Raw genomic sequence first — 72,089 nt, forward strand, 5'->3', positions numbered from 1 at the left:
TATTGCTTTCGTTTATATCTCTGTAAAAGAAAATGAATGGCAGGAATGTCTGACCTGCAAAAGCTCTGCAAGGTAACAATTGTATTTGAACTCCTGCAGTGCTGGCCCAAGGCATAGGCAAACTAAAGTGCTGCAGAGGGACCCCAAACCCCAGTATGTGCTTAGGGGACTCCCATAAGCACATACATTCTTAGACACACTAAACTATGGTCAAAATGATTATGTCTGTGAAATATTTATGAATGGGCATTAAAATTGGCTTCAAACATTATTTGTTTACAAGTTATCAATTTTGAATTAATTACAATTTATTGACATTCATTTAGGATTTTAAAGAACTGATACATGTACATAAATACATAGAGGAAAAGATTAATAGTTATACAGACTCAACTTAAAATTGTTACTTTATTCATGTCTGTATTGGAGTACTAATACTGGAGTAGCTTGTTATTAATCTATAGATAAAAAACAAGGCTTCTCTCTTTCTGGACTCACACTGAAATGTTTTACTTCAGACCAAATGAAAAGGTAAGTAAACTAGCCTTGTCTCCAACTCAAAGGTTATGCAAGACAAAAGCAGTGAGTCTCCAGCTTTATCATTATTTTATGGTGATTTGTAATGTCTAGAGAGGAGAGGAAGTTGTCTGAGAGCAGTACCTGGAAGATCAAACAGACCGGTGGCTTATCCAGGAGTTTTATTACACTCAGTGCCGGGTTCTTTTGGCTGTTATTCAGGAAATGGGTAGCTGGTGACTTGTGATGCAACTATGACTTGGTATATTGCCGAAAATGGGGCAGCATTCAAGTAGACATCATAATTCAGCTTTGATTCCAACCAACATTGTTACCATGATGTCCAAAAGCATAGGGACTTCCTTTTCTCAGAACAACTGTGCGACTAGAATATGCTATGTTTGCAAACTAAGCAGTTATTGTTAAAAGCTTAGCAACAGTGAATAGAAGCCATTAAAAGTCTCACTTTTCTACACATAATCAGTCATTCTAAAAGCAAGAGGGGAAAACATGGCATGTAAGGAAATCTCCAATACTAAGTCATCACACAAAGAAAATATTAGCAAGAATCTAACCATGACCGCATATCTGTTTTAAATGTTCACAAGCTCAGTACAGAATCATCAGGGTTGAGACTTTGAATATAGACGGTGTTAATGCTGCTATGCCATAAAGCTTATTAAAATAGACTATATAAAACAGGACGTATTCTTATTAGATTAAACTAAAGCACTTATAACAAGAAACAAACATGAGTTGACAGCTCTTTCCAGTGTTACTGCAATAGGCTCAGTGACTCAGTTATTTTTGTAGACTGGCATCAGCAGCTAATTTAGTCACCCTACCTCATAGAAACCTGTCCCAAAAAAGACCCTACAGGCAGAATAATTCATTCTAACTTAAACATGTAGAAATCTGAAAACAGATGCCATACGCAGCAAGAATTTATGTTTGTTCATCTTTTCATTTTTTTTTATCAAACATAGGACAGATAAGGAGCGACTGCAGCGAGTGGAGTTGATGATTCCAAACTGAATTTGGATGGCGGCATCCGAGTATTTTTATTTTTTTTCTCCTGACACCCTCCAAGGACACAAGAGGCATGATGTCTAGCATGATTTATGGAGACACTTCCTGATTCGTTCAACATCATAAACTACTAAATGTGAGAATTAAAGCTGTGCTTCAAGGTGATGGTGAGATGGGATTTCTTTTAGATGTTTTGCAAATAAATCAGCAAAGCATGACTAGCCTCTGAAGGGAAAACAGCCTTTTCATACTTTTAAAGGCCTTTGCTATGATCATGTAAGGAATCTTGCAGGACAAGATAGTGTCTAACTAACTTGATTACTTTGGATCGGTATCAGATTACTCTTGTCATATTTTTCCCTCCAACCTATTACTATCTTAAGTATTTCAAAATCTGCAGTACGTATCCAGACGAAGAGCTCTCAATTTACTCCATCTAAGTTTTCACTCTCATATATTGGTCCAGTTTGTTTGTTGGTTTGTTGCTCAGTAGACAGAGTCGTCATGCCAGATAAAATTAGCTGGAATTAGCTTTCTCCATAGGGTAAGCAATTTCTGTCTTCAATGTGTCCTTTGCCCCATATAATCTTAGTTAAATAGCTAAATAGTCTCTTTGGCTTCCTACCAATTTTTGCAGTAACATGCTAATTACCAATTGATTCAAAACAGGTGTTTTCATGCAGGGAGACATCTAAAACAAGCAGAGCAGCAGCCCTAAAGGACTGGAGTCACTCACCCATGAGACAGTGTAATAAGCACCGTCATCTTGCAGGGAGTTTGGAGTAGAGCTCTGTTTCTCCCTGCAAACGCTGCCAGATTATATTTCAATAAACCAAAGATGACTGGCGACACTGAAGTTGGTCTCTGACTCCCGGTTTGTGATTTAGGTCTGAATTAAAGGTTTAATTTAATGTGTTTAGGAGTCTGGGCTGTATTTGATTATATGTGCACTTCAAAACTGCACATAGCTGGTCAGACGGGATTATTCTCCAAAAAAAGAGAAAAGAAATATGAAACCTTGAAACAGAAATACACTTTTCTTAGCAGGAAGACCACTTTAGACAGAGACAAGCATGAAAAGAGCAACATATCACGGTCAGACGCAGAATGAGACAAAATCTATTTTTGGTAACACCCTATTTTCTCAAAAATTGATTTAAAATATGTCTATTCAATTTATCCATGTGTTTATTTGTCTAGCCATTTCTACTAATCTATAACATGTCAGATCAATGTTCTTGTTCTTAATGTTTTGGAGAACATTATAAAATGTTGTCTTCTTTTGCAATTTATGTCATGTTAACCTCCTTCAGCTTCTAGAATAGACTTTGCTTCACAATGTTCTTTTTTTCTACAACACTTTTCATTCCACTCATTTTTCCATTAATCATCTTGGATGCAGCACATTGTGAACGTTCAGCAATGGCCTTTTGTGGTTTGCCCTCCACGTAGAGGGCGTCAAAGATTGTCTGCTGGAGGAATGCAAAGTCTGAAGTCTTCCCCCTGGTTGAGTCAGCCATTTCATTATATCTAATTTATGAAAAAAACAAAATGATATTGTGTTTCTTGCTAGAAAAGGAACATAGGGCATAGATGGCGGTCACCAGAGCTCTATTTTGAAAGACAAGAAAGCACTGTATAATGAATCAAATGCTTCTTTTTTGTTTATTCTTCAGTTTTTGAGACAAAAACCTTTTGTTATGCAAAGGTTTCCAGCAGCCATAAACGACTAAAATTCTCGAACTGCTCTTTTGCGTCCTAGAGGTCTCATAAATATGTTGCTCTGTTCTCCCAATGAAGCAGAAACTACACTTTCATAAAAACATTCCAAGGTTTTGAATGCCAGTGTAGAACATTGTTCAAAACAAGCGAACCCCATGGAGCCAAACCCACATCCTCAATGAAGTCATGTCCCTATGGACAAAGACTGGAGCCTACATGCATGTGGTCAAACATTAGTTTATCAGTTTAAGATCACTGAGGTCACTCGAGATTGAAGATACACTGGGGAACAAAACATCCTTATTGCACAAAATGTCTTTTTACACAGTTTTAAGAGACCTAAAACACCAAATGTTCTTATTGTGTTCTACACTCAGTTATTAATGGTAAATATATAAAATCTATGAACGTCTGTATTGTTGTACAACGTATGCATTTACCCATCACGTTGAAACAGAAGGACCTACTGCACACAGGAGATGACATGCATATGACTACACATTGGTTTCAACTGAATCACAAAGTTCATGTGGCTGTTTCTAAGGAGATGTCAACATCAGAAAACAGATGAGGACACGCACGTGGAATGTCATGACTGTTCACCGCTTCGGTTCTTCCATCCAACATCACCCACAGAAAACAACCAAATTAACAGCTGCATGCAGACAAAACAGTAAGAGATGCTCCTGGTTATTTTTCCAATTTCATTTTTATATCCTGTACAATACTAATAAAGAGCATTTGTCCTGAACGTGTTAATAACTTAAGCTAATTTCTGTAAAACAGTACATTACGTCTGAAAAAGTTAAAAAAATAAGTTTGTCTGTTTCCTTACATATTAATGCTCCTCTAGGCTACATTTTCTTCAAAATAAATCCCATATATCAAAGTCCTGAGAGAATGTATAAAACATAAGAGAACATTAGATTCTACTAACAGGCACAAAGACACATTATTAGTGTATTTACAAGATAAATTCACAGTAACTAAAATCTGTTTACATCAGCAGCTTGTAACTCTGGGTCACACAGGGCCAGCCTGTCAGGAAAACTGTCCTTTGATGCTTAGCATCAGCAGCAATTAAAGCAGAGTGTCCTCACTGTCCTTAATGCTCGTGTTCAGAGGAGTCTTCCTTCGATCCGTGATGGCCGTCCAGAGTCGACACATCATTGCACACCTGAAACAGCAACGTAGAACAAATTAAAACAGATCCAGACAAACTAAATAATCATTTTTGGTATGACACTATGGCTCTCTGAGCAGGGAAGCACAATCTAGAGGGCGTAAAAGCACAAATGAAAAAAACTAAAGAACAAAAAAGAACTGCATTTTTTTTAATTACATATAGTGTGCATATTGCATACTGTAGTGCAATTGCAGCTAAATAATACAACTATACACAACAGATGGATGATGATACCGACTTAAATACCAGGTCACCCTTGTAAGAGAGACCTCGGTCTCAATGGTTTTTTACCTTGTTAAATAAAGGTCAATAAACAATAAATAAATACATTTTTATGTTTTAAGGAGACTGGATTGCATTTGATCATCTCTGGCTCTAGGTTTTACTTATATTGACTGGTCAGACTGTCTTATTCTACACTGAACATGGATTATTTTCAAAACACATCTTTGGTTTTCTGTCCCTGAAAACACACAAAAAAAGAAAAACTTGTTAGCATTGCCTCAGTCTAAGACCACCTTAGACTGAGACAAGCAATGGAAATAGTAAAACATGCATTGGTCAAATTTTGAATAATTATCCTAATGATAAAATCAAAGATTTTCATAGAAAAAAAAAACATGTTTTAAATTTTCTAAAAAATAATAATAATATTGAAATCCTAATTCAAGCAAGTAACCAATATGCATGTCCATTTGTATCTACCAATTTTTCACTTATTATGAGTTTAGTATGTTTTAGTTCCTAATGATATGGAGAAATGAGAAAAAAAATCCAGAACCTGCTTAGAAGTGTGTGTGTGCGTGTGTGTGGGGGTGCGCGCGCGTGTGTGTGTGTGTGTGTGTGTGTGTGTGTGTGTGTGCGTGTGCGTGTGCGTGTGTGTGTGTGTGTGTGTGTGTGTGTGGTTGAGTGTTTGTTTGTGGGCACCAGAAGGAGGCGCTTGCCTAGGGCATCAATTATACAAAAACTGTTATTGTGAATGATGCATGATGTGTGCCTGTTTCTGCCTGGACAGACTGTGTGAGGATGATGTGCAGAGACAGTTTACCTTAATCCACAGTACACCAAGTCTTCCCTGGAGGCCATGTGGAGGAGACAGTCCAAGGTGAACTCATGAGCAAGCAGCTAAAAAACGAGAGCGGATAGGTGAGATTAACAGAGAGCAGATGAGTAATACCGACATGCCTTAGGACTACACCCCAAAAATAAAACCCTAACTTGATTTACCTTATTGATGGTGTCTTGATCCACAGGGACAGATTTGAGCCAGCAAACCAAACTTTTAGTCTCTGCATTGGAGCGTTTAGTTGAATTCAACTCGCTTTCTGTAAGGTAGAGATTGCACCACAGTTAAATTGTCAGTACAACTGTCACAGACTAGATTCATGGAGTGTAAAGTGATGTTAATTTTACACCTAAATATGACATTTTGGCCTCTGCAACCAGACTGTATAATCAGTCAAAATTCCTAATCAAGTTTGGGCATACAAGATGCTGATCTGCGGCCCACACCTCAGAGGGAAACCAGTCCAGGCAGCAACATGCCTGAAACAGAGGCGTGGTAGAGACTGCAGCAGTGAAGCAACACTCATGATGACCAAAAGGGCTTGGCCCTCTGATGTCATGGTGTTTAATGCTGTTTAATGTCACTGGAAAGCCAGCATTCTGAGAAAAAAATGCTGTAAACATTTGACATCAAGTACACAGTAGTGAGTTTTACTCTTTTCTTTTTTCAAAAACATCCCAACTCGCCCTTTTTCCTGATTTTCCTGTCTGAACCTAACGAGTAAATACATTTTGAAGGGCGGATGTGTTTACAGAGGCTTTATAATCCATTTTATTTGTTGTTGGTGTGCTAATTTATTTTGGATATTTAAAATGTTTTCCAGATCCTGTGATAAATATTCTTTAGAAATAAGTTAATTGATATTTTAGTAAGTGCACTTGTGTTATATTTTTTTTATGCCATTAGCTAACAGTGGTCTCAAAACAACAATAATATTGCTTACTGCAACCATTTCTGGGACAAAATGTGTTAACATGACATGCCTACTATGTCATGATAGTAGTTTGTGTATGAAAGAGAAACTTAAGTGCGTAGGGCAAAAAAAACAACAACAAAAAAACCTAGTCCAAAGCTCCTCCGATGGCTGATATTTATTTTAAAGCTAATTTGATTTCAACTTGCAAAGTAGATTTATAATAAATTCACCTTCTACTTACAAGTGTTACATTACAAGTATCCATTTGAACGCATTGGTCACTGTAATTACAACAGGTTTTACCTTCGATGATGAACGTTTTCCTCAGCTCATCTATCTGCTCCTGTCTCTTCAGGACAGAGCCCCTCAGCAGCTCATGGTACTCTCTCTCCTTCTCAGTCAGCTCATTCAGCAGTCTGACACACGACACAAAAAGCCATCAGCACTGAAAACAGGCAACATTTTTTATGTTCCCCTCTTTAAAAAATGGAAAACCTATAAGGGTTTTTCACACTTTAAAACCAAAAATGCTGCTCTACTATATTCAAGGGTGAAAGTAAGGGGGGTATGGTCGGGTACTGCGTACCTATAGAAGAGTTAGTGGGGGTACGCAGTACCTGCAAGAGAGGAGAGCAGCTGTCTGCTGTAAAGAATCAGTGGGTTCACTGTGCAGCCGTGACTGATTAGTTTTTCAAGAACAATCTAAAACACGACTTAATCAGTTAACTTTTTTCCCATTTCATATTGTTTCTGAACTGTTCGTGCTTTGCTAGAGCAGGGCTGCAATACGTCGATCGCGGAAGGTTTTAAGTCGATCTCAGCATTAGATGACAAACTGAACGCAGCCAGGAGGCTGAGACCAGGATGTCCTCCTCTGATTGGCTTATCAAAACGTTCATAACTTTATTAAAGAACAACAACAACAAGAACAAATAAATCAACAAAATGTGTTCAAATTAATGACCCAACAACAATAATAATCTCAGTGATTATTGGTTCAACAAGGTGTTGCGCAATTCTGTGCATTTCGATTCCATTACTAGCAGAGCAGGAGTTTCAAATGAACTAATCAACCACCGCTGTGTTCAGGGAGGCTTATTAATGATCGCAAAATAAATATCAAGCCTGAAAACCTAATATTGTAACGGACTGAATGTTATGTTTTTAATGCAATCTCTGGTCGGCTTGTGAAGCGCAGGAGGTTGCCATGGCAACGGGTATGTTTAAATGACAGAGAGAGACGGAGAGTGAAAAGGGGCCAGTGGTTTAGAGTTGATCACCTGTTCAGGTTGTTTTACCTTTGTCTTGGCACATCACAGCCGCTGTAGTTTCTGAACGTTCAATAAACGACAAACTTGGACTAATTACCTCGTTCTTTGTGAGTATAAGTCATTTACAACAACCATCAAACACGGTAGATGTGTTTCATTAAGTATTTAATAAACAAATGGCTTCTACCGTGATAATTATGTGAAATTAAATTAATTAATTAAATTAAAGGGGCTGCACAGTGGCGCAGTTGGTAGAGCTGTTGCCTTGCAGCAAGAAGGTTCTGGGTTCGATTCCCGGCCCCGGTCTTTCTGCATGGAGTTTGCATGTTCTCCCTGTGCATGCGTGGGTTTTCTCCGGGTACTCCGGTTTCCTCCCACAGTCCAAAAACATGTCAGGTTAACTGGCCTCTCCAAATTGCCCCTAGGTGTGAGTTTGTGTGTGCATGGTTGTGTGTCTCTGTGTTGCCCTGCGACAGACTGGCGACCTGTCCAGGGTGACCCCGCCTCTCGCCCGGCACGCTAGCTGGAGATAGGCACCAGCACCCCTCCTTACCCCACTGAGGGACAAGGGTGTAAGAAAATGGATGGATGGATAAATTAATTGTCTAATATAAAAATACAGTTTGGTGCTGTCGGGCTCAGAATCTGAGAGGCTTTTCCTTTATGAAACTAATTTTTTTTGTCTCTTATTTAGTGGAAATATTGATGTTGATGAGATTTTCTCCACACAATAATAACTTTTTCAATCTTTATAGCGCGTCACTGATATACATATATATAAAAAATTTTTTGTCATAGTACCCCCAAGAATTTAAAACTACTTTCACCCCTGACTATATTACAATGTTTTCTTATTGTATTTGTTCCAATAATAAAAGTGGAGAGAGCCGAAGGGTACCTTCTAGTCTCTACTCTCATGTCATTCAGTTTCTCGCTGAGCGTAGAGTTCCTGTCGAGAAAGACCTCATCTGGGGGGCCGAGCCTGGCTGCTGTCCCATTCTCATTCCTGGTTTCTGCCTGCTGATTGTCTATTGGCGCCATCGGCTGGTTGGGGATAAGAACTACAGGAGTGTCCAGGTCGACAGACTGCTCCTCGGGGATGCTGTCCTCGGTCTCAAACGACAACTGCAGATGGAGTTTCAGCTCTAAGAGCCGAGGAGATCAGAAGTGAACGAACATAAAAGGAAATACATCAGGTGAAAGCATTAAATGCTCCTTATTGTGCATCACTGTGTGCAGAGGATGTTTGTGTCACAAACTGATACACAGTAAACTTGTAGGTTTACTGAGCATAAATGTATCTAGTAGAAAGCATAATCACAGCAATCCTAATTTTAAAAAATGACATAAAATCTCTTCCATGTCATTTCACAACCAGCAGACTGATTAAGAGCGCCAAGCTCTTTCTGTAGGATATTTGGTGTTACGACTTAAAGACTGGCTACACAGTGGCACAGTTGGTAGAGCTGTTGCCTTGCAGCAAGAAGGTTCTGGGTTCGATTCCCGGCCCCGGTCTTTCTGCATGGAGTTTGCATGTTCTCCCTGTGCATGCGTGGGTTTTCTCCGGGTACTCCGGTTTCCTCCCACAGTCCAAAAACATGACTGTCAGGTTAATTGGTCTGTCTAAATTGCCCCTAGGTGTGAGTGTGTGTGTGCATGGTTGTTTGTCCTGTGTGTCTCTGTGTTGCCCTGTGACAGACTGGCGACCTGTCCAGGGTATACCCCGCCTCTCGCCCGGCACGCTAGCTGCAGATGGGCACCAGCAACCCTCCCGACCCCACTGAGGGACAAGGGTGAAAGAAAATGGATGGATGGACTTAAAGGCTTCCTTAATATCTTCCTCCATATGTAGCTAAAAGAAGGGGTTACTTGTTTGTTGGAAGTCCACCAGTTATCAAATCTCTCCATTCCTTTTATTTCCGCTACAAACTTGGCATTTTCACATAAAAATGTATTTTGAAGAGTACTCGAAACTCACAAAACAGACAGTGGTGGAAGTAAACTCAGATTCAATGTATTTTCTTCTGTCTTTTGCATTCTATAGCATAAAATTTGCTACAGTCATGTCACATTTACACCCAAGGGAGAAACAGAGCTATAGCTTTTTAATTAAAACTTCCTAGATTTTGATCAACTTAAAAATGTAAACTATGAGGTAAAAAAAATGCTCCTGTTACATTAATTTTGAATCTGAATAATTTAAATAATTATAGCATTATTTTTTTAACATTAACTTTTTAACCCAGCTGAATAAATGTACAGAGGTGAAAAAATGTTCTACATTTTACTGTTTAGGTGACTTTGGTTATGTGGCAGGAGAATTTATTTTACAAATGAAAAGAGGTGGGTTTGATATTTACTCCCCCCCATCATTTAATGATGAGCTAATTACCCTTAGGGGGTCAACTGACCTGCATATTGATGAATAGGAGTGTGAACACTTAGTGGAGATGGGAAAATGAAACTTGTAGTCTAGAAGCGCTTTTAGTGTTCAGCATGCCTAGAGTTCAAGTCATTTTAAAGATTTAAAAAATGAAGAACATCATCGCCAGAGCTGCGAATAAATGTGTACCCAGAAGCAGTTGTATAAACACAGATAAGAAAATTAAGTGTGAAATAGTACTCTACCTGGGAGCAGGACAGTGATGGCATCCTGCACAGCCTGTCTCAGCAGATTGTCCAGAGCAAACATCCAGTGAGGTTTCACCTGTTGCTGCTTCAACACCTTCTTCACCTACACCCACACTGAATGGTTAAATACGAGTCCATGAAGGTACCTTTTATGTTGCATACAAGCAGAAAAAGAGGCTTACTGCATCCTGAAAGTTAAAGAGCACCGTCTGCAAGCTGTTCAGAGGTATTGCTGCTGCCAACAGAGTCGAGCGAAGCTCCAGAAGGCCGGTGGCGAGCTGCTTTCTGTCTGGGGAGCGGATGTTTTCACGGAGGCAGGCGATAAGTGCGATGACGTGGTCTTCACTAAGTGATGATCCCTCATCCAACTTTTAAAGAAGAAGAGAAATATTGAAACAAAAGGGGAAACTATGTCTACTGTTTATTGCAAATAATTCTAAACTACAAACCTGTGCAATTCAAAAAGAATGAGTCTTATGATTACGGATCTAAAAATGCACAACAATGGTTGAATAAATGTGCACCTTCTTAAAGTAACAGTTTATTAAATTACATTTTGATCACGTTGTAATTTCAAGTTTTCTATGAGTCAACAAACCCCATTAAAGTAGATAAGAACAAATAAGAAAATTCAGCTGTCTTACTAAGATTTTTCTGACATTAGCTAATTTGACAAAGCTAGCAGAAAGGAATTTAACTGATTTAATTTACCAAAAAAAGGGCATAAAAACCACAACATTATGTATACACCATAGCACAGTAAAATCAGTTAACAAAACCTGGACAATGGAAAATAGAGAGGCTGACCACATCACAATTGTGGCGCATGTTGCATAGGATAAACATCACGATAAAAGTTAGTGTGCATACATTTCATATCAACTTCATCTGTAAACATTTGAATCGTTTGTCTGAATTTTGCTCCACACACCTGCGGTATTGACTCCTGTAAATAAGTGACAACATAACTGATGTAGTCGGTGAGGACTCTGTGGAGCGTCGCTCTCCTCTCACTGTCCTTTCGCAGCATAAAGAGGCCGACGTTCTCCTCCGATGACGCTGGACTGGACATGTCTGATGAAGAGTCATACGGTGTTCTGTACAGCAGAACAAAGAAATGAGTCAGTCAGATAAAACTACATCATTGGAATATCATGAAAATTACAGGATGTGGTAATAAAGTCTATGATGACATTTGGAGAAATGAAAAAAAAAAAAAAGTGGGGTTTGTAGGTTATTTCCAAAGTTAAACACAGTTTTGAGATTTAAGGAAAAATAATTCTGGGTTTCTTTCTGTTAAAAAGAAAGCAGCGTGGCCTGAACGTAAAACTAAAACCTCAAGAGTGGCTCGACACTGATCGAGCAACGACCCACAGAAATACGGTAACAGCTCGGATTTATCAGCTCAGCAAAAACTTCACTCACGACAGGAAGCCGCTGGGGCATGGCGGACTCTCTGAGATCCCCGTCACTCTGAGGGGGGACCAGCGCTTCCTCATGTCCAGAGAAGACGCCAGGTCAACCGAGCCTGTGTCCGAATCAGTGTCCTCCACCAGGATGGAGACGGGCACTGATAAACTGCGATGATAATCAGCTGCAAAACCAAGAAAGGTTACATTTAAGAGAATTTGTTAGTTTTCGTAACAAAATAAAACAAATGTGTGAAGTTCAGATAAAGCCTTACTAGAATTACTCGAATCTTTCAAGTCTGAGTCCTTTGGGGGTTTGATCCTCTTCCTGAAAGACGACTTGAGGAAGCAGTCATTCAGCAGCTCTGTGGCCGTGGCTCTGTCGTCCGGGTCTGGCACGAAGCAGCTCATGATGAAGTCCTTGGCCTCAGCTGACATGGTGCCTGGAACCGTCGGGTGGATTTTAAACATGCCCACCTTGATGGGATAATCACAGAGTTAATCATTTTTATAAAACATTAAAATTGGATAGATGATATAAATTCAGAAGATGTAAAATAATTTCTTTTAGAGGTCTATTTTTGATTTAAATTCAAGATTAACATGTTAAAACGCAATATGATGCCAGCATTGCTCTGATTTGATTTCTCTAAAAAAAAAAAAAATACTAGCACATGTGACAGAAGATCCTTGAAAAATATTTTTTTTATCGATATTTTGATGGTTAGTCTGAACTATGCTGACAACCCAACCATAAGCCATAGATGGTACCAAAATATTCAATAAATTAGTTATTATTGTTCAATATGCAGTTCACTACATGAAGCAAACCCTTCATTTCTGTTCATTAGGATGTTTTTCTGAATACAGCTAATAAAAGCATGACATCGAGGATGAGAATATTACTCCAGAATAATAAAAAAGTTTTAAACCAAAAATGGAGAATAAAAGAAAGGTATTTAAAAGCATCGATTCACCCAACTGAAACGTTTTGTTAAACCTTTGACGTTATTTATGCTTAGTGTGCGTCTGCTGGCATAATGTAAATTTAGACATTTCCAACCTAAAGGAAATTGTCAAGTGTTCAGTAAATGTGCTACAAAAAGCTGAAAAGTGAAAAATTAAAACATGAATACATCAAAACTAGTATATAGAGATGAATAATAATAATAAAAAAAACCCTGAAATGCTACACCTTTGTTTGAATCCACAAAAAGCAGCATACCTGCTAAGAGCTAAGCCTGAGGACTAGAGGGTGCTGAAAGCTAGCTGCAGTCATACTAAAGGAACATTTCCACTTGAAAGTTACATGGGAGGTGAGCTGTAGCAGGAAGTGTATATTGCAAACATGAGCGGAAAAGCAGCTTCCCTGGGACAAGTGAAACAGCATCACGTTGTTGAGCGCACAGTAAGGAGTGTAAGACAGCTGCTAATTTATCCAATTCACAAATATGAAAATATTAAATATTGTGTATAATGTCTGCATGATAAACTATCACCAGTAAACCCCAACAAAAACAAGTGTTTGTTATTTACCTTAAACATGGCTGCCTGAGGACTTCCCAGCTCATGAAAAGGAGGCTTGCCTGTTGCCATTTCTATGATAGTACACCCTAAGGACCAAATATCAGCAGGCTTCCCATAACCTCGAGGCCCTTGGTCTATAATCTCTGGAGCCATGTACTGAAGTGTTCCTTTAAAAAAAAAAAAAAGAGAGGCCAATGATTAAAGCTCTCACTTTAACGAGGTCCTAGAAAACCTACAAATACCATGATTCTTGCCTGTAAAAGTTTCAGTGCAGGGGTTGATCCCTGCTAATCGCTTGGAGGTCCCAAAATCAGAGATCTTCAGCACGCCGCTGTAGGTGTTGATGAGCACGTTGTCGCCCTGCAGCACAAGGGAAATAACTTATCAGGAAAAGCCAATGTGAAAGAATCCAGAAGGCAGTGGTGGTGTTAGATTAACAAAACCGCCAATGTTTTACAACCCCGACAAAATAGTTACATGTTCATATAATAGAAATGATTTAAAAAATATATATTATCAATTTAAAACAGGAGTTTTTGCACCACTTTTACCAGTCTGGCTACGCTGTATTTTATAATGATCAATTAAACAAAGAAAGTGTACAATACTTGGGTGCTAAATTTCTTAACCATTAGCAGCTGGAGTCACACATATAAAAAACGAATTTTTTTAATTTTTTTACTAAATTAAATTAAATGTATTGTGATTTTAAAAAAATCCAGGTTCTAGTTTCTCCTCCTTCAAACAGAAAAAAATTCCATCCATCCATTTTCTTACACCCTTGTCTCTCAGTGGGGTCGGGAGGGGTGCTGGTGCCTATCTCCAGCTAGCGTACCGGGCGAGAGGTGGGGTCACCCTGGACAGGTCGCCAGTCTGTCGCAGGGCAACACAGAGACACACAGGACACACAACCATGCACACACACACTCACACCTAGGGGCAATTTGGAGAGGCCAATTAACCTGACAGTCATGTTTTTGGACTGTGGGAGGAAACCGGAGTACCCGGAGAAAACCCACACATGCACAGGGAGTACATGCAAACTCCATGCAGAAAGACAAGGGCCGGGAATCGAACCCAGAACCTTCTTGCTGCAAGGCAACAGCTCTACCAACTGCGCCACTGTGTAGCCCCAGAAAAAAATTCCATAAAAAAAAAAAAAAAAAAAGCAAGGCTCATCATGTCCTCATCTATGAAAACGTCTTGCTGTGATCTGACCTATAGGCTTGTTTTATAAGTCAGCATATCTTTATGTATATATATACTATTGCTTTTTACACAAGTTTAAATAGATATGCTTTTTTTTTATGATTCCTTCTGGAGATCCAGGAAAATTTCAAATACTTTCTGTACTTTTTGCCTTCAATGTCAGGCCAAACAATGCTTTGCTAAGGTAAGTCAAAGGAAGCAACTTTTCACCTTAATGTCTCTGTGGACAATCTCATTTTCATGAAGGTACTTCAGTCCCTCCAAGATCTGTTTGGTATAGAAAATGATGGTAGCTTCATTGTCCTTCAGTGGACCCCACTTGGAGCGCAAGAGAGAAGATAAACTTCCTGAAAAAGTGCAAAACATAAAAACCTTCAATATTTGCTTTAGAGGCTAAAGCTTCCATTGAACACTCACAAATTTTAACATTTGAATTGTTTGTGTGTCCGATCAGACAGGTCTAATGTTTGGTTTCAGTTATTCCAGTTGCGTCATTGTCTGAAAATGTTTTCGTCTTGCAGGTTATTTTTAGAACGACTAATAGCTTTAAAACAAGTTTTCTGTGAATGTTGATTCATCACATGCGTTTGTTCTTTTGAACATATTATATCTCTGACAGGCACCAATCCGTCAAAAAGCAACACGTTAAAGAAAGAAAAGCGTCAGAGTTGGAACAAGCACTTGGCTCTGCTTGTTCTGGAAATTCCTAAGCAGCAAGTTTCTGATCCTCCAGAGTAGATAGTTTCCCACGATTACTAAATATTACTGTTTGCCACAGTGTGCTGTATTTTTTCTTTTATTCCAGTAGCATAATCTCAAGCTGAAACAATTTCAAAACCCAATTGAGGGGTGGGGTACACGCTGGACAAGTCGTCAAAACATTACAAGGCAACGCAGGACTAAGACTTGTTGACCCAGTAGTTATGTTTTTAAAAGAGTGGGAGAAAGCTTATCCAGAGACAATGCACCCATGCATGGAGAGAACATGCAAACTCCATGCAGAAATCCTCTTGCCTAAATTCAACAGTATCAACCACTGTTCCACCATGGAGCCCTCAGGGCAGCTAATAACATAAATGTCCATCAAGTGTGTGTGGCGAGTTTTGACCACTGTAAATAAGGCTTCAAAAAATGTGCTATCTACATTCACAGCAATAATGAAATAGTCTGAAGCAGCTGGAACTCTGCGTCACATGGGCCCATCTTTGTTTTAACATATTGCACAATGAGGAGGATGGAGGTACAAAAAAGAAAAAAAGAAACAAAAACAAAAAAAAAAACTTCAGGTCAAAGTTCCAAACTGCAGCAAAGTGTCTATAAAAATCCACTTATTCCAACCGGTTCTTTGAGACGCATTCCAGGAAACCATCACAAACACAAACATGTAGTTTGCTGACTCAGCTTGATCTTTAGCCGACAGATTTGCTTTGTTCAGATAAGACTAAAATTGAATGTTTCCACAACAAACAGCACAGGTAAGATTTGGTATCAAACCAAGGATGGAACTGTGAGAAAGCCTCTCATAGTCTGTGTTGGCTCTGGTGGAGGATCTGTGATGCTGTGGTTTTGTTTCTCTTTCAGTTAAATGGGAACCTAGTATTTAAATATCACAAATACAAGGCATTTCAGACAGATAACTATCTAAAAATTTATTTTATATTATATATATATATATATATATATATATATATATATATATATATATATATATATATATATATATATATATATATACATAGAATGCTGCTGTACATATGTAGAATCAGTTTAAAAACTAAAATTAAAATGGTTATATGCCAGACATGGAAAACTGGGATGCACTCCATGCCATGATGTTCAGAATTTAGGTCTCATGGCATCTCAAGGTGTCAACATTGCTGCCAGTAGGCTGAGGGAAATACAGCTTTATTTTGTAGCAATTCAAGAGCTACCAGATTTTATTTATATATATATATATATATATATATATATATATATATATATATATATATATATATATATATATATATATATATATATATATATATATATATATATAAGGTAGATTTTTGTATCTGGTTAATATATATTAACCAGATACAAAAATCTACCTTCTTTATGACCATCCCAGTCCCTAAAACTAAATCCTACAGGCTTTCTATAGTATTTAGGTTTTCTGTAGGATGAGCAGATGGGAAGAGAGCAAAAAAAGATGATGAAAAGACATTGGGATTGGTCAAAGATGGCTCCCTCTGTATGCTTCATTTTGTGAAACATAAGAGAAAAACAAAATGTTGTCCTTGCTATCAGCAAGGGTGCCAATTAAGGATTTTTTCAGCTTATTTCTTAACATACCCAGGTTTATTTTTAAGGATGTCCTCAATAAATTACATTGACACAATTATCAGATGAATTTCACTTAAGTTTTATCTGTGAATTTGTACCTCCTGGGACTTCTTCCATGAAGATTTTGATGAAACCGTCCTGACTGACGGAGCCGAGATACTGGACAATGTTCCTGTGTTTGAGCCTTTTATGTAGAGCTATTTCCTCATGGAGCGGCTGTGAGTACCTGAGTAAAAACAAATTTAGCATCATATGTTACGTGCTAGTTGTAGTCATGCAATAAGGAACCATATTCATTTAGAGGGATTAGGTGCTCAAAATTTCTATCAAAGTTTGTCCTAAGAAAGATTTTTTATTCACTTCAACTTCTTTCTCTCATATTTGTATCAGAATAAACATTAGAATGTCTTGCACATTTGAAAACATTGTCACTTTGTGTCAGCAAAACAAGCTGATGGGGACAAAAAAAAAAAGCTAAATGTATCAAGTGGATAAAGAGGAAAATAGATCTCCTACGTGCTGTCCTTTTCAGGAATCTCTTTGATGGCAATGCGGACTTGGTTGCTGAGGTCTCTACCAGCGTACACCACACCATACGTCCCTTTCCCAAGAACCACTCTGTCGCCATTTTCATTGGTCTCGTAGATGAACTGAAACATCAAGAACCGGAAAGAAGCAGGATTGTGAGGAATTTCACAGGTATGGAATGAAAAAGGCAATTCAGAGAGTGGCTTGACTAAAATCCTTGTTTTAAACTATGGCACACAAGCACAACATGTTTGGGAAAAGTTACACTGTGCGTTTTTCTTGGGAAACTGCTGCTGTTTTTCTTGTTTAACTGCCAGGAAAGGCTTAAAATAGAGTGAATGTTGCGTCAGAGGAAAGAAGTACAGACGGTGACTGACCTCAAGTATCCCCTGCGTTAGAAGTTGGGGGTCCTGGGTGGGGTTTTCAGCCTGGTGGAGCAAAGAGTTCACCAACTCGCAGAAACTAGTGAGAGAACATTAAACAAAATTGCAAATAAAGATATATCTTAATAAAATAGCTCTTATTTTCAGTTCTTTTAGTCCTGATGTAATAACAATGATCATAACCTCCAGTTTTAAAAAGTGATTCCAGTTCAGGAGTGAACAAACACTTTCACCTTTTAAGACTTTTTTAAACACCATGTTTAATTTCTCTTCCACATGTAATACTTTGCATTAGTCTGTCATATATAAATCCAATAAAATACATTACAGTTTGTTGGTTGCACAACAACTAGTGAAAAAGGACAAGGACTCCAAGTGCATTATTCAAAAAAAAAAAAAAACGTGCAGATGAATAAACAAATGGAAATAAATATCCATGAAGCACCTTTAAATATTTGTTCTTGTCGAGGTTTTAGATTTTATTCGCGAGGTCTGTCAGAACAGCTTGAAATCAACGTTATGTGTTAGCATTTCCTCACGCTATATTATGATGCAGTGATGTTCTACTGGACATGCTAATGTTGAAGATCCTGTCTCTTTTAACAAGCTTCAACTTCTAGCCAAGAGCAGTTGACTTCCTGCTGTCTATTTTTCACTTCTAGGAAGGAGTGCGTACTATTATAAAGGGAAGGTTAAGGTTTTGGCTTCTATTTAAAATTGTTTTTAACCATTGCTACAATAACCTGCATACAGAGCAAGTTTTTAAATTTAAAAAAAACAGCAACGTAATTTCCATTTTGTAACTTTGCAGCATTTTCAAAAAAAAAGTAAATCCATGTAAAAATAAATCCTAAAGCATTTAAGAGCTTCCCAATTTAAAAATAATAATAGAAGAAGACTCTCAGTTTCAGTCAAAGCATTCCCAAGTAACACGGCCTTGTATTAAGGCCTCTTAAGAAGACACAAACATTGTTATCTCTAACTAAAACAAAATGTGTGCTCCTGTGTTGCACCCTTAAAAAGAACTTAAAAACTCATATATATTTTAGCTATTGGGCAACTTTATTAAACAAAATCCCCGGTTCGAGCACACAGCATGTGTAGTTTTCTCTCTTTCCGTATAAAATCACAGGTCATGAACTTTTTTCTCCCATCATGCATCGTGTCGTTCTTGAAGGGGTATTATCATGACAGAAATCTATGAAATAAAAAGAATACAGTAGTTTGAGCACATATTTAGCCATAAACCAATTGAATTGTTCTAACTAAATACGAAATCAAATAAATGCTTGCCCAATATGATCAATATACCTATTAATTAAACAATATCACGTTCTTAACATATTTTCAAGGCTCTACCCCTACATTCAACGGGAGCTTACGCATCTGAAGCAGAACTGAAAGGATCAGTGTTTTTAAGGAGGCACAAAGGAAACATGAGTCACCCAAACTGATTTCATCACAATCGCCTCCTCAGGCCACTGTCTGAACTCGGCGACACAAAAACACCTCCTTGCGATCCTCCTCCACGTCGTGCCGGTGGCTCTGTTCATTTGCGCAGCCAGTTTAGGCAGTTTGGCAGTAAGCGAGTCATTGTTTAACTCAAATACACAAGTTACTCACCCCTTGCAGTGGATCTCTGATGGAAAACAAAGCTGGAAGTCATCAGAGTTGTAGTGCACATACAGGAAGCAGCTCCGCTCATCAATCTTTGACACACTTTAGGGAAAATAGATACGAACGTATGTAGCTTATTTGTTAAATTCAAATGAAAAAAGACTGATTCTTTTCATATGTTATGACACACTAAGATAACCTGCTTTTGGCATACTATCTAAACCCTGTTTGGCACAATGGGTAAAAGTTAATATTTTGTTGTGTCAGGCCAAGTAAAGGGGGAAGGGTTGGTATCGTCATGTTCAACTCCAGAAGAAATCACCCAACATCACACTGAAAGCTAATAAAATCATTACCAGCACAGCAGGTTGCTGCTGAATTAGCTCAAAACGGCCTAAATTAGCACATAAAATAACCCTGGAGAGCACTGTGATACCAATCAGTAGCCACAAGGGAAAAATCAACAAATAAATAAGAAAGAAGTCAAGCCTGAAACCATGTTGATGGAACAGAAATGCGAGGGCGAGCCAAAGTTTTCCCGGACAACCCGCATGTTATGGGTTCCCCTGACAACAACACATCCAGCTAAGAGGTGCAGCATTCCTCCTTACCTCACTCCTCGGATTTTAGTTGCTGGGAAAGTCCACTGGTGCAAGCCTTTCTGCAGAATCAATTACAAAAAGGGGGGAAAAAAATGGGGGTGGGGAAATAAGCTGGTTGGCTGATGCAACATGTTGCAAACCAGTTTTCATTTGCATGAAGGTATAAACGGAAGAAAAAGAGATCTGTGTGGAATATGTGGCATGAGAAAAGTCGTATTTTCCCTCATGTATTTGCTCTATAGGCACACACCCATACACTGCACTCATGTCAACATTCACGCCAATCAGCTAAATAATCTTCAGTAATAAAAGCAGCACTGCATATCCTATATTGTATTCTGACGTATGAACAAACAGAAAGACATATGGAGAAGCTCCAACCTTCAAAGGTGTGACGTGTTTCAGTTGAACAGTGCGACTCTCGTCCTCTTCGCTCACACTCACAATAGACGGCTGGTAGACTTTACTGGGCTCCAGAATGAGCACCTGACGCACACATTCAAATTCAATCAACATTCAATAATAGTATGTTTATAGGCTTTGAGTTTGTGATAAAATCTGATGTTTATTTATTGGATTCAAACTCCTGATAGCTTATCACTCCTGATGTTTTTCCATACAATTTCTTCTTCTACTTCTACAAGGTTTGTGCAATATAACCACTCAAATATAAAAAAAATATTTTGTCATTTCATGCTCAATATTAATGACTATGAACTTTGCTATTTAATGACACTTTTGTAAACAAAGTTTTTAAATGATGTAGATATCAATGAGACAATCGTTCAAATCGTTCAATGTCTTGTTCTTTTCTTTTCCTTTACTTTCACCAAGTGAGGTCATTGAAACTTTAAATGGGCTAATAATAAATAATTCAACTTCTTAATATTGTCTGCCCTTTTCTTATAAAATCCCAGTTTAAAATTGATAAAAGTTTTGGTTTTATGCTCCTGTTTTCCACCTAAAGCTGTAGCATGATCCAATCTACTGCCAAGCTAAACTCTTTAAATTCAGTTTTGAAAACAAAATCTTCCTGCTTTCATACCTTTTACTTATCAACAAATCACACATCTGTCTCACAACTGTGCTTTAAGGAATTTGAAATGCCTCAGACATAAATGGATTTCTTTATTGAGGTGGATGAGATTTTCATTAGCTAATATGCTTACAGTATGATTTCTTTTTACTAACGGTAGCACAAAAACCACTGTCATTACAGGTAGCTACAACTAGCTTACACCTAGCTTACAACCTTTTCTCTTTGTAAACACATTTAACCCTGTAGGATTTCAGTTTTACTGCATTTCTCTTGTGTGTTCACTGCTGATTAATTAGGTCCAAAGCTACTTTCAGCAGACTGAATTGGTTGGCTTGCTTTTATTGCAGCTTTCAGTGGTTTTCTGCTTAAGTTTCATCTTATACTACCCATTCCTCCCTTGCATCTACTGTAATTCTTCGGTGAGTCGTTTTGAAAATGTTTGCTCCTCTAATATTTCTGAGAATTAGTGGTCCTTAACAAGCATTTCCGCATCAGATGAGCTTTCTCCAGCATATCATCTTACCAATTCATAGTGGATTTTTGGAGGAAATGCAATTTGTTTAAGGCTTATTTGATAAGATTGGGATCTGAAGAGAGGAGGACGTCGATTACAATCCAGAGGGAATCAAATGTTTTCTATTTTAACTTTTCTAAACTGAAAGTTAAAACTTTAAGACAGATGAATTGTTTTTTTTGCAACATAATCTTACATATAAATATTTATGTAAACTAAATTAGTAAAGAAAAAATCTTACATCAACGGTCAATGGTGTAATGCTTTTTGGCACATCTGGAGTTAATATATTTAAAACCACCTTTTGTCAACATAACACCTATTCTTATTGCGTTCAGCATTAGAATGATCTTTGTCCATCCCTTATTACATAATCTCTAAACTATTAGAATCATGAGCTCCTTTCTCTTCCGCTATGTGATTTAGGTCTAGGAACTGACATGGCCAAAGAGAAATTTTGATTTTGTGAACCATTTCTATGTTTTTTTTTTATTGACCATATATTTTGAATCACTGTCCAGATAAAAGATCCATTTTAGTTGTTTTCGATAAAGGCCATCCATTTTTTAATTGCTAAGTATTTTAGAGATGTTCAATTAACACTAAGTGTTTCGGAACCCTAAGAATAAAGTTGCCACGTTACCTCATCATCCCTTCTCACACTCCTCACCGCACACCTCAGGAGATGTCCAATTTTTCTCCACATATTTGTATTTCATTCCACTCTGAATCTACCTAAAGTTTATTTTAACAAAACATTTACGCTTGTTCTATTCTAGCCAAAGCACCCAGTTCTAGTTAAAGTCTCAGTATCGTCTAAGCCTACAATGCTGGGGGAAAAAAAATGCAACTTTCCTTTTTTAAGTTACAGTTTTAGTAACTAAACAAAAAAAGATGTAAGGAATATCTAAATTTAAAATTATTTATCTTGTTATTACAGAAATTGTAAAAGATGTCATTAGATGCAGTGTCAAAAATACTTCTTAACATGCAACTATTTTAAATCTGGAAAAAAACTGTACTACAACAGTTTTCTAAATTAAAACAAACATGTGAGGCTCTGTTATTGCAACAAAAGGTGGCTAAAATGTTTTTTTAAAAGTTTTTTACACATCTTTGTGAGGTTTTACACATCTTTGTGAGGTATGCCAGTAAGTGTAGAGGGGTTTGTATTCTCTTACTGGGCAGCGATTTGTCGACACGGTGGGTTTACAGGATTGCAGCAGCAGCTCCATCCAGAAGTCCACCATATCCTGTTTGGGAGACCGCACCTCAGGAGGCTTGGCGAACTGGCGGTACAGGATGTACGTCTCCATAATGGATGCCAAATACCTAAGGGAAACGCATTACAATGATAAGTCCACATGTAGTTACAATTGAAATATTCGATTAATGCTTTTGAAACAAAACAAAAAAAAAACAGAACAAGTTCAAGAATTTGTGCTTAATTCTCACCAAACAGGAGCCTCGAGTCTGTAGAGCTTCTCAGAAGCTTCTATGACTTTCCTGAACTCTTTAGCGAGGATGTTCGCTCCGAGGTAGAATCCTACATCCCAGTATTCTGTCATCTTCTCCAAACTACCCTTTCTGCCGAGCAGCGTGCTTATGGTAACACCTAAATGTTTTTATGTAGAAACTTTAGGTCATTTATCACACTATCTGAAATTCCTTAAAACAATCTTAGGAATGAGTAGATTTGCACCTATTTTGCGCAGCTCAATGGAGGTCTCAAATTCATGTCCAGCTGCCATCAGGAGGACCACACTGTTGATCCCAGAGTGGAAGGTTGGCTCTGCTTCGAAAGCTTTCCCATACCTAGGGATGAACAAAATATGCTTTATTAAGTCAAACTGGGAGTACATATTTTACTGGAAAACACAAAATAATTTAAACATTGAAGTTCATCTAAATAGATTGATGAAAACCCCAAACTTGTTTTGTCTGAATTGCAAAATATTACAGAAAATTATTTCTTTCTAGTAATTTTACAGAAACCCCACCTTACTAATAAGTATGACACTTGATACTTTTCCATGAATTGCTGTATCCAAGTGGTGTAGTATGAAGAATAATGTCATTAAAACATGTGTTTGCGCTTTTGTGTTTGCTTTTGGTTTCAGTTTCCTACAGTTTTTCTTCCAGTCATCACTGTAAACAGCCACATTCTTGACTATCAGTATTTGTCCAGTATCACCAGTGACCTTTTGTGACCTACCCTCCTCCCTCAGGCTAAAAACAATCTTCTAGACAACTGTCAAGTCAGCAGTTCTCTGTGATTTTTTTTTCCCCTTAAAATATTACATTTTAGTTTGAATACAATGATCTCATTTTCTCAATAACTGAATTTTGGGTTTTCATTAACTGTGAGCTACTTTCAGCAAAATCAACAGAAATAAACAATCAAAATACATTACTTTCTCTCCTAGTGATTCCATATATTAACCGAGTTTAATTTTTTACGCTTATTTTAATATCCTGAAAAGCACCAGTATATGGCCAGATCCAAAAACACACAAACTGGATGTACCAATAACAGGCCTGGTCTCTGCTGGACACGTCAGTGAAGCTCGAGCTCATGAACGTGTCTTTGTAGATCCGTCCACACAGGCAGTAGACGTCTGATGCCACTTTGTCTCCCGACTCCACAATGGGCAAGATTAATTTCAGAGCCTTTGCTCGATCGCCGGGATGATTCCTCCTAAAAACGGGATAAAGGGATTATATTTGCAGCCTGGCAGCTTTGACTAAGTTCTTTAGAGGACTGAATGCAAACAAAAAACAAACAAAAGCCATGTGCAAAGAATACAACAAAACACATGGCTGAAACCAGAGAGGAGGTGATTACAAATGTTTAATTATGTAGATTACACAAACAGGTGGGTACCTGTTCAGAGCAAAGATGTAATGAAACTTGATATTCTGATGCCTTGCTGCCTGACACATCGGCAGGTTGTTCAGAGTCTCCACCAGTTTGATCATGGCATCATAATCCTAAAGAAAAGTTACAAAGTAGGAACAAAGATTAAGGAGAAAATGTGTCTTTTTGTCTCAATTGCATAGGAAATTTGGGCACTACGCGCTAAGAATCTGTAAACTATTTCATAATAAGGCTTTTTTTCTAATTTAAGAAAAATGGTTTTATGATCAGTTAAATCTCAACATTTAATTCATGCATCTTTTTACAAGACATAGTGACCTTCCTTGGTTATTATTACAAAATGGTTTTATCAAATAAAACCATTTTAATTTGTTCACATACTAAAACTAGACAAAACTCATAAAGTGATCACCTGAACATCTCTGTAGGACAACAACAAGTTCATGACTATATCCGGCGTGAGCAGATCTACGCTATCCAGGCGACTCTGGATGCGACTCAGCTCCTCGCTCAGAGCTCTTCCACTGAATCGCTCCCGTGCCAAGCGGATCTCTTGCCTCAGTGACTCCCGGAAGTACTCGCTGTTAGCAAAGACACAAAGGAAAGTAGGTGTCATTCCACTGTTTCACAATCTTCAATAGACCAAAACAGGTGGAATTTGAAGTTGGGAAAATTGTGTTTCTACAGGGAGTTCATGAACTGTAAACCCAAACTGTATTATAACTAGTACTAATCTTTTCATTACTTTGCAAAAAAGGCGGGACCATTACGAAACAAAATGTTAATCATAAATGACTCAAAATGAGTATTTGCTGTAGTATTGGCTCTTAGCTGAGACTCCTTTCCTTTACATGTTTTTACTGATTTTGGGAGGGGTTTGTCAGTGAACACCAGACAGGTGAGCCAGTCTGTGGCAGTAATGCACATTTGAGACAGTTTGGCGACATATGGCAAGGCACAAATTTGATTCAGTTATCATACAGAATAATGATTACTGATAAACACAAGTAAGAATTACCAATAAACATACACTGATAATCATAACAAACACTGATAATCATAACAATTACTGACATATATGATTAATTGTTGAGCTAATTATTCATAAACAGTTTTAAAACCTGTAGTTCTTCAGTAATTCATTATCTTGGACATAACACTTTATGTAAACAAAGCTTGATTTGTTTGGTTTTTAATTCTGTAGAACCTAGACAACCCAATGCAGTCACTTAACCATACGTGGCTTTAGTAATGATTGCTGATTTGGGTTGACAGTGCACGCAGGGACATGATTAAACAAGTAATTGGAGAACTGTGGCGTTTAACTGACCTGGACTGAATGTGCACATTGTTCAACAGGTGCACCAGCCTCTCCACCAGCGGGGTCAGAAGGGGCTCCAGCTGTAAACTGGGCTGCATCAGCTCCTTGATGCAGGTCATCATGGTGGCATCACAGGCGAACACTTTGCCCTGAGGTGACACCACGTACGGGATGAAGGTGTAACTCCCACACTGTTCCTAAACAAACAGAACAGGCATCGGTGAGCACTGTGAGGATCACTGTGGCTTTGGGCAACAGTTTCATGTCTGTGCATGCCTGATGGCATTTAATTGGAAAGTTTATGACAAAATAATCCCAAGTCTGAATAAAAAGAAGCCGTTTAGAAATAATTTGAAACACCCAAGTACGAGATTATGCTGTGAAATAATGGACTTAACAATTTTACACAACCCAAAATTCTTGACTATAGTGCGTCTGTTTTATATTTACAATAGCTCCATCCGACATGTTAGAATTTCATTGAAAAGCTCATCTAGTTCAATCATTCATTTCAAAACCTGAAGCTCATATACATTACTGAAACTTCCAAATTCAGCTTTAACTGAAATACAGAATACTACCATAGACCAATAAGACTAAGATTTTATGCGCAGAAATATCATGCAGCTACATAGCTATAGGAAGCAATATTTGACAGTTCATAGTATTCTTTTCAAGCATTTTAAGGACAATTGTTTCAAAGAAATTAGAAAAATCTATACTCAAAATAAATACACCTACTGCGATACATCTATACTGCACCTTAAAACGTACACACCACATATTCCTGAATTCCTGAAAAGCAGGCACGTGCAGAGGGGGGAGGAGGCTTAAGCACCTGCCCCTTTTGCTCCTTGCCCCCAAGTGCCCTTTTGGTCAATTTTTATTTTTGGGGGGGGTATTATTATTTCCTTAGCCCTCTTCTGACACATAATAACATGTACTAATTTTTTTCTTTTTGTACACCATATTAAGCCCCCCCACACCGGTCACCTTGTTACCTTTGACCTTTTGCCCGTGACGTATGACGCAATTGCCTCTAGCGCAGCGAGATAAGGCGGCTAACTGGAGCTCAACATAGCGAACGTTCCAGATTACAGAACAGTTTTTGGTGAATTAAAAAAAAAAAAAACGTTTTTGGTGAATAAAGTGGAGTAGACTTGCTACTTGTCAGAGGACGGAAAACGTTGAAGTATCGTTTCTGCTTCAGCTCGGAGTCGCGGTTTAAGCAGAGAAGTAATGAAATACAACAGACACTGACAGGCCTCTGCGTCTGCCTTTCTCTGAAGAACTACTGAGCGGGAAGAGACAACCAGGTGAGGAAAAACTGTTCTCATCTATCGATTCTGTATTTTTATCATACAGACATTAGGCTGTTGTTGATGTGCTATTAGCTAACTGCTAGCTAACGACTTTGCTAGCAACGCAAGATAACTAAAAAGCTTCTTCCCTGTATCGTTAATAACAGCAATCATTCTAAAGTATTGCTTAAAAAGGGGCACATCGCCCGTCCAAAACCGATCATCTCCATAATGGTTATATGTCTTCTAATTTCATTTGCTGCATAATGTACATTGCATTCATTCTGGCGTTAGGTAAATGTATCTTGAAGGAGAATAGGACTTAAATAAAAGACCAACAAGGATGTTCATTTAGAATTAAAAATAACTCACCCTGAATTACCAAGATAGATATAGTGTATGTAATAAAAGTTTGTCATTAATGAAGGGGAAAAAACTCAAACCAGACTTTAAGTAAGTTTATGGTCTGGTTCGCAGAGTATGAAGTTATATATATTTTTTCCCAATTATTCAATGAAAATTTTTTTTTACCTCAGTTAAGTAAAATAAAATTGTGATCAACATTTTTGGAATTGTAATGATTTCTTTTTTAAAAACAAAATGTTTTGTTTAACTTTTTTTTTATTAAATAACTCATTTTTGTCTCGTGAACTTAAAAAGTCATTTGCCAAACATAAACCTTTATTTTCACACATCAGAAAGATTTTGTTGCGATTTTGGGCGCTGCCCACGACGTCATGTGAGAAAAAAGTTTTTTAAGCAAAACTCGGTAGGCTTTTCTTATGGTGACATGCATTAACAATTCAATATTTTGGTTTTGTTTTTGTTTTGTTCTTTTCTTCGTTTTTCTGCAGTTCCACGTTAAAGTTTGATGCAGCTCTGCTTTCCTGAATGGACCATCTTCATCTCCACTGCAAGTGCAGCAAACAGCCAGCTCTTTTTTTTTTTATAGATTACTGTACACTAAAAGGTTGCATTGTCCCTTGTTTATATTTTTAATAGTGTAATTCTGTAAAGACAAAATATGTCTGCTGGTCTTGCTCTGATTTACATGCCCTGCTAAATTGTGGGTTTGAATAAGGCAATACTTTCTTATAACAAAATAGACCTGCAGAAAGAAATTACTAATAAAACATCTTACATATGCATAGTTGTTTGCTTTGTATAGAGATTTTCCTTAGCTTTGATTGTATATCTCACAATTTTGTTATTATTGTTTATTAAACTCTGAAAGCTGTGTGGCTTTGTTAACATTCTGTCCTAGAATGCGGTTAGATGTGTCCTTTTTTTTTGAGCACCTGCCCCTTTAGTGGTCTCTGCACGGCCCTGCTGAAAAGAAAAGAAAAAAAAAACCTGTTCAGTTGTTTCACAAGAGATAATGGGCATAATTGGATTTTGGACCTTCCACAAATCATGGCCCAGTAAATAATCATCATAACTATAGCGTTTTCGCAAAGCACACTGCATGTACTTGCCTGCACTTACGTTCATTAAAATCCTATCGTCATGAACTCTACAGTGTTTCTTTGGCGTGTCTTGTCTGACGGCCAGCCAGCAGTTTTGTAATCCAGCATGGATGGCTGCATGCTCTGGTTAAAGTTTTACCCGGACTTCAAACCATTACATAGACACGTGTTACCTTCAGAGCCTGCAGATCACTGTCCTGCTTGTGACAATACAGGATAATGTTGTTTGTCATGCTGAAGCTCTCTCTCACTCCCAGGTGATAGAAAAGAGAAGGCTGGCAGAAAGAGTCGCTCATCTCCACGACGGCTACATCTGCGGAGAGATGAACAGGCAGGATGAGTTCAACTGATGGGCATAACAACATATATTCCCCATTCAGTCTGCGTGCCTACACTTGCCTGCATTGTAGAAACTATCCAGGATGTCTGTGGTTCCCACTGAAATTTTGCCAAATGAAACCGTTCTGAAAGAGGCGTGCGCGTCTGCGCAGGCTTCCTTCAAACACTTCAGCGACAAGTTCTCCTCTGACTGCGGCACAGACGCGTCCTCGCTGACAATATAAGCCACGGACACCGCTCTGCTCCGACTGCGCGGGGATACGAGCTGCTTGCCCGACCCGCCGCTGCTGGCTGTCAGCTCCAGCACCGAAGAGTCCTGCCACAAACTTCCAGCGGACACCCACACGGGATCCTTCCTCCTCCCGTCACGCAGGCTCATCCGCCTGCGCTCCGTCGTGTACATTTTCCAGCCGAATGTGCCGGAAAGTTAGTGCATGTTCCGGTTTTGTGGTGGGAAAGTGAAGACACCGTTGCTTGTTGCTGTGAATTCCCAGGTGTGCCGTAGCCGCCTTCGCTCGTCCCACAATCCCGTCAAGCACTCCCAGTGCTTCCCACCACAGGATCCGCCCTCCTGCCCCGGCCTCCTCCCTTACTCCTGAGACCGAAACTGAACCGAGCGCTGTAGTGTGCAAAGACTTGCCGATTTGCTACTCGGAACTGCCGTACGCTGAAATGAAGAAAACGACTTACGCACGTAGAGTCCCGGGGCCGCATGTGGAAAGAGGGAGCAAAGTACGTAGGTTTGAAGAATTTGTGGCCCCTTTTGCGACACCTAGTGTCTATGCGGCGAAACTACCGTGATGTGCGACACATCATGAACAAGTTTATCCACATTACATGAATGGAAATTAAAATATGTAAAACAAATTTGACAGAAATACAGTGATGTTCTTTAATGCTATTGTTTTAGCTGTTAATAAGTAAAAATGTGATTTATAATTTTTGATTCAGCAGAAAACATTTTTTATCCAGTCTACAACTTACAGTATCTGTTATTGGATTCTTTCAAAAGCATTGGTTGGAACTGATTTAAAAAAAGCAAACAAACCCCCCCCACACACATTTTGTGTTCACGGTCTTCTTAATTTGTGAATTTATCAGGCATTAGGAGCGAATCCACACACGTTTTCAAACCAACAGGCTTTATATGGCCACTTTAAAACATTTACTTTGTTTCCCTTAAGCAGCTAAACTTATGCACCAATTCGGTCATATATCCTTTCAGAAGGCCCGTGTTTTCCTAAGCTTTAATTTCCTGGAAAATATCTTGAATGTTGTTTCAATATTTCATCATAATGTTTTGTTTTTTTCATGTCATCTGTGTCCCAGAATTCCCCAGCCTCCATTTCACTCAGCTGATGTGATTTGATCAGAAGCATGCAAGTCCATGACATGATCAGTTGGCTTTTACTTAGTTTTTAAAAGACAATGAAAGCTCAGAATATGTATACTTCTATTTCTTTCCCTTGTTTAATGTATAACAGAAATGTAGAGAATACAAAAAAATTACCACAAAACAATTGTTTGATCTAAATTTTTAGCTTTTATTTACAGTACAAAAATTAACACTTACTATAAATGCATCTGAACTGAAAAAAAAAAGAAATGGCAAGTCTTTGAATACACATTGCAGTGGTGCAAAGATGCACAAGTCAAATATCTTCCCTGTGCTTGCTCTACAAAAATGTCAAAAGAAAAATAAATGTAATCTGTAGTTCAATGTTTATTCTGTCAATAAGAAATCTTTATTTAAGGATCCAGGGATCACACCGCAGTAATGCTATGTACCCTGACACATTACATGAGATCAGAAAGATCAATCATGCATCACACAAACCTGAGAAATGGAGGTCTACTTTGAGACAACTGTGGCAGATTCAAGCGAGACTTCATTACTTACAGAAAATATACAATTCCACTCGCTTTCGGGACATTAATTCCTGCATTTTACCAGTTTGCAGGTCCGTTTTCAGCAGACAGCTCTGCATTTTTAACAATTTTAGTGATCTTGCCTGAATATATGCGGACAATCGAGTACGTGGGAATAATTTACTCATCAACTCCCTCGTCCTCGTCCTCTTCCTGCTTCACATCCACCTCGCTCGTGTCTGAGAACTCGTGCAGCAGCACGTACTCCCGGCTGCTGAAGCCAAACTTGAGAACATCTTTTTCTTTGAGCTCATAGTAACGCTGGGACTCGATCCGCTGATTGTTCAGGTAGGTGCCGTTCCCAGAACCAAGGTCAATAATGTAAGGCCTTACCCTTCGGCCAGTGGTGCCGTCGGCTCGAGTATACTCAACCAATCTGCAAAACACAGAACAGCGTACCATTTACATTCATCATGACAAATAAATCTTAAGAAAACAAAAAAAAATAACAGCTTCCCACCTGTACTGGAATACCGCATGTTGCTTGGAGCAGGACGGGTGGTCAATGGGGATATCAGCGATTCTTCTCTGGCGCCCCAACAGATAGGCACTCTGTCTGTGGATGTACATGACAGGAAGGGGTTCGTCATTCTTAAAGGGGTACAATCTCCATCTGCGCTTTGGGATGCGAGCCTCGGGCGGCTCGTTGTACTTGATCACCACGCCCCGGAACGTGTTGGTGTCTTCCGTGAGCGCGCCTGACAGTTCAAAGTTGGGCTTCTCTTTCTCAGCCGGAGGCGGCCTTGAGTCGTCACTCCCTCCGTCAGAGGTTCCAAAGTTATGTTCCTCGCCTTCTTCTTCACGCCGTTGGCGGTTTTCCCTGCGTCGGTCATCATGCTGCCGACGTTCCTCTTGCTGAGAAGCCAGACCGGCTCGTTCGCGATTCCTGTCTCTGTTGCGTTCTCTGTCCCGCGGCCTGTCTGATTCCCACCTGCTCCGTCTGTCCTCTGACTGCTCATTCCTTCTTCTCCGCTCATCACCACTTCCCCTTTGTTCTTCCTTTTCCTGTGGGGTTTAAAAAGAAAGCATTTACAAAGCAAATATGATTGGTTGTGATATATTATCAGCACCATATTTAAGAACTAAAGTGTGGTGGCCATAATGTGAATTCCATATTTGAACGTGCCTGTCATTTGCATTTACCATTCACATATGTTGTGGCAATGCCTTGTGAAGGTATTCATATGTCAAACACATTTTCATGATATGTCTCATTGCAACAACAAAATTCAGCGGGTTATTAATGTTTTCTAACAAGCATCAGAGGTCCTCATAGAACAGCTGGTTTATATTGACATAATACATATGTGGACTCCATTTACTAATCCCACAAATTCCACTGGTTAGACTGAATTTTACTGGGAGGTTTCATTTTAAACGGGGGTGAATGCTTATATGTGCAACGTCTTTTAGCTTTATTTGCAAAACTTTTAAATACCTTAAATCATTTTTTTCCCCCCTCTTCATTAATGCATTACTTTTTGTAAAACCCCAGTGGAATGCGTAGACGTTTGCATTTGTTCTGCGGCACAATATGGAAGAGGTCAAAGAGTGTGAACACTTATGTGTTCAACCCATCATAGCAATCGTGAAGTTTGATTATTATTAGAGACCAACTGGTTTATAAGTTTTCAAACCTAGCTCTTCCCCCGTTCAGTGTTGATCTGATGATTCAAACAGAATTACCCGCTTCACTTTGGCATCGCTGCCACGGTGAGGACTGCGACTTCTTCTGTTTCTGGGAGATCTGTTGCTTGTTCCAACAGGAGAGGTCTCCCTTCTATCTGGTGAGCGCTGCCTTGCCTTGGCCGGTGATCTGTATGAAATGTAAAACAGGCTCTCGAGCAATAGTGCGGAGATTTTAAAACATATGACACATAATTCACTCAGAAATCATGATTCGTTCAATCGTGAGTCTATGATTGGTCGCAAATTTCTCCAGTATCATTCTGTACAATATTAAGAAAGGGAGATAAACTTTTGTGAGCTTGATCATCAGAACAGTAATTTTGAGTCTCTGATTTAATGTCTTAGTTCCAGAGCTATAACAACTTAAGTGTGAGAGAGTAATTGGTGTTGACAACAGGTTGAACAAACTGTAGCATACACCGTAGCAACAGGTAACGAACAGAGCTACTCGTCGTTTCCTACAATTCTGTACACAATTAGAAAAAAAAAGCGCAAAAATATATTCAGTGTTATCAAGGCAGCAGGTTTTGTGAATTATTTATCATTAACTATTGATCCGTAGTTTAATGAATGAAACCCTGCTTCAGCAACACCAACATCCATGTCCTGGTAGATCCAGGCCGATCTCCAAGTTAAAATATAGTTTATATAAAAACAAGGGAAGATCGCACCTCCAATCTACCTTATATAACCAGATAGGACGACTTTATTACATTCACCTGCTCGCTCTTCTTCTCGGTGGACTTGATGTCCCGGCGGATCTGGACCTCGAGCGGCGTGATCTCTGTGGCCTACTGGGGCTCAGTTTCTCCTGTTTTATCTTTATTTCGGTCTCCCGCGTCGGAGACTCCCTTCTTCGGTGTCGTTTCTCTTTGGTCATTTTTTTTAGAGAAAATAAATGTACCAATCCGATTTTAACGCGACTAAATGTACATCTTTACTCAGAAGCAAATAAACAAACAAAAAAACACAGCTTTAAACCCTTACTAAAGTTCTACTCTTGCGTCGTGATCACCCTTTCCGGTTCCTGTGGTTCACAAAGAATTTATCTCGATGATGTGCTTGCCGTGTTCCTTTTTAGGTTCCGGTGTAAACGCAAATGTGTCGGGATCGTACGTCGGCGTGTCCGCCATCTTGTGAGTGGCATTTTTTTAATGCGGTAGAAGTGGAATGTACGTAATCTATCATTACAGAGCTCTTCGTTTTTACGATAGGTGCCAACAAAGTACATGGATAAATCATAACCTAAAGCTAAAGTACGCTCAAAAGGAAACATAGACAATTATATTATTTGTACGTGAAAAACAAGATTAAACTCTTCCAATCCACAAATACTTGTACATTGACAAAACGAATGGCAAAATGCACATTACATCTACAACTGAATTAACTCTGGTACATTTCTTAGGTGAATTTCTTGAGAGTTAACAATTACCAATGCTAAAAGTTAACATACAATACTGTACATAATATAACCTGTACATAATATAACTAAAATTATAAATGATATAATATAAACTGTCTTGTCTTTTTTTATTTCCAGGGTAATTTGCCACTCACAAGATGACGAACGCTAACCTGTCGTTTCTATGGATCTACGGCGTCAGTCGTCTACTCATCTAAATCTTTATCAAAAAAAAGATCCGATATTGTTTCTTTTCCAAAATACAAAAATAATTGGGGTGTATTGTACAAATCCGACACTTTGTAAATTGTCTTTTTCTTGTTACACCATTTCAAACCTATTTTTACTTGAACAGAAAGAACGCGAGGACAGTGTTACCATGACAACATCATCAACAGTTTTAACGAGCAACGATATTTCCGTGTCTGTAGGCAAAATTAACTTTATTTTTTATTTAAAAAGAAAGAGAAAAAAATGATTCCGCCAGCGGATTCTCTTCTGAAATATGATACTCCAATGTTGGTCAAGACAACCTCAGGGGAGAAATCTCCAAAGGTAAGTCGCCACTGAGGTGGAAGTAGCAACTACCGAGAAGGAAAGATGAATATTTGGAAACACTTTGAATTATGCTCAAACACATATTTAAGAATGATTAAATAGTGATATACTTTAAATTTTCACGTTCATTTTAGTGGTTATGGTTTACTGGCAAAAATAAATGCCTCAAACCCAACAAAATAATCAAATAAAAAGTATAAAATAAAAAGAAAAGCCTTCTGTCTGCTTTAAAAAAGGGTCCTATGTAAAATCAACAGTTTTTTTTTCCTTTTCATCATATTATAATGTTAGTCCTTCGTCAAAGGTATATCTCAAGTATTGCTTTGATTTCAGGCAACTATTCAGGGTGTATGAACAGACTCACAGTCTGTTCGGAGCAGCAGTCTCCAGGCCCAGGTTCCCTCCGCTGATCAAAGCACAACATAACATTACTATTCTAAATGGCATTATGTAAATGTGCTTTTTGATGACATAATTGAGATGTATATGACAAAAATGGCACAAAACATAATTTTGAAACAATTAAGTGCCTTGGTGCCCAAAGTTGGCCTGACTGGTGCCCATCTTTGACTTATATTACAATGTATTTAGTAGGATTTTGAAAGTGAAAATTGTTACAAAGCAAGAATGGACAGATGTCACCCTAAGACAAATGAATATGATATGCCTTTTATAATCTCCTGGGCTCATGTATTATTTCAATGCGTTTCCAACAGATCTGGAATGATAAAAGTATTCTTGTATCATGAATAATGTACTCACTGCAGAATATGTCTCTTCACAGGTACGCCAAATAAAAAGGATCCCTTTGCAGGGCCCTGACACCGCACCAGTTCCACTATCTCCTAAAACAAAACCTACAACCAGTGATGTCAGCAAAATGGAAAACGAGGAGATTCTGGATGCAATCCTTCCACCCAGGTATGACCGTCCTCTTACTTAGTGAACTGATTCATTAAGTTCAACCTTCTCAACCATCAATATTGTAGGGAATGGTCAGAAGGAAGCCAGCTGTGGGTGCAGAAGGTATCCAGTGTACCTTGTACAAGACCAGAAATAATTCACCTGAAGGAAGAGCTGGACACAAAGCTGGAGCAGAGACAGGCCAGACACACAGGCATCTGTCCTATCCGCAGAGAGCTTTATTCTCAGTGTTTTGGTAAGAAGGCCGTGGATATGACACCATCATGAAACTCACTATTACAATTCTAATCTGAGGTTTAGATATAGGTTGTATTAATTTTTTGTCCTTTATTGGTGCAACTGAAATGATCTTCCTGGGTGGAAAAATTATGTATCCTGATGAATTGTTTTCATATCCAGAATTGAGTGCTCAAGTTAGAATTTACTAAATATTTCTTTCAAAATTATTCAGAAATATTTGGACAGAACTCCACTAATAATTGGGTAAATGTAGCAAGCTGCAGCTTGATCACACACATTTTAAAGTCACCAAGCTTCAAGCATAATTCCAACTGGATACTTGACCAGTCCTCTGGGCAAAAACCGATTAAACTGTACATTTGAACTTATGAGGTTTAAAAATGTTCATTAGAGATTAGGACAGGATTTTGGAGTGGTGGTTCAGGAAGCTTAATGTTAGACTTCTGAAGCTAATTTTCATATCGATTCAGGGACATTGTCCTATTTTAACACCTTCGATTCTCAACTGTCTGACCCAAATCTTTGCTGTCAGATTAAAATGAATTGGTTTAGATATTTGGGAACCATCACAGCCAAAGTATGCTAAACTGTGAAATGGTCTACACAGACCAGGAAGGTCCTGGTGAAAAACAAGAGCCAGTTCCAAAATCAACACTGGTGAAGTATGAATGAAATATACAGATGCTCAGATGAAAAAAATAAATAGAGACAAAAACTGAGCTTTGTGGCCTTAATGTTGAGGCAATTGAGGCTTTAAAATCTCAAAATACTTAACTAGCTGTCAGATGGGTGAGGTAACATCATGCTGAGGCAGTGCTAACGTACAGCCACAACATTCCTGACACTTCTAGTAAATATATTTATAGATTTACACAGCTGGATTTTAAATTTATTAGTTATGTTTTATGCATTAAGGTTCTCACAAACTGATTTAAATCTGTTTTTTCTTCCAAGATGAATTAATCAGACAGGTAACCATCATCTGTGCTGAGAGGGGTCTGCTTCTGCTGCGAGTCAGAGATGAGCTTAAAATGACAATTGCCACGTACCAGACGCTGTATGAAAGCAGCATCGCTTTTGGCATGAGAAAGGCACTGCAGGCCGAACAGGGAAAGGCGGACATAGAAAAAAAAGTAAGGGCATATAAGTCGTTAGACTAGAAAAAAAAAACCCACTATTCAAAGAGCTTCGTCTCTTTTGCTTACTGATTAAACCGTTAAATTGCACTGTTATTATAAGTCCAGCAGAGAGCGCCATTTCTTTACAGATATTTAAAATACTGGGAACTTCCTGCTGTGTTTTTCCATCACGTTTGTAGATTTTAGATCTGGAAAGTGAGAAGCAGGAACTCATGAGACAACTGGATGAACAGAAGGAGAGATGTGATGCAATTGAAAAGAGGGAAACTGAGAAGAGACAAGTGGAGGAAAGAAAGTTCAACGAGGAAATTCAGTTCTTGAAGAAAACCAATCATCAGCTCAAGGTGACTTTTTCTATCTATTCCTTGTAAAACAACACAGATGTGATGTGTAGAATGTCCAAACATGAATAATATATACTTTTTTTTTTAATTTCAGACACAACTGGATGGGATGATTAATCCAAAGAAGTGAAACCTCTCACACCAGATAGAAGATTTAATACAAGATGTATTTTTTCTCCACTTGATAAATGAATGAGTTGACAGCTGCAGGAAATTTAGCATTTTATTTGTAGAGCACAACAGCTATATTTTAAGCAGTTAACACACTGAACATTTCTCTTGAATGTCAAGAGAGCAGCTCACTTGTGAATGAGGAATTACATGCAGTTCAAGAGTTGAGAGGCCAAGGTGCAGCCATTTGCTAGTAGTCAAAATAAAGTTTCACATGACCACTGGAAAAAAGACACGTCGATGTTTAGCTTCGGGTTTTTGCCTAGCTTGTCATTTCAATAAAACGTAGCCAATTTGGCCAGTTTAAATATGTATAGTTTTGTGTTTATTCCTGGTCTAGTGCTTTGATTTTTTAGCCCCACGACTTTCTGCAGGCGGTGCTGGAATCTTTCTGTTCTTGTTCTTGTTTTTCACATTGTGCGTTTCATAGTAACGCACTCCAACTTTCTTCCCCTTCTTGGCACGGTCCATTGCTCTTCTCTGTGGACATTAAATAAAGGAACAAAAATGGCATCAGATACATTAAACTGTTAACATGATATATATCAGACAGATCAACCCACAATGCTACACAAAAATATTCATTCCCGTTAAACTTTGAAAACCAAATTTCAAGGAATTTTATTGAAATTTTAAATGATACACTCAGAGTATAACAGCGTAAGACTCAACTAGTTAGCAAATATTTATTGCAGCCCAAGCAGTTCCTTGTGACAGTGATTGTGATTCTGCAGGAATTATAAAATTGCAAAACACCGTTCTGCTTGAATCTCAACCATCTTTGCACGTTGAGACTGAAATTCCTGCCCATTCTTCTTGGTGAAAAAGCTCAGACTCATTCATGTTAAGCTTCCGCAAGCAGGAATGTTCAAGTCTTGCTGCAAATTCCTTTAAGTTTGGACTTTGCCTACAGCTCCATCAGATTTAGCACAGGCCTATTGGTTCCCTTTAATCAGATTGAGTGAACAGCTATTTCTTTGTAAGATTGTTTCCCTACAATGTTTTCTTGTTCCGTGGTCTTCATGATGCCGTTTGTTCACAAATGTCTTGTCTTTACATCTTTATGTTTTGTAATGTGACAAAATGTAAAACGTTGAAGGGCTGTGACTAGTTTATCGAGATCCTTTATTTGACACAGGACAAACAAAAGCTGCAAACCTGTTTAGATGTAAACCTGTGCTGCTGAATAGATTTATCACCCTCCACACGTTTCCTCTTCTTGCTCTTCTGGTTTGTAGCTGAAATCAGTCAGATAAATTTTTTTTAAAAAAAACCAGCCATCAGTATTTAAATGTTAGCCTGACTGAGTCAAAGTTTTGCTGTTGAAAACGTTTGGATGTCCACCACATCTGACTCAATTTCAAAATCCATCGCCAAACTCAGAGTGATAAATGGTCGTACCTGTTGACGGATTCTCTCTCTTCTGTGCTTGTTTAGCTGCTTCTTGTTTGGTCTTGAGGTCTGTAAACACTTTGTCAGAAAGTGCCTTTGGTATTCTGTCCAAACAGATGAAAAAATAGCAAACTGCTAAGTTTTCCAGGCAAAGCAAACAGTTTATTTCTTCAGGGATTTGCAGAAATAAACTAAATTGGACTAAAACTAACTGAAGAGCTTGGATATGATTTGTAATTTGGTTTGTGGGCTCAAATCGATTGAAAAAAAAAAAAAAAAAAAAAGAATGAAAAGGAACTTGATGAAATACATTTTGGGAACAGGCTACCGATTAGTCAAAATGACAGCTGTTAGTCCTTAAAGCTTGATTTCCATGGACCTCCTTGATGCGCCTGGCATCTCTCTGTCTGCCAACATCTCATTAACGAACAAAAAAAATAAAACAAAGTCCTGTCCAAGACAAAGAAAATATGCAATAATACATTTGGACACCAAAACTTACCGGATTGCAGAGAAGCGCTTGGATTTGGCTCGGTCCAGGAACTGCTTGTACTTCGCAATTTTCTCATCGTGCTCACGGATGACCTCCCGTAAACTCTTTTTGCCTTTGGTACCGTCAGTCTGAGATGGTGTGTCCTCAGAGACCTCAGCATCTCCATCAGCTGGCTCTGCAATGGGTTCGTCTTCCTGGCCTCCCTCGTCTTCGTCAACGTCTTCGTCAACGTCCTCGTCAACGTCAACGTCGGAGCCAGAAAAATCAGACAAGTCTAAGTCTGGCATCTCCACGGGGATCAAATCTTCCTCAGTGAACTCAGGGGCCACGTTGATCTTGCCAAAGTTCTGTCGGACATTAGCAAGGATCTTCTGGACCTGTTCCTTCTGCCGCTGCTGCTGTTCCTCCTGTTCTCCGGATGTGGCGTCCAGATTATCCGCCTGTTCCTCCTGAACGTTATCCTCTGGAGCCGGTGGTACTTCCTGGGGCAATGGTTTTTCATCCTACAGACGTCACAGTAGTTTGTGTTAGAAGAACAGGCTGGTGAAGGAGAAGGAAAAGATTTTCGCAAACTCTTACTTCTGGATCTCCCTCTGGTCCAGGAGGCTTCACAAAAAAGGGGATCCGTCCCCTCTGCCAGTCATTTAACACCATTTTGGAGACCGTACTGAGATCGGGCTCACCTCCCTGTAAAATACCGATAAGAAAAAAAGTGTTAATAGTAGGCTTGTCACGATAACAAATTTTGCTGGACGATTAATTGTCTAAAAAATTATTGTGATAAACGACAATATTGTTTCAAGACCTTTTGACACTGATTTAATGGAAAGGACTAATAATACATGTAATTTCCTGATAGATACACCTTATTTTCAAAAGAACCCATAACACTGGAACTGATAAACTAAATAAAGCAACCAAAAACAAAAATAAAATGGATTCTCAGTCTCCATTAACAAAAAACGTACTTGAATAAAAACTAGACAACATAAAGCCAAAGTGGAAATAAATACTGCATTCAACCAAAAGAGTGCAGATTATGAAGTCTGTATGTATATTGCCCTTCAGTAATCACTAGATTTAAATAGAGAAGATGGGCACATCCGGCTACCTAATGCAGTAGTTCACACTACACCATTTTTGCCCATATTTTGGGGGCAAAAAATGGGCCGACAACTTGTGTGGTGTGCGCTGGACATTACACGAAGGAAATGAGGAAGGTAGGGTCAGAGGAGAGCACCGGAGCTGAGCCTTTTTTCATTCAGTGTCATCAACAGAAAGAAAAAAGGCCGGAAGAGACGATAAACACGATAATTAAAATGAGGTCGATAGGTTTAATTTATCGTCCGATTAATTGATTCATTGTTTATTGCGACAGGCCTACTTAATAGTTTAAATACCAAAACTTGACGGCTCTTTTAATGTGAAAAGGTGATCTTTATTGAATAATATAGAGAGAATAAAATGTGTTTGAAGGGTTCATACACTTTTTGAATTCAAGCACTTTTCAAGCAGTTTGAAGATAACGTTTTCAAACTTTTTCAGCACCACACTTGCATAAAAAAAAATATATATATATATTTTTTGGTGGTAGTATTTACATTCTACAGCAGAGTAAATTTAAACATAGAAAAATGTTATGTTTTGCAATGTCTCTCTCTCACACAGAATGCACCAGACAAATTTAACACAAAATCCCCCAATGTCAATAACTTAAACATATAAAATAAAAGATGATTAATAAATCACCGAACCGCTAATAATAAATATTCCTTACAATGAAACAATCCAAGCAAATTGTGTTAAGGTAAATTAATTGCTTTAACACAATATACAAAAAAGTTAAGAAAAAAATCTAAAAATGTTCTCGTTAATTTTCTGGCATTTCATAAATAGAAATAATTTTGGTAATTTTGACTGACTTGGAACAATAACAGTTTAGTATGACTTAACTTCAGACAGTGGGAAAAAATGTGCCTCTTTTTATTAGGTGTATGACAATATTTGGTTTCACCTGTAAATGTAGGCTTTAGTCACATGCTAGGTTGCACTTTATTACAAAGCTGTGCAGTCTGAATATCAAGCACTTTCAAGGACTTTATACAAAAATCAGGAACATTACAAACCTTCAAAACACCTAATTGAAATTTAAGCATTTTCAAGGGTTTTTACGAACCTTGTGTTTAAATCTTACAAGAAATGAAGAATCAAACCTTTAGAAGCTTCCCAGTACGGAATGCCAGCTTCTCAAGGAAGTCATCGGCAGAACTCCATGTTGGGATCCGGTAAGTCTTCTGGATGTATTCGGGTTTGGCTCGTTCCAGTACTGCACCGATGTGCTCTTCTGGGTTTTTGATCTTCTCCACTTGAACCTTACCAAGGAAGAGGAAAAGAAGAAATCTGAAATATGAAGGTGCAACCTTTAAGTTATAGTGACTCCACTGCAAACTGGAGTGGAGTCACTACCCAGCAAATATTTTCCTTTCAAAGAAAATTGAAACCGGTGCTTGTTTTTTCCTGCAAAAATATTTGCTGGGTTTAATTATCTGTACGTTTAACCAATCTTGAAACACACTGCTGAGGGTGGGTTCACGTTAGTCTATGCAATATAGAGATTTTTCCCCAGATATTTGTGATCTGTATTGCTCCATTTTAAAAGCAGAGGTGCAGAGAAAAAAAACTAAGCAACAGACAGAAAATTTTCACCTTCATCCTCTCTGACTGTTAACAGACAGGATGGAAATTGTCTGTTTTGGGATCAGTACACACAACAACAGAAAGAGTTACCAACAACACCGTTTCCTGTGAAAGTACATAATAAAAAATAATAAAAGTTTTTATTTTCAGTGAGAAATATGTTCAAATGAAAGTTAAAAAAAGCAGATACATTTAAAAAGCTATTCAAAAGTAGACTTTTTGTTGTGATCTATGTCTCTGATTCATTTATGATTTGAGAGAGCAACACTTCCACAAGTAAACACCAAAGCTGAACAGAACACAGAAAGGTTGTTTTATCCGTCCTAGTTTTTAATGGATCATTATGTCATGGGACGTGTTGTACTTTAAAAATATTTCTGGAAGTCTCAAAGTTAAGTTAATCATCTTACTGAGGCTGCCAAATACATTTATAGATTTATTTAACCTTTATTTAACCAGGTGAATTATTGATAACACATTTATATTTACAATAACGACCTGGCAGGGAGGGAAGAACACACAGCAAGACCCAGCAGCACACTATTTTAGTAAACAAACCTTAAGAACATTGTTGAGGTTATAAAACAAGACTGAGAAAAAGGCGTAGGCTAAAACTGACATTAAATATTTCAGATGAAGCATGTGCAGGTTTCAAACATTACACTTAGAATATCTTTAAAAGTTACAACTGTTAAAAAGGTGCTCTGCTTTAATACATTTTGAAGCTCATTTCAGTTTTTTTAACTGCAGCATAATGAAAAAATAGTTGTCCATATTTTGAGAACATTGATTTTTTTTTGTGAATATGAATCCACTTTTGGGCTCTGTCTGTAACCAAAATAAATTAAATTTTCTAGACTTCATAGGAATCTTGTGTATACTTGGACTGTTCTAAATAAATCTGTCATTTGTGTGGAAGAGTTTTAAAAAAAATTTTTTTCAGCATTACTCGGAAAACAGACAAATTCATGTTCTCATGGAACTACAGAAAAAAAGAAATCATTTACCACTCCCTTTAGGACTATATCAGACTCGCTGTCCTCTGATGGGTAAACGACACCGGGGCAGTCGATGAGGAAGATGCGCCTCATTAGTGTGATGTACTGCCACACCTGTGGGAGGTACGGGTTGAATGCTAACCTTGACAAGCAAAAAGAAACACTAAAGAAACATGCGAGCTCAAATGTCGACTCTACCTTTGTTTCTCCAGCGATGGGTGCCACATTGCAGACCTTCTTTGAGCGCAGAGTGTTGATAACTGAACTCTTCCCCACGTTTGGGTAGCCAATGAAACCCACACTAATCTGTTTCTTGTCTGTGTGGAGCTGCACATGAAGGAAAACACAACAAAATTCACAATATCATACAGAGGCGTTTCAACACTGAGCTTTATACCGACTTAAATGCGAGTTCAATTTAGTAAACAATTTTCTTCATTTTGATTCCAATATAAACAAAGCAGGCTTAGCTCAAATACAAAATGTCCATAAAAAACACGGGCTTGAAAATGTTTATAAAAGGTCAGGTCTCTGGAACTAAAATCTTTGGACGGCAAAACAGCTCATAATTTCAAGCATCCCACTTCATCTATCAAACATGTTGGAAGCAAAGTCGAGGCGGGGGCAAGGTAAAAAGCCAGACGAATGAGGAGTTATTGATAAGGTGATTTAAACTCAAAGAAAAGGTTTGCTGACGTGGATTAAACTGCTTTCCAAGTTTTTGTAAACACTACTGATGACTCATGAGGTATTTATTTAAGTGTTTTAAACTGTCAATGCATTCAAATTGCAATAGGGAACAAATGTTACCGGTAAACAATGTAAGATGTATAATAATATATATATTGTATTATACTCATAGCAACAGGAGTAACTGCTGCTGTTCTATTTGGATGGTATCCTTATTCAAAGTTAACCTAATGTGACAATCTCCTAAGATCAAACGTATAAAAATCAAGAATGAGGACAAAACTGAATTTGAAGAATTGATCTTAAGTGAGAAATTTTCAGTAAACCTCCAAACTCTGTTAGTATACAACTCAAATCACAACAAGAGTTGTATTTGAGACTGCATGTAGTTATCAGATGTACTTTTATCCGAATGCCCAGTATTCAAAACTGGGCATTTGGGTACAACTAATGCAACAAAAGATCCTCTCTGAGACAATGTTTGCTCCAATAAAGCTCTCCCTTGTTGAACAGTCATCTTAAAAACCCGAGGCATCTGAAATAATTCATGTTTTAAAAGACAAACTTTAAATAAAGTACCTTTTGAATCTGGATTGTAACAATCAAGATTATTCTTCTTAAACTTGATGATATATTAAGTATAAATAATTGAAAAGTCAAGTAGATTTCCATTTGGAAGCATTAGCTTACCTTCCCAAACTGCCTGAGGAGCTGGATGAGTGAACCTTTACCAAAAGAGTTGGTCAGGCTGGCATGGAAAGCCAGAGTTGGATACTCTTGGGACAGAACGGCAACCCACCGTTTCTGATTTGTGGGAAAAAGGCAGTCAAGAAGACAAATTATTAAAGATTACAGCATTTAAAGCAACCCAGAAAACAAAGTGAAAATGCTCTAAACATCTCACCGTGACCCAGGTAGGGATAAGATCACACTTGTTTAATACAAAGATGAGATGTTTCCAAGGTTTCTCTTTTTTCAGGTATGTCTCAATGCTTTTGGAGCGGGTTCCCATTGGATCACGGGCGTCCAGCACTTGGATTATGACATCAGACGAGTCGATCACCTTTAAAACACGAGTCCAGAATCAATCCAATTAACTCTAGACCACTGACTGTGAAACACAAACAGCTTGCCATCCTGTTTTAATGACTTCAGACGATGAGGATATAAACCCTGAAGTTTATATCAGATGGCTAATGATGATGCTGCCAAAGGATAGATTACCTGGGCAAGGGAAAACAAAAGAGCTACATGAAATGTCCAAGATGGTGAAAAGACATTTACATAGCAACCACTTTTTTGGGGGAGGGAGGTTTTTTCTTTAAAATACTTGTCAATATTTTAATACTAGGACTCAATAATCAAGTACGCAGGAGTGTTACCTTGTAGAGTTCTCCCCAGATCCTCTTCGATTGACCCTTTTTGAAAATCTCCTCACGTACTTCCTCCCTGTTGCAAAAGTCTGTCACTATCTTTAAATGTAACTATACATAGACTAAAAGTCCAGTTTTGTGATTAGAATAAGTAAAAATCCTACCGTACACCGGTGTCCTCTGTCACCAGGTTCGTGTCTTTGTCGGCGCTGTAGTTCAATGCTGAAGCCTCTGCTCTCTCTACAAGATCCTTCACGTCTCCAACCAGGAGATTGGGCCGCTTCCTCTGAGCCTTAGGTCCAAATGTGGTCTCAAATCCCTCAGTGTCTAGAATGTGCACCTTAGAGTTCTACAGGAATATAGAAAAACACATTCAGACCACTGATTGTTCTGAACTTCAGACTCACGATCTTGCTCTTCAAAACATAGTAGTATGCATACATATTTGTCCTTAAACGCTTGCAACCCCTTCGGTGTATTACAAAAGCTTTATATGAAGAGCATGGCTGTGTATTGTACAGTGAACAAAATGCATAGCATATAGCTGCAAAATAAAAAGTAGATATCTGATAAGACACGATAAAGGAAAGTTTTTGCTGTTGGTGAAAAGATATTTTCTCCCTTTTCCCCGAATTTAAACTAATTTTCAATGCAGCCCTCCAAGGCTTTAAGACAACACAGAACAAAAGTATACAGTAAACAGAACACCCAAATATGTAACAAAACAGCCAACAAAACACCCTGAGACCATGCCAGTGCTAATCAAATCTTCCAGTGATCCTGAAACAAAAGCCATGCCTCTATTGCAACATTTCTTTAGAAGGATAGGGTTACAGAGGTTGTCAGAAAATACGCATGCCAAGATCCCAAACAAAGACTCTTAAAAAAAGAAATCACAAAGATCCTTTAATTCATGACTTTTTCTTTGGAACAAGTTAAGCAATCAAATATTGGACTTTATATAAAAATGGAAACACAACAGATTCCAGGAAAAGCTCAGCATTTGAAAGAAAAAATTCATACAGCACCTTGACACAGCATTTATACGCTTGCAAGATTTTCACATTTTAATCACATTAGAGTCATGATAGACAACACACAGTAGTCCATAATTCCAAAGTGGAAGACCAAGAAACACATCATAAAGTTGTAGAGAAATTAAAAATATGGTTGGTTAGTTAGTTTGTAACACAATATTGCTGACAGTTTGGCGCTGTTCTAAAATCAAGTTTGGACTTGTTTTCTCATTGTACTATTTTTATTAAGTGTTTCTTTACCTGTTTCAGGATGTTTTATAGCACTCTGATTGAACTAGTGTGGTTTTAAATGTGCAAATGGAGCAAAATGAAGGACAATGTTCTTAATAAAACCCTTTTACAAGCTGCAAAAGACTTTAGATTGGGGTGGAGAATGAAGCTAGAGCTACAGTGGTTTAAATCAAAGCTTGAGGTTGTGCAAAAATGATAAAATATTATAGGCAGGTGGAGTAATTAATTTTTTTAAATTTATTTATTTGGCGGGGACAAGGCACATTAACATTTTTTTAAATGCCAAAAGCCTATTTGTCATCTGTTGTCCTTAATTGATACATGATGCACTTTTCTTATTACTCTTTTGGAAAACATTAAACAATTGAAAAGCTTGCATCTTTTTTTCCACTTTGGAAATGAAGTGTGACTCTGTGTTCATCCCAAAACCCCCATAAAAAGCAACAATATTTGTGGTTCTAATGTGAAAAAGTTCCAGGGTTATGAATACTTTCTTAAGATGATGTACAGGTATCTTTAGTGGACTATAAAAGATGTATATTTTTCATAAAAGATTATGCTAAATGTTACAACAACTAAAACAACTTGATGTTATTTGGATTTTGTGTTATGGCTATGCTACTTTACTCACATGAGCTTTGGCTCTGTCATGCAAAAGAGACATGGGCAGTTTGCTTTGCCGCATCACCACACGGTATGGATCCTTCTGTACTGCTCCCATCTCCTCTTGAAACTTCTGAAGGGCCGACTGCTTTATCACTCGAGTGTTTGCTGAAACACATAAGACCCAAACATGAGTCAAGGCTCAGTTGGTTCAAATATTTTGCCATTAATCACATTTATGGAGGCATTTAAATACAACTTTATCTAAAGCAACCAAACACACAAAATTTATACCTGTCAGAAATTAAAACATTGCCTATAACTTTGCAACCACTACATATTTGACAGGAACTCTCCCCCTTATTATTATCATCATCATATCATTATTGTTCCCTAAAGGAAATAAAGTAAATCTTATCTATACCTGAAAATACAGGTGCATATTTACTTGCAACCATATACATTGCATTATAACTCGACTGAAATATTACTTGAATTTTTAATTTTTTTTGGTAAAAATAAATCATATAGAGAGACAACTCTAAATGTAACATGCAAATACATTCAGAGTTTAATATCAATCACAAATACAAATAAATTATATTTTCACATTAAAACGACGCCAGAAGAAATAATCTCTCCATCATTAGCAGCAACAGAAAGAAAACATACTTACTAAACCATTTGATGTTGGGTTCAACTCTGGCAACTGTTCCTGGTGCTACTGTAGACTGGTACTGTAAAGGTTTGATAACTTTCCCTCGTTTGTTACTGTAGACAGAACCAATCAGTGTTAATACAGCACTTATGTTTATATTTCAGCTGAAAGCTACAAACAGTCCTGTTACAAACATAGAATATGTTATCATTCTTTACCATCTTTGTTTTTGTCTGTACATATTCAGACGCTTAATGGTAGCTCTGTCCCTCATGTTGTTTCCCCCTGCACCTTTGGCTCGATCTGGGGAACAAATGGTCAAGACATTTTTGTTAGGTAGTTTAAAACATTACATATTTAAATATAGTACAGACAATAAAGGGAATATATTTAAATAAAAAAACTAAAGATAAAATTAAAATAACCATCGCAATAAAAATAGCATCGCAACTGCTCGTATCCATTCTTTCTAACTTTATAATGAAAAAGCTTAATAAGCGATATCTTAATGTAAATTCTTGGGCTTTGCGAGGGAGACTGTGGGATGAATAACTCTCTGCAAATACATCTGCAAAAAGTTATAAGTTGTTGCTCTGGTCATGTGAATCTAAATAAATACATTATGGGAGAAACTGCGAGGTTGGCGACTTGGAATAAATTACTTCAACGAAACAACCAAAAGGCTGCGAGGTAAAATGTTAAACCATCATAGCAGCATTTTGGTTTCAATTTTTACTGTAAGATGTAATCAGCAGCATTTATATCCAGGATATAGTGAGTAGAAGAGTAAGCTAAAGCTATTAGCTGCAGTTAGCTACAGGTGTAAACAAACTGTCTAGCTTACCGGGGTTCGAGCTCGATGAAGAAGGGTTTATCGAGTTCTTCCCCTTAAACTGAGGCTTTACCATGTTGACTGGTTATTCGGTAAAGCCTTTCACAAGAAAATCAGAACTGTACACCTATCGGGACAGTACAAAAGCTGAAGTTTGAAGCCTTCCTCCTCGACTCAGAAATGTTACAACTTGCACGTGTCGCTCTGGTGAAGCAGGAAGGACGTCATGAGAAAAGGAAGCGGAGGAACCAGCCAATCAGAAAACTGTAAATTCAAAAGTAACGGTTGCAAACGCTTATTATCAATACTAAAAATATACACTGTTGTATTTAATCAATAATAAATTATTAGGATGCGTATTTCCTTTTTGTAATTCTTACATTAGCAGGATTTGGCTGTACTATTTTTCTCCAGAAGAGGGCGCAATGCCATTTATGTCAGAGCATTTTACGTGACATTTCATCCTTACTTAAAGGGTGAAGGACAGTTTGACTTGGAAAATAAATAAACCAGACCACAAATTCGTCATTACCGAAGTTTTTACGGTACTTTTAACAGAAAACATAAAATAATATACATATTTTTAATTACCATTTTAGGTCTTTGTGCAGTCTACCAACAACTAACATGGAGAGGCACCATATAGTTTTCACTTCACATAGCAAGGAATGTTTTCTGTTCATTTTCATACAGATGAAAATTGTTGATTTTAGATTGGAGAAGGGTTGTATTTATTACTTATTAGCATTATTTATTAACGTATTTTATTATTGTGATTAGAATAAAATTCAGTCTGGAATCAAGGAGGTTAACCGAATTGTAATATTATTTAGCTAATTGTCTAGGATTTTGTGGCATTATTAGTCTCAAATTTTCTGTAGAAATGCTTCATAGTGTTTACTTTTGAAAAATTCAAAAGTTAAAAGTTTTAGTAAGAATAAAATTAATTTTCATTTTTTTGGTTGAAAATGTACAGAATTGAAACAAACAGACTTATTCCTTGAAAATAATCCAGCTGATTATAGTTTGAACAAAACTGTTCAGTTAAACAATGCATAGGGATTTGAAAAGTAGGTGAAGCTTAAATAAATTGCTTTGTTTGGTCACAAGAAATTAAAGCTTATTAACATGAGAATTTAATAAACTTAAACTCCTTCCACAAGCTTTTCACAAGAGATTGCTTTATCTGTGGCCCATTCCTCCGCAGATAACTGGCCCGTGTGTGTTTTTCCAAAAATATTATGTGGCTTTTCAATGAATTACTTCTTCCTTTCTCAGTAGCCTTTATGAAAGGCGAGTAAATGACTGGCTTCACACTCTCAATTCATCCAGTATTGATGGATTCAGGTTGATATGGAGGATATTTTTCTTTTGTTCTTCAGTTAATACTCACCTTTTGCACCAAAATATCTAGGAAACAGAATAAATTCACCTCCTGCACAGCATCATAGCTGGACATTCCCATGATATTCGTATTTGAATTTTATTGTTTGAACAAATTAATGTTTCATCTTCAGGCATCTGAAAAACATATGCAAAAAAAGAACCAGACCAGTGAAGGTCCATAATTCAGTTCCTGAGTTCTTGGCTCATGTCATTTGATGTGTCTATGATGTCATACAATGAAGCAGTGTGTTTAAAGATTTTGCTTTAAAATGCAAACCATTGGGAGTGAATTAAACTGAAACTTTCAAATGCATAAAATAGTTGTCTGCACAGAAATATAGCTTTCAGAATCTGTTTTCTTCTGTAGTTTTTGTCTAGATGGAGCCATCACCTGATCCTTCTTTCCAGCTGGCAAACAAAAACCTCAGTAGTCGTTACAGTTTGTAACCAAAATGTTGAGTTTATTGGAGGAAACAGAATATCTGTTTTTTTTAACAGATTGATAACCTTAGCATATGTCTAAAAAATTCCTTTGAATTTAGTGAGGGGTTACATTTTTACTGTGAAAATATACTAGTTTGAAATAAGACCAATGAAGATACCAATGAAAGAAACATTTGATTCCTCAAATCTAAATCAGAGAACAGATTTGCAGCACCTTTTTCAAGTCTGTTGCAGTTGAACGTTTAGTTTATCAAAAATTAATTTCTCAGCAAACAAACTCATACTTTCATTAAGAATAAGGAGATGTGAGATGTACTAAAAATTGTGACTACAACTTTAGGAAAACCAGGAGAATAACATCTTATAACAGAAGCCAATTTGCTGTTGGTAGTAAAACTAAAGCACCCAAGAAGAACACAGTTTCACTTTAAACAATACAATCAGGTCATTATTTCCTCACAGCAAGGATTTAATATGCTGTGGAAGAAATTACAAACTCATTTTCTCCATGAGAAATACCAGATGAAGAAGATTTTTAGTGGTTAAAGTTACTAAGGGATTCAGCGAGACAGAAATCAGTAAAAGGAGATTAAGTATGATAAATGCAACTTCACTGCTCAACGATAAAGCATTAAAGCTTCCACATGAACTTGTGCATTTGTGAATAATGTGTCAGTGTGGCTTACTCGAGAGTAGAAAGTCTAAGTCAAAGCTAGAACACAGGAGCTAAATGATGGAGCGCAGACATCCATGGACTTGACTAAACAAAAACAGAGAAATTGATGAAGGCCTAAAGGGTGCTCCTGTTTATAGCCTCACTGTTGATAATGTTCTGCTTAGAGTGTTTCATGGCTCAAAGGAGGGCTACTAACCACTGCTGTGTCATGAGCTGCTCTTTAGTTAGACCTGAGGTACTGCAGAAAACGGGCTGCACCAAAGTCCAAAGACAAGTTTGAATACATGTGCGTTTAAAGCAACATTATGTGCCAAACTAATTGATCCAACACTAGCTCCAATGCTAGCTCCTGAAAAGCTACACACAAATATATCAGCAAAAAAACAATACCTTCCTTGGTGGCAGCCTGATAGAGTGGCAGTACACAATAGCTAATACTGAGGAAGAAATCCAGTGGATTCATTATAAATATTACAGAAGACAATACGAGAGCCTATTTCTTTCATTCTATACTGGCAGATAAATTTCCTTGGTCAGCTAAACATTCACAAGCCAAGACGTTCCTCAGAGCATTTAAGAAGCATTTAAGAAATGTAAGAAGCATTTTCAAAAACATTTAAGGAGGACTTGAAACAAAATGGCCCAAGAGCATTCTCTAAGAACAGTTTCACACATTTAGTATTCAACAGGGTGGAAATAATCTCTAAACCCAAATGTAATTCAGTCCCCATTGGATTCCACACGCTACACTTAAGTAAATATACCTCAAACCCAGGATATAAGTGTGGCTGATTGTAATATCTCTTTTATGGTATAACTGTTGAAGGAAAGACAATATTTCTATTTAGGTCACATACAGATCACAGTCACAGACTCGGTTGTCTTAATAAGCAATAGTGTGAAGTAGAAAGTAAAAAAGAGAATTTTATTGCTATTCTGCAACATTGTGCTATGTTGCAATTAGTTAATTAAAAAAACAACACTGTCATCTTTGTCTTTTATCATAATTATAATCAATTAAATGAAGTCAAATCACCAAATGATCAAACGACAATATTTCAAGACAACAGTAGCAATTGTATTGGTAATATTAGCTGGAGTACTGGGACAAAATTCCCAGGAGGCAAGCATTTCTCAATAACTGAGAGTCCCTCTGTATGAAGCAAAGAGTAGTCCAAAGGGCTGGTTTTTACCAGGCTAGTGCCAGCCCCCTTTGTCAGTTAGTTCAGCTTTTAAAAAAAAATTATTTCAATGCCTTTGGTGCTGCTTCTGCAGCCTGGAGATGTGATTGCACTCTTCACAACTAAAATAGCAGATATCAAACGTCTTGCTGCAAAGGAACTCAACTAGGCTATCAGCCATCTAAATCCATTCAAATGAATCCTTTCTAGGCCACTTGCACTTTTGCTTGTTATTCTTGAAAACAAATAAGGACAAAGTGGGCAACATTTAATCAAGGGGTTTACATTCTAATAAAGGAAGATATTATATTTCTCGGTTCAATGTTATGAATTGCAGTTAAGAAAAATAGCACTGCTACATTTTATGTAGCTTTAATTTTCAATCAACTTTCTTTTTTTTATTTAAATTTTAAGATGAACAAATTAACCATGATTGTGTTACTCTCAAAAGTCCTTTTGCATTAACCCCAGGCTAATACAGCATTTATGTGTTCTCATTTAAATTCTCCATGTTTGTCATTACATGCGCTTGAGGCTCAGCTGGACTATTGTAGCTCAGTGGATGGAACTGCAATTACAATCTTCCTGTATTCAGCAGAAGAGGAGTCTAAAGGGGAAGTGGCTCTCTAATGCATCTCTAACCACAAAGATTGACCCCCATAGGAATAACTTAACATCATAGGACCAGACCACATGCGTTACCTTGGATATGGACAGAAATGGCGACCATGAATCATGCCTGCTGTCGTGTTTTACTTTACTGACACACCTTTTAACACAAAGCGTAGTGACAAGGCAGCAGAATGACAGCATAAGTCATTGTGCACCATTTTAACATTTTCCCAGAAACTTTCTCACACTTATTGATGTTGGTCATGACCAGAGATTTTCTAACAGTTCTTTCATGATGAAAGAGTTTGTCTCTGATGATCATTGATTGAACCATGTGAACCTGACTTTACTCAACATCATGGAGCCATTCTGGTCTGGACCTCTCTTAAGTTAATTTGTTTTCAGTCAGTGGTGAAAAGTTGTGTGATGCAACAAACCACCCTGGTTAACTTTTAAAAAATTGATGTCTGTGGTCTGACTCAATCTAAAAACTGTGGTTCCTACCATTTTGTAAAAGCAGCGAAACTTTCTAAATATTAGTTTTGTATAAAACCTAAACACTCAGAGAAATGACATTTTTAAATATGAACAGCTTAATGCCAAAGCTTTGACTCCTAAAGCCAAAGCACTCTTTTTGAGGGGGATCTTGTCATCACAAAACATCCACACTTCATTTAGACACAGATATGCTTTTGCCAGTTTTAGAAAATTTACATGGCAAAGAAAATAATAATAATATAAGAGAGAACTAAGGCAGAACAGATAAACGACATTGTTAGAAAAACCGAGCCAGAGATGAAATTATGGAATTTGTTGTTTTTTGACAAAATATGCTTCACTAATGCGTAATATCCTCTGTTTATTTTTACCAAGCCTCGATCACTTGTTTTGTTCACAGCTTGTCATGGCCACAAGTTTCACACCACATTAATCATGCATAATCTGTTGGCAGCGACCTGAGGGAGGAGTGCTCTAATGAATGGTGTTTATGAGTGCTAATCTGTGGCATGTAAACCAGTGTTTTTTTTTTGGTAGAGATAAGATGCAATAAGGTGAAAATGGATCTGTCACTGTTTTGAGGACACATCCTCAGTGAATCTGGCTTCCTGGTAACTTTTTAGTAAAAAGCTAAAGGCGAGACCGACCTACTTACTGTTTATTGGTGTTCTCAGGAAGCTCTGAAAAAAAGAAACTATTACAGGACAAAAATGCAAAATATATCAAAGTTTATGTTTAACTCTAAATCATCTCTGCTGTGAATAAAATAATAATAAAAAAAAACACCTAATCTCTGTGCCAGACCTTCAAGTGAAGCTAGTCATTTGATGAAGTTCATGGAAAAACTGAATTCTCTTTCTTAAAGAATGGCAAAAATACTCATGCATAGTCATTTTCATTTTTTTTTCTTTCTTTTTTTTACTTATAAGATTTATATCTCTTTTAAACAGATGGAAACTTTCACTGGGGCATAGTAATTAAAAGTCTAAGTAACCACAGTTTGCAGAAATTTTATTAGAAAGATGTTAAAAGCTGCTACAATGGAAAACCATTACACATGGTTTACTCAGAAGGTTTATATCTCATTGTTTCCAGTAAATGTGTCTGGGAAAGGGATCTCAAATCTCAATATGGACATGTAAGGGAAATGCACTTAAAGGTCAGGAATCCAAGTAATTGCAGAGTGTTCAATGGAACAATAAGTCAGGTGTTATTCAGAAATCTTCTAGTCTCACAGTTGCAATATTAAACAGCTGAATTCAATATTTCTATGATTTTTAAAACCGTTCAAAGTGGAATTGACTATTTTTAAGGTGGGATGTTCCATTATAGTTTGAGAATGTGGAGAGATCAGAATATCATGTGCTAATTAGTTGATGTTTATCATAAAATAATGCACCTTTATGCTAGTTGTAATTTCTCAAACCTAAGACCTGTTGTTCTTTTAACAAGGCTGTTAACTCTTTTCAAAAGTCAATATTTCATCTGAGGAGGTTAATAGTAATTTAAAACAGAGCATAGGGTTAGTCTTAATCAAGCAGATGTCTATAGAAAGACACTAGCTTTACAATCCCCTTGCTACTGTTTCTGGTGTACACAATATTCTGCATGCACACAGTGTGCAGAACACTGTGCAAAATGAACTAAGGCGCAAAAATATGGTGTGCATGAAAAGGTTAAAATAAAGCACAGAGGGTGCTGTGATGTCAGTACTTGTTTACTACAAGCATTAGGAAATAAGTACTAATGCTTGATAATTGCAATTATCAAGTGCAATTGTTCCAAATGTAAAACTTAATTTTGTGTCATTTATGCATAATATACTGCTGTTACATTCTCAATCGTGATGCACACTGCTTATCTGTAGTATGGCTCATTAAGATGTATAAATATAGACTCTGATTTGACGGCTTATTAATTTGAGACATTGACTGTGCTTTTGAATTGTCGCTCAAGTCAGCATATATTTGTTACAACACACCTTTCACCTTCTTGGGGGGGTTACAACTAAGGTTTCCTGTGTTGATTGACTTATCAAAACCCCTCTCACTGCAGAGGATGAAATCGACACAAATGGGTACATCCGTGCATACATGGCCCTTGGCTTAACAAAGCTGCTTGTCGCCAACAACCTAAAGGGTCAGCTAAAAATAAATGTTGCATGGCAAGTTTTGGTTAGGCTGTGTGCCAATGTTTTCTCTGCCAAACTTTTCCCTACTTCAATTGAAATAGTGCTCACTGGAGGTGGGCAGCACCATCCCTCTCTCTAGTTTTTCATGTGGCTCACTGAAGCCGCTTGTCTCTTGTGTTTTATCTGCTGTTCTGTCAATTAGATAGGGACAACAGAGAAGCCTATTTGGACAGAGGTCTGTGTCACCTCAAGACTGTGGCTGCCACTGTTGAGGTCATGCTATGAAAGGGAAATGGAGCACTACTGTTTCCCTTGAGCACTCTGAAACACAAGTGATTACATTGACTGATGTGTTCAAGGGACCCTGGTTAGTGGGGGATCAAAGGCAGCCTGAAGACCACCTGGAACTCCTCTTGGCAGTGGACTTGGCCTGTAAAAGTAAGAACTACTCTGGGAAAAAAGAGTGGAAGCACTGCTCCTCGCATTCCCATCCCAATTTTCGTGAGAAAAGTGGCTGCATTACTGAAGAACTTCCTTTACTATCAGTAGGCTTTTAGTGAGACGTTTCAATATAAGTAGATGAGGAGCTGAGAAAGTAGAGGAGGCTTTGGATCAAAAACAAATTGTATAACAAAACACTGAAAACTTGGCCTCACTAATAGTTAGCTTTACTCTACCATAGCCCCAGCAGACAAGTGATAAATTGCGTGAATTGCCACAGTTTAACAAATTGACTCTTTTGTCTTAACATTCTGGTAGGTCCTCTAAGACCGCCCTGAAAGCTGGGTAAAGGAGTTGTTTCACCCACATAAACAATCAGCATTTTCACTGTTTATAATCGTTGTTCATAGAATTAAAAATTATTTTTTAAAGCTGGTGACAGGAAAAAGTAGTCATAATTGGAAGCTTGCAAGTTTGGTTCAATCTCCTCCCTTGTATGCTGTATGGCAAAGAGTTCTTGGGCAAAACACTGTACTAAGCATCAGTATGTGTGAAGATTTGAGAGCACGGATGGATAAATGTAAGTTGCATTGGAAAGTGCTTTGAGTGTATGCAATGGCAGCCCAGTTATCATTTAATAAACATTCATATATATTACCAAATACTGAGATCCATACAAAGCAGCTCTTAGGTCACAGTAAGTGGCAGATATTTGGCATTTTGTGAATGATGATGTTGATTTTCTCTGCTGTTTTAGAATTGTAGTCTGCCTGTAGCTTTATCAGTGGCAGCAAAGGAAGTGAACAAAGCTGTTCAGTCCATGTTCCAAATATTGAATTAACATTAACAGGCACCTCGTTCAGATTGGCACTTCTCTCTTCGCAGTGGAGGATGATTGTTTACAGCACAGGCAATATCCGGTAAGCTTCTCAGCGTCGCATTACATACCTCATGGGCGAATGTTAGGGTAAAATCTAAAATCTAAAACCTCAACACAGTCCAGGAAGCAATTGTTTCTCAACAGCCAAGAGCCCAAACCTTCTGTATGAAGCAAATAGCTTAAGATAAATGGTTGATTTTTACCAGTCTACTAATGAGCTGATCTTAACATGATTCTAATATGATTTAAATTTAGCCTCAAGTGAACAAAACACTCTGTTGTTATTTATTAAACAAAAAAATAAATCCAGAATGGAAGAGTTGTGTGGGACTCATTTAAATACTCTCTTGCTTTTCTCCATCATCAGGGACTCTTAATAAAAACTTAATTCTTTGCTAATTCAATAAAATAATTCTGTGCTCAGATTTTTTTGAAGCCCGTGTTTTTAAAGCTTCATCTTAGATTTTACAGGGATTGGTCAGCTTGTTTGGTGTTTAAATGTCCAAATATAGTTTGTTTGAAACAATGGTTTAGTGAAAGTCTCTAACATAAAAACAATGTGGCAGGATTTAGGTTTGCAAAGCTGCAGTTTATTGAACTGTAAGTCTACCAGAACTATTTTCAAAAGTGAAGATGTCTGTTCGTACTTCACATTCTTGGTGAAAACTAAACACATCACATTCAACACAGACAACCTGCAGCCACAGGACCTGAAGCTCTTCCAGTCATTGTGCGGACCATAAAATCCTAGAGGCAAAAACATAAGGTCATCTGTCAAACAGTTGAAATCAGGGCCGCTCCCTGAGCAAATCTTCAATGGAGTCACTAACACATATATATAAGTTAAAGAAGCAGGTTGTTACAAGAGCCCCGTTAAAGATCTCAAGAGAGTTGATCTTAAATAAATTCCCACAAACCCCCCTAAAACCAAAGCGATTATAAAAGGGCTGGCGGGTCAAGGTTCCTCTATAACTTTTTGAGAGCCTGATAAAGTCATGTTGGTCACAGAAAACATGAAGTTTCTAAAACCTGTTGAATCATAACGTATGCTTAGGTTTTCATAAATGGCTTTTCCTTTCTGACTTAATGATTTTTTGGAAAAATAATGTCAATGTTATCATGGTGTGAAGTGTGACTAGCCATTTGTTTTTATCTCTGCCTCCAGTGACAGATCAGCATGCCCAGGGCAGTTGCTTGCTCTTATACCTGAGAACAACATCCTCATCCTCTGCCAGGGTTCATAAGGAGCTTTGTGATGACCACTCAGTGCCAGATGGACAACCTCTTCTAGAATCAAGCCAAACATTGCATCTCCATGTTTCTTTTGACTTATGTCATTTGTTTCTGTCTTCTTTGTTTCCTCAGATCATGAAGAACACCTTATCTAGTCTATCTACTGAATCCTCACATCATTACATTCCAAAGGTTTTTTTGTTTCCAACAAGTCTCCTCTCCCTGCTCCAATCCAACTTGAAGCTCTCCATTACTCCCCACAAAAACATTAGTCGGAAGATGTCATCCACTGTTCCTGTACCTCTGAGTTCCTTTGCCTGTCCACTTTCCATTTTATCAACAAGTCCTGACACAAAAATATTCTCCTCAGGATCAAAAGCCGAGGAATCTGAGTTTTTGATCAGGATCCTCTGACTCAAAGTGATATTCCACTTCTGCCATCTCTACTTTAATTCTTAGAACATTAGCTTCATTATCCCAGCCGTCTTGCATCTCTTCTTTTTCTTCTCTCAGACAATCTGTCCTTGTCCAAACAGATCTTCATTGTTATGCCAACACCTTTCTGTGGTCCTCCAAATATGACAAATGTGAAAGTTGCTGTGTGGTTTTGTGCACTTAAATTGTTTTAAAAGCTGCTACAAAAATTGATTATTTTAATACATCTGTGGACACTTCCATTGATAATGTATGGTATTGTTTTTGAGTGTGGATTGCATTGTTATTGTCGGTAACTTATTTTTGTTGACGTATTTAAAAAAGTCTCTCTTGTATATGAGACCATAAGTCTCAAGAGGTTTTCTTGTATAATTAAAGGAATACTAATAGTATATCTTGGTGTACTTACACTAGAAGTAAAATAGGGTTTACTTGTTTTTGTTTTTTTTACCATGACTGCTCTATCTTTGTTAAGAGCTGTTCCAGAAACACAATGTTTTTCATCATTAGTCTGATGTTTTGAATCCTTACTGTTTATACCCCAAGCAACAAAACAATGGTTAGTCATTTTGCAGAAAGATTCATTGTATTTACAAAGTCTCTTGAGATCACTGGCTATGGCAAATTCAAGTAAATGCTTTAGATGATCAAATGTCACAATTTGGAAAATTCTGCAAATCAAAGAGGGTTATGGCAATAATAAGCAAAAATATTTGATTTGAATTTCTGTCTATGAGCCAATGGTGTGGCTTGGGAGATACAGTACCCCTCTTTTGTACAAAACCAGATGTTTACAAAAGAGACATTTGTGGTAAAACACAGAGTGGCTGGGTCTCAATGTCAAAACACAATTTTTCACGTATAAGTTAATTCAGGCCTCTTGGAACAAGAGAAAACATCTCAGTGCATACCAACACATGACGGAAATGTGCTTTATCATACTGAGCTCAATACTCAGTCTATTCGTACACTGGACATGTTATGCTTTATGCATTTTCTTCTACATCCATTACTGTTCTGTCTTCCTGAATGACAATATGTTACATCAGTTGTACTCTCCAGTCTAGATAAAAGACTGGTTAATAGATTGCATAAAATCTTCCCACAGTAGTTTCAAATCAAAAGAAATAAAAGAGTAGTTGGAAACTTACTAAACTTTAATGGTTACTGTATCTAGGAAAAAGTCAGTGGACCTAAACTCTATCAAGGTAAGATTGTTCAGACCTAATCATTTTGTTTGTTCTTTTTTCCATTGCTTCCAAGCGTGACACCTTGGCAAAATGAAACTATGTTTGTTTAACAGCACACTACTGGAACTTATTTCCTAATACCCTCTTGAGATTCCAATGGAAAAAGACATTAATGTCTGTCTCCCACCAGCTCAGGTCTTTAATAATCTTTGTCCCCAGTAGTTGCTAGATTTGTCTATGGACGTGTCCCTTTGATTCAAGGATTACCTTTAAAGGAGAAATCTGCCTGAATGAGCATTAGAGTTACGTTTCCACTCCACATTACTAGCATTTTATTCATGGGGACTGCACAGCATAAAAAAATGTGTCATTTATAGCTCCAATACTTGTTTGTTTTAGTGAGATCTGAGCCCCGTTCTTCACCTTTTTATGAATAGAGAGTTGTCCTCCATGATTTAAATATGTACAACCTCAATCATAAACTTGAGTTGCTTTTTCAGTCATTTATCAAAAACCCATCTTTACTTTCTGCACCATGATTTACAGGACATAACCACACCAGTAGGAAATGTATTTTTTATAATAAGATTGGAGTACAGATGGAAAGCAAAACAAAACATCACGTCTTAACTAAACACTCAATGTGACAGTTTTAAACCTCTCTCTCTTGACAATCCAAGTCAAGTGGAGAAAGCTCAGGTTATGTTGTAAGCAAGGCACAGGAAGTCAATGGCCAGGCTAGAATTTACATCAATCAGTCAAAAGATTTAAATCAGTATCCACACATACATTTTGTTTAAATTAAAATGTCAAAGAATAAAATGCAAAACATGTCAAACTAATTGCTTCAATCTGACAAAGCACTGACTGTTTCTCATTTCTTTATTGCGAACCCATTCTTAAAAGAGATGTAGTCCGAAATCACAGGTCAAGATTAAACTCATAATCATGCTCCACTCTCAGATCGTAGATGGCAAGTCCGCCAGTATATTGCAATGCTACTGGTTAATCCCTGCTAATCATTTGTTAATTGGCCTGTGATTTGCATCACTGTCAATCACGGACCAATCAAGGAATGGAGTCTGCTCTCAATCAATTTGCTTGTACCCACTGCTGCTTGTAAAACCCCTGAAATGGTCATAACTGCACAATGTCACATCATGTCATAAGACTTTGTCATTATGTTCATATATAAAAATTATGACTGCAAGGTCTATGTAACTGTACAGATATAATAGGACACATTCAGCATGGTTTTTGAGGGTATTTCTGTGTTTTTCATTTTACTTACATTAAAGGAAAGGTTATCAAACACACAAAATCTAGAAAATTCATACGGCTCAGTGGATTGGAAAGGTTGTCTTCTCAGTGAAGAACCTCAAGAGTGAATAATCCTTTAATATTATTTACATCTTAACTACTACTTTTAGTGGAAATCCCTGAAATTTCAAAGTTGTTTAGACATTAAAAGCTGTTAGTCTGTCAGCCCCCTGCCATGTACTATATGAGATCTGAAATACTGGCTTTGACAAGGGTCTTAGGAGAAACAGCCAACCTGCTTCTGTCTCCAGGAGGAACTAAACCTGTGTCTCTAGGAATGTCCAAGATATTAGAGAGATTCTGTGGTGCAGATCGGAACCCAGATGGATAGACCATTGTGAGGGGATTATTAGTTCCCATGTAGTCCTCATGCTTTTCAGGCCCTCTTTTTTTCCACCTCCATGTTTGTCTTTGTGTTTGATTCTACTCCCTGGGTCCACTGAATTGGGCAAATTAGGTTTTACTCTTTAAAGATTCATGTTCATTACCTACCTGACTGAGCATCTGTTGGTTTGGTTTATTGGGAGGATGTTAAAAAATATGTTTCCATGACATTGACCTGGACAAGCTTGAGAATGTCAGATTTTCCAAGAATACCTTGGACGTCAATTCTTTGTATGCCTTGTATTTCCTCTTGAATGGTTTCCATTTGACCTGACCGAAAGAGACTGGAACAATTCACCACTGGGTGCAAATTTGGCATTGAGGCCCAGAGGATCTGTAAATTACCGCCCCACCTCATCACAAAATGTGTGATATGTTTGAACAAGGCCAAAATATGTAAGATGGTCTCATGGCATAATCTCTGCAATGACAGATCTGTTAATACTTACAATTGAATGAAAAACCAAGTAAAAAAATCTTTTCATTTTTTTCTTTTTGAAAATCAACGGTGTCACATGTGTTTACACCTTTGCTGGCAATTATTTGTACAACACCCTCTTACTAATAGCAGAGCACTTAGCATCTCACTGACTTTTCTTGGCAACATTTAAAATTTAAGATTTTAAATAGTTCATGATGCCAAGCACTCTAACAAACTTAAAAGGGCATTTGGAAGAAAAAAAATAGAGTGAGCCAGAGGTGCCTTTTCACAACTCATGCTCATTACTCCAGAATATTTATTCTCACTCTCCCTCTGTCTGGTCAAAAGATAAATATAGTTGGTTTACAGAAAATAGTTAAAAAAAAATGGAAGGGATCACATGAAAAGCAGTCAGTTGGATAAAAACAACTTGTTGATTTCAGAGGTCAGAGGAGAATGGACAAGCTTATCTCAATGATAGAAAGACAAAAATAGCCAAGTTATAACTAATGCCATTTCTAAACACATGTCAGAAACCTTCCAGTGGATGGGCTACAGCAGTAGAAGTTCACACCAGGGGCCACTCATGTGGTTGTGAATCATTTTGTAACTTGGTACAAATTGAGCATCATTTAAAAATTACAGCCCACAAAACAGACATTGTTGACCACCATTTTCCTGTTTTATGAGCATGATGTATCCATCTACTGATGCCCCCTTGAAGCAGTGTAAGCAGTTCTAATGCTCAAATAATCTCTTCCTGATTCCTTGAAAATAACAATGAACTCCTTTAATGACTTTCCCAGTCACCATTTTAGCTCCAGTAAAGTGTTGCTGGGAAATGATGCATCAAGATACATCACAACTGTCATGATATTATGAACCGAAACATCTGCAGAATGTTGACGATCTTTTGTTGAATCTATGCCATTAAGAACTGATGGAGCTGTGACGGCACAAGGTAATCCAATCTTGTAACAGAAAGGTGCATCTAACAGAGAACTCAGTGAACATATCCATCTTCCATATCTGTAAACCCATATTACCTTAATGGATTTTAGAGTACTGTTACAGCTTTGACAAGCTCATTTAAGTCTGCAAATTTTAAATGAACTGGCTTCGCTTTTAACATTTTTTGTCGGAAGCCGCAGTTTTGACATCAAGCGTAAGGTCCCATCTCAGCTCGATCTGCCTTTTCCCTCACCGTGTCTGTTGCGCTCAACCTTTTTGCAAATCCTGTGCCTGATGGCCTATTTATGGTCTCTTTCATGCCTCAGCTGCTTTCAAAAACATTCCATCCTTTGTGCACCATTGAGTTTGCTGTCAAGAGATGTGAGATTTCCTTGAGCACTCTTTCCACTCTCTCAATTCTGGATGCTGTTTTGAAATGTTTGCCTTCCTGGTAATGCACTGATGTGAACTGAACATCAAAAAAAAAAGGAAAAAAAAAGGAAAGACTTATGTGGACAGTAGTTAATCTCACATCTAACATGAAAAGCACTATCTACTCATAATCGTTTCGTCTACTTGATTACTATTTTATTACCTTTTAAATAAATACTTACTTGTATGAATGTTGAGCAATTGTCTGAAACTAGAGATTTTTAAAAATCTGGAAAATAATCTAACATGTTGTTGGAGCCAGGTTATACCTTGTTACATCAATAGACAAAAAAGGGAGTACATTCTTGCCACTCTATTATCTATGCTGTTTGTTTAACAACAAAACATTTTTCAGTGAAAGGCATTTTAAAACAATTCCTCAGGTAGAATATTTTAAGACTATTTTCCTGTAGCCACGAGATTTCCCTACAACAATTTTAGGTTAACTTATTCATTTGATTGGGAGCCTGCTGAAATAGAATGTTTTCAAGAAAGCAACAGTAAGCCCAGACGTTTTCTGTAAACGATCAAAAAAGGGCATGTAAGTATTGTTCATGACAGTGATTGTGCTGGCCGCACATACTGTGGTTAGTCAGTTGCTACAGGAATACGTACTGTTTTTTTTTTTATTTCTTTGAAAACAAGTTAACTGTTCTTCTCACAGTATTTCAGAAAAACAATGAAATGACATGTAATTCACTTGGCTTTTTATTTTCTAGCAGAAAAAGGTAATTGCTACTTCCTCACTCAGCTCGCACACAACGCACATCTGGAAAGGATCAGCTGGAAGGGCTGAAGATGGTAAAAAATGAAGGAGCACTTTAAAAGGAGCAAAAATATTTAAATTTCACGACTAGTTAGCATGTGTGATCTACACGTCTGCGCATGGCAGTAGCTTGGAAATCGTCGGCACTCCTTCCTTTATGGTTTGATCAATGGAGTATTCTTTTCTAATGGAACATTAATTAATACTGTTGGATGTTTTGTAGCGATACTATCTAATGAAAAATTATTTTACCCAAGTCTAATTCATCCAGCTGCACTTTGAAGCCTCACACGTCAATGCATAAAGCAACCACTTATTTTTGTTCTATTGGCTTTTTAGTCACATATCCACCTTTTGGTATATTTCCAAATGTGCTTTTGAAACATAATCAATGAAACATTTTGATGTGTAATGGTAGCACTTGACAAATTATATTTAACGACGGAACTTGACAATTGTTGACTATGTGTTTTACAACTTTGCATTTTTGTTTGTGTGCATGTGCGTGTTTTGGTGATGTTGTTGCTGAAATGTGCTATACAAATAAAATTGATTGATTGATATTCTTTCCATTTTTAGATTATGGGTTGTACCATGCTCCATGAGCTGACCAAATCTTAAGATATTTTTTTATAGCCTAACCCTGCTTTAAGCTTCTCTAGAGCTTCATCCTTACAAGACCTACCTGTCTGGTAGGTTTCTTTGTCTTCATAATGGTGATTGCTCACTACTGTTCTCTGACAAACATCTGAGGCCTTCGCACTACAGCAGCACTCATACTGGGAATAAATTAGACAGAGGGGAACTTCGTTCTCAGCTCAGACTTTTACATACAACCGGTTGCACTGGATTTTTTTCAGAAGCATCACAGTAAAAGGGAAGAAATATGGAAAACACATTAGTATCATTGTTTTTCCTCTTATCGGTCCACTTCTTAGTCTATCACAGAAAACCCAAATAATATAAGCACAAGTTTCTGACTGTAACTATATTTGTAGTTATGAAAATGTCTTAATTTTCCCAAATAAAAATAGGAATTTATTAAAATACAGTAAGTAGCATGAGTACAGATCTTTGTTTGTGATGTGTAAGCGGTCTTTATGGTCTTCAAGTCTTCTTGATATGATAAATGTTGGCTTTAGAAACAAAATATGCGGTCCCCCCAAATAACAGCTGGAAAGAATTTAGAGAAAACAAAGATCCATGTACTGTTTGTTGTTCTTCTTTTGTGTCCAAGTCTGGGATTTCACAGAAGTTCCAACTCTCTGTTTAAGTTCCTTTGATATCCGTCTCTCCATTGATGGTATCTGCTCAGCTCTGTCACTCAAACAAGAGAACCTCTTTAGTCCGTTCTTAGCTCAACAAAATAAATAAGTTTTTGCATTTTCACGAATCCCCAAGATGTATTTTGATAAGAACATTGTGTTTTGCAAAAGCACAAATAATTTGTGCAGCATGTTTTATGGTTTGTTCAATGAAAACCAGATACTGAAGCCCCGAGGACACAGTTGCATGAAGATTGGTGTTAGAACCAATACGCTAAGAGGACACTGACTGGTGTTGAGGTGACAGCACAGCTGTTACTGATCATTAAGCGATTCATCCTAGATAAAAAAAAATTCTGTCATTGTTGAGAAAATTTTTACATTTAATCAGTGTTGTACCTTCTTTTCTTATCACAGAACTTAAACCTTTATTAAATATAAGCTCCTTCAAATATGATGCTGAACTGTGGGGAAATTTAACTGCCAAAAATCAACAACCTTTGGCACTTAAATTCCCCCATAAAAGACTTTTTTGAAAATAGCTATTTTTTATGTGAAGGAAAACATAACCTAATTGTGTATAGTGCCTGCCCTATATTTTTTCTCATTTGCTTTACTGACCACCTTATAATTACATATCATGCCTGCTATAGCGTTTCTTCTCACTCTGTCTGTATCTATGGAACATGTTTGCACTTCCACTTACTTTCAGGTATAGACATTGTTACTGCCGTCTTAGAGGCAGGTTCAGCCTGCATACACTTCTCTGCACCTAGGAGCCATATGGGGAGAGCAACATACAATCAATAAATTACATCATACATCTCGATGAGTCAAGTTAAAAGTTCTGAAAAAACCTTAAAGCAGGCATTAAACACTTTTCATGAAATCCACATTTTGGTTTTTAAAAATATTGTTTTATTGGTCTGATGTAATATTCTCATTTTAAATGTCAAGTAGTAGTTGTAAGTGGAAAATCCTCATAATTAACATAAATAAAGACTTTGAATCTATCTGTGTCATAAAATTCCTCAAATAAATTAACTTTTCAATAATGTTCTAAAGAATGGGTCTGCATACAAACTTATTTGTCCAACGAGTCTGAGGATTGGACAGAAAAATCATGTTTTTTTTTTTTCTTTGAGCTGCTTGATGAGATTCTTGTTCCTGCACTCAGGGGATACCATGTGGATAGCAGCCCTGGAGTTAAAAGCATTGCTGCAAGTTTTTTAGAGTACTGGTTCTTCCCCATTCCTGTATCATCCACAAGTGCTGAAACGTCTTCCTGATCCCATTATCATCTCAAAACATTTGTGAGGTCAACAAGAACCATATAAGAATGAACACTTTAGTGTGCACAGACGCAAACATTGATCTTCTTGGGACAGGGAATGGTTTTTAGGATTGCAAAAGATTTTCTATTGTAGCATGAGAGGCAAACACTGTTCTTTGGCGTCATTTGAAGAACAGTGGTGAGTTTGATGTTTCTAGATTTATATGATATTTTTGTGTTTTAATTTGTGTGAATTGTAGGGTTTTGTCATCAACTCAGAGCTTAATCAGTTTTAAATGTGTTTTGCGGTTCCAGAGTTGCTGCATATGTTCAGATGCAGTGGTTCTGGCCACTGACAGTAAAACAGCAGTTCTGATGTCCTTGAGGGGAAGAAAATAGGTTGTGTAAGTCCAAAATGAAAATTGTCTTTTTTAAATCCAGCTCTTTGTGTTTTTCTGCATATCACTAAACTGCTACAAGATAAAAAAAAGTATTGCAGTGATGGATTTTTTTCACTTTTTCGTTGCACCTATAAATCAGCTTTTCTGCATTGATTATCATTTGTTTTTCAGGTTTCTAAGATTATATTTGTTCTTCTTTGAAAATACAAAAATATATATATTCAATTTGAAGAAATTCAATTCACTTTATGTGCATCTTGCCAATTTACAACAAATATCTCAGTGCATTTCAAAAGACAATGTGAGCAGTCAAATTGGTATTAAATTTAGTTCTGATCACCCCAGTTCATCACAATGCAATCAGATTATTCTGATTCAGGTCCAGTTATTGTCCAATTCAGCCTAAATTCAAAATATAATATCATAAAATTCTGTTACCCATATGGAACCAATTAGTAAACAGTTGTCTATCAAAAACTGAATACAGTTTGAGAGTTCAGTGATGCTGCATGTTTAGGTGTAAGGTGTATATCCGTTTTCATGTTTAATATCCACTGGACACAAATGTTTTGCCAAAGCTACTTAAACATCTGCTTCATATGGTCTAATAAAATGTTGGCCACCATTTGTAACAATCCACACTCTTCTTTTCAGGTTTTCCACAAGGTTTTTTAAATTTTGGGTCTTCCAGAAGTGTGTATGTGAGGTCAGATACCAATGCTGGTTAGGCAGGCCTCACTCACAGTATGCCTTTTATTTCATTCAAGGTGCTCCTGGAGGTCAGGACCCGGGGCATCCATTAACATCTTAATTATAAGAAAATGTCAATGTTAGAATAAAAGTACAGATGGAAAACTACTGGACCAACCTCATATCAGGAGTAAAGTGATGAAAGAGGAGAGAAAGAATTACCTTCTACTATGGGAAAAATTAAACAAAGGGGGCACATAGTTAGTGGCAGTAAAGACTTTGTCTAGAAAGGAGACATAGTCAAGTGGCGTGGCTTTGAGCCAGGGTTACTTTCACTCGAGAATAAAAATAACGAGAGTACACAGTTAAAGGTAACAATAGCTATGTTCAGCAGAGAGTCACAGTTAAACACAGATGCACTGGGTAAGGTGGTCTTTCCACATGTCACTCAGAAGAATCTTGTCAAAAAAGATAATGTTTGTAACAGGTCAAAAACTGATACTGTTCCTCTGAAGTTGTGTAAGTAAAATTAGGATCACAACGATGCTATCTATCATCCAATGTTTTCCAAACCTTCATTTAAAACAAAGAATTTGTTTAACAAAATTTCCATCCTTTCCATGTGTTCTGTTACAAATCATGTTTTTTTTGGTTCTTCAGGAAAGGTTACCTGCCATGCTTAATTTCTTTTTCTAGTTATCAGTTTTTTGATCATCCACTGGGCCTGTCTCCTGCTGAAACACTTGCACTCAATTGTTGGACTGTGAACAATTTGTAGGCAGTCTAACTGACTTATAGACTCTTTTGGAACACATGGATATTGTCAGATCCTTTCCCCCTCTTTCATTTTCTTTCCCTTCTCTTACAAAATCACATACAAATCCAATCAGTCATTTTTCCAAGGTCAGTTTGCAGTTGTCATGGCTCATGTGGCGTGTTTGTTAAAACTCAGTTTTGGGTTCATATGTCTGCATTGGTTATGAGAAAAAGTTTCTGAACAGCAGGAGTTCATGGAGGATTTAAAGTCATTGTTTTTGGAGCATAATGATTTAATGACTGACACATTTAGATAGCCAACATGCAGCTCCCATTAATAACTTATTCAAACAGACTGAAGAAAATTTCAACGTTAAACCTTTCGCTATCAATAATCATATTTGTGATTTATGTATTTTGTTTTTCTTAAAATCACTGCACTGGTGATATCTATTAATATTTTTTTTATATTAAAAAGAATTACATCCTTACTTATCCACTTTTGATATTGTTTTCTCCAAACAGACAAGTTGTGAATTCCAAATTTTGCCTTTTTATGTTAAGACCATTGGTAAATTAATAAAACTTCAATAACTTCAAGAAGGAGTGAAGTGAAGCTAAGTGACTTTTTGCTGGCAGCAGTGCAACATAGGAATGTGTCAAAAAACGCATCTTTCATTGTCACATAATCACAAAGTAACTAATAGACATAGTTGTATGTTTCTGTTAACAATTTTCATCAAGTTCGGTGCAAAGATTTGAAATGATCAGTTGAAAAATTGCTAAAACGATGGATCATACTGCTCCTAACGCTTAAAGTAATTCAATGAGTGGGTAGAAGAAAGTCTGGATTGACCAGATTTTTTGTGGCGCCGTCCTTCCTGCATCCATTGTTATGTTTTTCTCCCACATTTTTTCACTGCTTACAAAAAATGTGACATTTCACCATTTAGAAATATTTCTGGTTGTGAAACAGAAATGTTCATGGCATTTAAACTAAAGGGGTTCAATTCATAACTACTCTTTTAATGCTGTAGTTTGGCAAGTTACAAATGCCATTTATGTTAATTGAAAACTCTAATCAAGAAGATAGTCAAGCTTTCCATTTTGGATTTTAATATGGTCTTCAAATTTAGCTGGAAGACGCTATTAATCAATTTTATAGTTGCCATGATGTAATTTGAAATTTTGAAGAATTTCTTAAGCAGGTGAATGAATAACTTCTTACGAGAAAATCAAATAAAACACAACTCCCACTGACCCTAATATGCATGGTTTGTCTATTAAGCTTCACTATAATAACTCTGGGGCATATAGTTCATGACAGGTACATGAATAGAGTTAAAGCCTGCACTTAGGTGTTTCTGCTGTGAAAGTGTTGAAACGTGTATTTATTGAACAAACTCTAAAAGAGTTGTTTCAGATGTTTGCAATTCATCAGCCCAACTGGACATCTGTTTTTGGCTGAAGAAAGAGAAGGACTTAACTCACAAAAATGTGTTTATTTTGGACCGAGTTCTCAATGGCCTCTCCAATCCTAACAAATTGTCAAGTATCTGAAGAAGGCAGGTAAACTCTACAGCACTGACGTCAGACCTTTTCAATTCTGCGATTGCAATTTTGAGAAAAAAACTTTATTTCGCTTTGATTAAATACGGAAACATATGAACTCTTAATCATTTCTTAAGATTTAGATCTCCTGAAACAATTTCTATACCATAAAGAAATCACACAGGGTTGTTTCCTATAGTTTAATAATGAGCAAAGTGCACATGCTGTCATCTTTTTAAAGCACAACTAGGCAGCATGTGGGTGCCAAATGTTTTTTATGGTTCATAAACTGTTTTGTACTAGTTTTAAAAAATGTGTGATTTTTAGTAACATTTGAAGATTGACCCAGTAAAATTTGGCATTCTATTATACTAGCTGTATAACTTCATTATGCTCAAATGATCCGAAACCTAAAACTACTGCCTTGCAATGCTAAATTTATATAGCATGGTCCAAAAAGGACCTGAGTGTGTTTACTCTAATGATCACTGGGCACAGAAAACCAAAGAAATAGTCAGGAAGTGTCAAATTGCTCAAATATTGAACTGAGGTTCAAGATCACAGTCAAAATTAGGTAAACAAATTGGACTGAGTTGCAGTTTCCTTAGTTTTTGTGGCTCATGTGTAATTGTTACAAGTAAAACACATTTTCATAAAACAGTTCTCCATCCCCTTTACCAATACTTGGGCTCTTGCAGCTGATAATATTTGGCTCCAAACCTGATGATGACACCATGATATTATCTAGGTGTTTATTGTTGAGGCCCTCATCACATTGGGTTAAGACCATCATACAGTATCCAGGATCTCCAAAACCATGTGTCCCATTTCCTGTTGTGGGATATCAGATGTACCACATGAAGAAACTAGTTGCCTACCTGTGCTAGTGCAGTTTTACTCTACAGCTTACTCTCCTCTCAGTTAAGAATCTGGCTGAAATCCTCAACAGAGTAATGTCACTGTCATATCAATAAGATTATGAGAGTGTCTGCAGGATGAAGATGATGAAGACATCCTGCAGACATTTTTTCTTCATAGCATCAACCAACACCATTTTGTGCTTTCCTTATATTATTCTTCCTTCCTGATCCACAATCTTGTCATTTTCTGATTACTATTACTGTCTTCTGATTAATGTATTCAGAAACTTCAGCTGTTCCAGAGTTACCATTACTAAAGCCTCCTCCTTTTCACATATCACACAATTTCTACAGCAACTTCACTGCAGCTTCTGGTTTAAAACGCTGTTGGACACCTTCAAAGCCATCCATAACATTTCGCCTCCCTATCTGTCCAATTCAAGATCTCTTCATTATTCCCCTTCTATCCACCTCACTGCTCCGTCCGTCCACCGCCGCACCATGAGGAGCAGAGCCGTTTTTCACTCTGCTCCCCAACTCTGGAGCCTCCAGATATCCGCAGTATGGATGTTCCTCTTTCTTTCAAATCACAACCAAAAACGCATCTGTTCAAGTTGATCTTTTAATTGTAATCTCTTGTTTGTTATGTTTTTCATTCTACATCTGTTTAGGGCATCTGATGGTAAACTAATTACTTAATTGACTTAATTAAATTAGTGTTGCATCTAGGAAAGGACACTGGTGGCTTCACAAAAACATGAAACTGTGTCTGAATGATAATGAACATTTTCAATTATTTTTTCTGGGTGTGTGAATTCAACAGATCAGTTTTGAAGAGGATATGTTGGCTGAAACCGTTCAACTGCTTTTATGGCTGTTTGTTAGCAGGGGATGCTCAGAGTTTATTTCATATCATTGTTACATCTTCATAATTCCGGGGGACAAACACACATACAGGACACACACATACTTTGAAAAAATTAAAATAAAACAAAAAAATATATATATATATTTATTTATTTTTTTACTTATATATGTATATAGTAGCTTAGCACACAATATAAATTACAAAAATAAACAAGCATAAAAAACTAACATTACAATAGAGCAGGATATTAATATATATATATACATATATATATATCATGGGATGAGGGAGACTAAGATGCAGCTATTTTAATTTGTTAATTTGCTGTTATGAAAACCTTTCGGTTTTCATTTAGTTTTGTCTTGGAAACTATGGCTTTCGTCCAGTTTGAATCCTGTCTGACAACATAATTTATTTTGTTTTGCTTCCGCACAAAGTTTGGATAGGTCTAAATACAAACCCCATATGGTTAGAGTAACCATAATGTTTTTCTCTGCCCCTCAGAATTGCTTCACTTGTATTTAAAAATAGCAGCATTTTGTTTAAAAGAATAGATCGTATTCATATATGTGTATGTTGTAGAATGCCATTCATAATATTAGTGAATTTGAAACTGGAGCAGGGTCCTTTAAACTAAGACATGTCAAATGAGTTCTTGACTCATGCAACATCAAACAACTTTCATTTTGAGAGAGTACAGCTGTCCTGAATTTAAAGCCCTGCACACAACAGCACCATAAAAATAGAGCCTTTAGAAGAAGAACAAGGACAGCGCTGAAGCATTAACAAGAATAATTTACAGAAGCTCATTCTTCTGGTTCTCTGGGTTCATGTTCATTTTTCAAA

At 37.3% G+C, this 72,089-nt stretch overlaps 4 protein-coding genes across 4 annotated transcripts; 1 reads left to right on the top strand and 3 right to left on the bottom strand.

The window, feature by feature from the left end:
- Positions 1–3,488: 3,488 nt before the first annotated feature.
- On the bottom strand, positions 3,489–29,589 carry LOC103477798 (mitogen-activated protein kinase kinase kinase 5). Its single transcript, XM_008431099.3, has 28 exons — positions 28,856–29,589; positions 28,630–28,769; positions 25,699–25,886; positions 24,781–24,949; positions 24,375–24,481; positions 24,018–24,188; positions 23,193–23,305; positions 22,946–23,105; positions 22,672–22,822; positions 20,319–20,423; positions 19,947–19,996; positions 19,342–19,437; positions 17,713–17,797; positions 17,324–17,457; positions 16,906–17,033; positions 14,693–14,829; positions 13,528–13,633; positions 13,283–13,440; positions 12,022–12,223; positions 11,763–11,931; positions 11,269–11,434; positions 10,520–10,705; positions 10,335–10,440; positions 8,605–8,851; positions 6,739–6,851; positions 5,681–5,778; positions 5,502–5,578; positions 3,489–4,444 (listed from the first exon to the last, which is right to left on the bottom strand). Exons 1-28 carry the CDS (start codon positions 29,196–29,198, stop codon positions 4,348–4,350), a joined length of 4,002 nt encoding a protein of 1,333 aa, XP_008429321.1. The 5' UTR covers positions 29,199–29,589; the 3' UTR covers positions 3,489–4,347.
- Positions 29,590–30,315: 726 nt separating this feature from the next.
- On the bottom strand, positions 30,316–34,101 carry snip1 (Smad nuclear interacting protein). The gene is made up of 4 exons (XM_008431098.3): positions 33,133–34,101; positions 32,411–32,540; positions 31,185–31,729; positions 30,316–31,100 (listed from the first exon to the last, which is right to left on the bottom strand). Exons 1-4 carry the CDS (start codon positions 33,291–33,293, stop codon positions 30,845–30,847), a joined length of 1,092 nt encoding a protein of 363 aa, XP_008429320.1. The 5' UTR covers positions 33,294–34,101; the 3' UTR covers positions 30,316–30,844.
- Positions 34,102–34,193: 92 nt separating this feature from the next.
- Positions 34,194–37,506, top strand: dnali1 (dynein, axonemal, light intermediate chain 1). The gene is made up of 6 exons (XM_008431095.3): positions 34,194–34,373; positions 35,161–35,297; positions 35,366–35,535; positions 36,495–36,673; positions 36,859–37,023; positions 37,118–37,506. Exons 1-6 carry the CDS (start codon positions 34,293–34,295, stop codon positions 37,151–37,153), a joined length of 768 nt encoding a protein of 255 aa, XP_008429317.1. The 5' UTR covers positions 34,194–34,292; the 3' UTR covers positions 37,154–37,506.
- gnl2 (G protein nucleolar 2) lies at positions 37,229–48,428 on the bottom strand. Its single transcript, XM_008431097.3, has 16 exons — positions 48,211–48,428; positions 47,585–47,669; positions 47,385–47,479; positions 46,737–46,876; positions 45,002–45,186; positions 44,847–44,913; positions 44,369–44,527; positions 44,155–44,268; positions 42,973–43,101; positions 42,784–42,888; positions 41,293–41,451; positions 39,659–39,766; positions 39,089–39,582; positions 38,596–38,690; positions 38,353–38,432; positions 37,229–37,674 (listed from the first exon to the last, which is right to left on the bottom strand). The coding sequence occupies exons 1-16, from the start codon at positions 48,272–48,274 to the stop codon at positions 37,531–37,533; spliced, it is 2,223 nt and encodes a 740-aa protein (XP_008429319.1). The 5' UTR covers positions 48,275–48,428; the 3' UTR covers positions 37,229–37,530.
- Between the last annotated feature and the right edge of the window lie 23,661 nt (positions 48,429–72,089).

Source organism: Poecilia reticulata, chromosome 16, assembly GCF_904066995.2.
Source record: "Poecilia reticulata chromosome 16, P_reticulata-male-v2, whole genome shotgun sequence".
NCBI classification, from domain to species: Eukaryota; Metazoa; Chordata; class Actinopteri; order Cyprinodontiformes; family Poeciliidae; genus Poecilia; species Poecilia reticulata.

Coding starts and splice junctions, on each gene's coding strand:
- LOC103477798 (XM_008431099.3), bottom strand. CDS start 29,198: ATGTACACGACGGAGCGCAGGCGGATGAGCCTGCGTGACGGGAGGAGG. Junction 10,706..11,268: donor TACAGGAGTCAATACCGCAG/GTGTGTGGAGCA, acceptor CTTCTTTAAAAG/TTGGATGAGGGATCATCACT. Junction 10,441..10,519: donor TCTTTAACTTTCAGGATGCA/GTAAGCCTCTTT, acceptor GTGTGGGTGTAG/GTGAAGAAGGTGTTGAAGCA.
- snip1 (XM_008431098.3), bottom strand. CDS start 33,293: ATGACCAAAGAGAAACGACACCGAAGAAGGGAGTCTCCGACGCGGGAG. Junction 31,730..32,410: donor GCGATGCCAAAGTGAAGCGG/GTAATTCTGTTT, acceptor TAAACCCCACAG/GAAAAGGAAGAACAAAGGGG. Junction 31,101..31,184: donor CATGCGGTATTCCAGTACAG/GTGGGAAGCTGT, acceptor TGTGTTTTGCAG/ATTGGTTGAGTATACTCGAG.
- dnali1 (XM_008431095.3), top strand. CDS start 34,293: ATGATTCCGCCAGCGGATTCTCTTCTGAAATATGATACTCCAATGTTG. Junction 34,374..35,160: donor CAGGGGAGAAATCTCCAAAG/GTAAGTCGCCAC, acceptor GTCTCTTCACAG/GTACGCCAAATAAAAAGGAT. Junction 35,536..36,494: donor GCTTTATTCTCAGTGTTTTG/GTAAGAAGGCCG, acceptor TTTTCTTCCAAG/ATGAATTAATCAGACAGGTA.
- gnl2 (XM_008431097.3), bottom strand. CDS start 48,274: ATGGTAAAGCCTCAGTTTAAGGGGAAGAACTCGATAAACCCTTCTTCA. Junction 47,480..47,584: donor TACAGACAAAAACAAAGATG/GTAAAGAATGAT, acceptor TTCTGTCTACAG/TAACAAACGAGGGAAAGTTA. Junction 44,914..45,001: donor ACAGAGGACACCGGTGTACG/GTAGGATTTTTA, acceptor CTTTTGCAACAG/GGAGGAAGTACGTGAGGAGA.